This window comes from Diceros bicornis, chromosome 30, assembly GCF_020826845.1.
Source record: "Diceros bicornis minor isolate mBicDic1 chromosome 30, mDicBic1.mat.cur, whole genome shotgun sequence".
Taxonomy (NCBI): domain Eukaryota; kingdom Metazoa; phylum Chordata; class Mammalia; order Perissodactyla; family Rhinocerotidae; genus Diceros; species Diceros bicornis.
Window position 1 is genome coordinate 11,657,005 of NC_080769.1, and position 72,089 is coordinate 11,729,093.

General features: G+C 36.8%; 3 protein-coding genes and 2 pseudogenes across 3 annotated transcripts; 1 reads left to right on the forward strand and 4 right to left on the reverse strand.

Moving 5' to 3' along the window:
• Positions 1-9,864: 9,864 nt before the first annotated feature.
• LOC131394465 (olfactory receptor 7G1-like) lies at positions 9,865-10,821 on the reverse strand. Its single transcript, XM_058525838.1, has one exon. The coding sequence runs from the start codon at positions 10,801-10,803 to the stop codon at positions 9,865-9,867; it is 939 nt and encodes a 312-aa protein (XP_058381821.1). The 5' UTR covers positions 10,804-10,821.
• A 4,885-nt stretch (positions 10,822-15,706) lies between these two features.
• Positions 15,707-16,630, reverse strand: LOC131394462 (olfactory receptor 7G1-like). Its single transcript, XM_058525835.1, has one exon. It carries the CDS (start codon positions 16,628-16,630, stop codon positions 15,707-15,709), a length of 924 nt encoding a protein of 307 aa, XP_058381818.1.
• Positions 16,631-24,255: 7,625 nt separating this feature from the next.
• LOC131394464 (olfactory receptor 7G2-like) lies at positions 24,256-25,215 on the reverse strand (annotated as a pseudogene).
• An 11,852-nt stretch (positions 25,216-37,067) lies between these two features.
• LOC131394466 (olfactory receptor 7G1-like) lies at positions 37,068-38,012 on the reverse strand. Its single transcript, XM_058525839.1, has one exon. It carries the CDS (start codon positions 38,007-38,009, stop codon positions 37,068-37,070), a length of 942 nt encoding a protein of 313 aa, XP_058381822.1. The 5' UTR covers positions 38,010-38,012.
• Positions 38,013-52,272: 14,260 nt separating this feature from the next.
• On the forward strand, positions 52,273-64,210 carry LOC131394222 (olfactory receptor 7G1-like; annotated as a pseudogene).
• Positions 64,211-72,089: the final 7,879 nt, after the last annotated feature.

Here is a 72,089-nt window from a genome sequence, read left to right on the forward strand (position 1 = left end):
TCTGCAAAAGTGATGGTCCCTCGGGAGAGGGACTGCCTAGTGACCTCAGCATGGCTATTGAGTAGGGTGGCCACAGGCAGAAAATTTTCAGTCTCTGTGGCCCTTGGGGGTTCAGTATCCATAGTTTCTCACTAGTCAAACTCTTTTCCTATCATTCTGATCCCAGAGCCATGAAAACCCTTAAAAATTCAGAGAAGGAAGAACTTAAATTCCCGCATCCTGGGAGGCCAAAGGTATGCAGTTATCTTCCATCCGCCTATTTCTACTCACATCCATTTCAAGTGCCTTTCACATATGGACAAAATTTCCTTCAGTAATTGTATTCTAGTCTTCTTTTGTAAGGTACATTCAAAGGCACCCTTTATAACAACAATGTAAGAAAGACTGAAATGATACTTAGGCTCAAAAATATAGTTTATTATATGGATATATACATCTTATAAAATGCAAGGGATAATATAGAAAATATACCCTATAAAGCCTATTCTAAGGACAAAATCTATGTAAGGCTCATCGCATTCTGTTTCTTTCTACGTATTAGATTCAGCAGTGTCTTATATATTCCCTATAATCAAAATGTACTGTGCATGGAAGAATCCATGGCATTTTGCCAGCAAAATGGGAAAAAGTCAGATTAGGCAGCTTAGTCTTATCCTCTCAAATAAACATTGTAAAACAAGCAGAAACTGTCCGAACTAACTTTGTCCGAACTGTGGAAAACAGTAAAAATTTACAGTAACAAAGGGAGTGCTGAATCAAGAAAAAAGCAACTTCAAACTGGTAGAAAAGTTTTGTGGTATTTTTACTTGTCCTTGCCCCACTCCCTCCCTGACATGGCAGTAGTATTAGTCTTAAAATGGTCACCACCTGTGGTCTCAGTATGAGACCCTGGTCCATGGATTCAGAGAAAGGAGAGTACACCTTTTCTCAAACCATTCTGTATGTCTGTTCTTACCTGTCTGGGAGCTAACTGAAGGACTGACAAAAAGCACTCATCTTTGCTTTGCCTAACTCAGAACTCAGACTGCAAAAGGAAGGATGTTGTTCAAAAAACTTCACAAACAAAACTAACGGCCCACATATGATTATATTAAAAGATTAAAGTCAAAGTTTAAAATAGACTAGCTAAGAGCCAGTGCAAAACAGGGGAAATTTACTTTAGGAAATTAGGACATTTGAAAGTAGCTAAGTATATGGGAGAATTTAGAAAGCTACATGCATGCCCATGGCAAGACATATACTCAGAAAAGACCAGAGAAGATCCTAAACTTTCATATTGATCTCTATGCTCAGTGCAAACCTGGGTAAGTGTTGAAAGAGTAATGCAGCACAGATCCAATCTGTAAAGACTGAGAGAGGAGCGGTGTTTCTTTGGTTCTTTGTATCGCTCCTGCAATTCAAGGAAATCTATTCAAGCACTAGGTGAACAAAGTTAAAGAACTTTGTTTTCAATGACCACATACAAAAATAGTTACTGTCTTTGTAAATATATTTTGGGAAAGTCACTAAACGAATAGACTACTTCTACCTTCAACAATTTTTTTTAAAAGCAAAACTCTGGAGGAGATTCTGATATGCAGAGCTGTCACCTTAAAATATTGAGTCAAAGGAGCAGAAAGAAAAAGAATGACGGAAAGTGAGTATATCCTAAGGGACCTATAGGACACTGTCAACTGAAAAAAATACACATTATGGGAGTCCCAGAAGGAGGAGACAAAGAGAAAGAGATGGAAAGAATATTTGAAGGCATAATGGTCAAAACTTCCCAAATATGGTGAAAGACATGAACCTACAAAACTAAGAAACTCAATGAACTCCAAAGAGCATAACTGAAAGATACTAAAACTAAGACACATTATCATTAAACTCACGAAACCACACGGAAAGAGAGAATCCTGAAAGGAGTTCATCACATTCAAGAACTTAAGATAAAATCATCTCTCCATATACAAGAGATGCTCAATAAGATTAACAACCAATGTCTCATCAGAATCACAAAGGCCAGAGGATATTGAGGTGACATAAAATGCTGAAAAGAAAATGTCAACCAAGATTATTATATCTGCCAAATTTTTCCTTCCAAAAATGGTGGAGAAATAAAACATCCTCAGATAAACAGACCTGAAAGAGTTCATTAACACCAGCCTGCTCTCCTGAAATAACTAAGGGATTCCTTCAGGTTGAAATGAAAATACACTAGACAGTAGTTCAATGCTGTACGAAAAAACAAAGTTTTCTGGTAAAGATAATTGTGTAGGAAGATAATAAAGCTGGTATTTTATTATTGATTTACCACTCCACTTTTTATTTCCTACTGGAGTTAAAAAACAAATATAAAAATTTTAAATCTACACAGTTGGCAACAATGTATAAAGATACAATTTGTGACAGTATCAACATAAAGGAGACAGGACAGAGCCATATAAGATCAGGGGTTGTGCATGCTGTTAAAGTAAAAGTAGTATGAATTCAAACTAGAATGTTATAAATTTGGCATTTTAAACTTAATTTCCATGGTAACCACCAAGACAATTATCTGGATATATTTTAAAAAGGCTGTGAAAATGAAATCCAAAATGTTCACCAAAAAAAATCAAGTAGACAGAATATAAGGCAGTAATGGAGGAAATGAAGAACGAAAAGCAAGTGTTAGACATACAGAAAATAAATATTTAAATGAAAGAATTAGTATCTCCTTATCAATAAGTAAAGGTAAATGAATTAAACTCTCTAATCAAAAGGCAGAGTATGGAAGAGAGAGAAAAGAAACACGTTAATGTGTGATGGTTACAAGAGACTCATTATAGATCCATAAACAGAAATAAATTATAAATGATAGGACAGAAAATATACTCCAAGCAAATACAGAGCTAATATCATAAAAAAGTAGATTTTATATCAAAATTGTTAAAATAGACAAAAAGGATAGATAGAAAATGGATAGATAGATAGACTGATGATAGATGATAGATAGATACAGATAGATAGATAGATAGATAGATAGATAGATAGATAGATAGATAGACAGACAAACTGAGAGAGATAGAGATAAAAGGGTCAAATGTCAAGATGATGTAAGAGAGTGAGATGCAGAGCATCCTGACGGAGTGAGCTACCTGTCAGACTGGCTATAATTACCAAAACAGGAAATAATAATGTTGGAGAGGCTATGGAGAAAAAGGAACCCTCACACAGTGTGGGTGGGAATGCAAACTGGTGCAGCCACCATGGAAAACAGTATGGAGATTTCTCAAAAAATCAAAATAGAAATACCATACTATACAGCTATCCCACTCCTGGGTACTTATCCAAAGAACATGAAATCGACAATTCAAAGACAATTAACTACCCCCATATGTTGTTTGTAACATTATTCACAATAGCCAAGTCATGGAAGCAACCCAAGTGCCCATCAACTGATGAATGGATAAAAAAGATGTGAACTATATATAAAATGAAATGCTACTCAGCTAGAAAAGAAGACAAAATCATCAAATTTGCAACAACACTTATGGACCTTGAGTATGATGTTAAGCGAAACAAGCCAGACAGAGAATGACAAACACTGCATTATCTCATTCATATGTGGAAGATAAACAAACACATGGATAAAGAGAACAGCTTAGTCGTTACCAGAGGAGAAGGGGTTGGGGGTGGGTGAAATCGGTAAAGGTGAAAGTATGTTTGGTGACGGATAAGAATTAGACTATCGGTGGTGAGCACGATGCAGTCTATACAGAAACTGATAAAGAATAACGTACATCTGAAATTACACAATCTTAGAAACCATTATGATCTCAATAAAAAATGCAAATACTCTGGAATCACTGTGTATCATCACTGTGTACATTTGATACAATACATTATTATCTGTTCTCTGTGACAACTCTGTCTCTGATCAATACAGACAGATCTGTTACTCCCTTTTTAGCTTTTCACAGTCTTCTCTAATTTCATCACAATAGTTTCAATATACAGTTTTCTTCACTTTAGGGGACTATGGATTGAACAGTAACATAAATACAAAATTTACCATCTTAACCATTTTTTTGTATGTGTGAGGAAGATCAGCCTGGAGCTAACATCTGATGCCAATCCTCCTCTTTTTTCTGAGGAAGACTGGACCTGAGCTAACATCGTGCCCAACTTCCTCTACTTTATATGGGACGCCATCACAGCGTGGCTGGACAAGCAGTGCGTCAGTGCGCGACCGGGGTCCAAATCAGCGAGCCCTGGGCCGCCGCAGTGGAGCATGCGCACTTAACTGCTTGCGCCACTGGGCCAGCCCCCATCTTAACCATTTTTAAGTATATAGTTCATTAATGTTAATACTTCTCATTGTTGTGCAACCAATCTCCAGAAATCTCTTCATCTGGAGAAAATAAAACTCTACATCATTTAAAGAAGGCCCAAATCCCCTGCCTACCCCTCCCGTGGTGACCACCATTCAATGTTTTGCTTTCTAAATTTGACTACTCTAAGTACCTCATATAAACGGAATCATTCAGTATTTGTTTTTTTATAACTGGCTTTTTCACTTAGCATGATGTCCTCAAGCTTGATCCATGTTGTAGAATGTCTGAGAATGTCCTTCCTTTTTAAGGCTAAATAATACTCCATTGTATGTATATACTATATTTTTCTTATGCAGTGTTCACTATTGCAGACCCCAGTGGCCTGCTCCACAGAGGACGCTGGAAGCTTTCACCACAGAGGAAATCAACAGTTGGCTCAGCTGCTACAGATTCCCCACAGCATTCATCATTAAGTGTCCTGTAGGTCTTTGTTTTCAAAGACTCCAACAGCTTGAGTCTCACCCCATCCCCATCACCATGGTGACTTGATCCTGGAACCCAGTATACCACTGAGCACGCACTTGCAGCTGGCCCCAGCTCCCACAGCTGCACATTTGCATGCAGCTAACCTTTTTCGTGTCACTGGCTCCCACCCCCATGTATACCCATGACTATCCCTGTAGTGGTACAAATGCATACTACCAGCTCCAGACACCACAGCTGGTGCATAAGCAGGCAGAGTGACTCAATGTCTGTCACTGGACCCTAGCTGCATGAGTGTGCCCACAACTGACCCCTGCCAATGGCCCTGATCCCCACCACCATGCAAGTGTCCACAGCTAGTGTGTGCCACCATGCAGGAGACTGCAGCCAGTACCCACAGAAGGTCGTAATTTCTTAGTATAGCTAAAAGTTAGCTGACACCACTCAGGCAGAAATTAGTTAATTGTGGTAACAAAGAAGTCCCAATGTCTGTCAATTACAATCACAGGATACATTGTAATACAATTTAATGGCTTCCCTGATAACTCACAGTTTACTGTAACAATATGGATCACCATTGACCATAATTTCAACAAATTGTCCATAATGTGGGGAAAATATATCAAAACCAGTACTTTGATATTGGGAAAAGTTGATAGTGACATTCTATGAAGGGAATAAAATGCTTATTATATGTTTAGTCTAATTTTTTTATTGTGGTAAAATATATATAACATAAAATTTCCAAATTTTATGATTTTAAGTGTGAAATTTTGGGGCAAAATGACATTCACAATATGAATAAGACCTCTTATATTGGTACAGAGGTAAATATAAGACTTATTGATCATCAAATAGAGCCCAGCAAGAGACCAACATATAAATGGATAGTTTGTGCACAGACATAAAAATGGATCTGGATCCCTGCCTCATATCGAAGGCAAAACTAAATCCCAGGAAGGGTATTGTTTCATATGTAAAAGCCAAAACAGTAAATCCTTCAGATTGAACTAACTGTTAGTTTCATAAACAAGATCTATTGAGTACAAGCCATTATGGAAAGCAAGGTTAAATTCAACTACATTAAAATTAAGCACTTGTGTTCATCCAAAAAATAAATAAATAAATAAAAGATATCCAAAAACAAGACACACACTCAAAAAGAAAATTTCTGTGCTTATCATTAGGAATGATATTCTGATAATATAAAGAAGTCATATTAAGAAATGAATCAATAAGAAAAAGGTGAACAGCTCAATAGAAGTACCAGAATCAGATATTTAACAGAGTATAAGATAAATATATGAAAAGACTATCAACCATATAATAATAAGAGGCATAGCAATTAATGAAATATTTTTTACACCCATTAGATTATCGGTATACTTGAAAATGTCTTGGTGATGATATGGATCACCAGGACTTTCAAGTGTATGTCTAGATATGTTCAATGACTTAGGAAAACTCTTTGGAACTACTCAAAGAGAAAAGGTAATCTCTTATACCCAATATTCCCATCCCAATTATAAAACGCTCTCGCATTTCCACCAAGAGATATATAAGAGATTATTCAAACAGGTTTATTCATAACACCAGAAATCTGGTTACAAAAACGCAAAATTTCCATCAGTATCAGAAGGGACATCTATTTTGAAAAGATATCATAAATAATGTAAAGAGTCCAGAGTATTGGAAATGAATTACTTACTGCTACTACAAACGACGTGATTGAATCCCAAAAGTTCAAGAAAGAAGAAAACAATCAGGCTGCAAAATGTGTACACTAAGATTTAACAAATTAGAAAACAGACAAATTTATAAATTGGACAGGAATACACACCGGGGTGATAAATCAATGAGTTTTAAACCTATTACCTGTTTCATAGGGCAAATATGATAAAATACTGGAAATTTCATAAAATTCAACCTAAAAGAAGAACTTCAAAGACAATGATAAGTACAGAATTCAGGATACTGTTTGTCACTTGAAGGGGTAGATGGACGTGAGTGAGAGACGCTTCAGGTGAGTTCTATGATGATGGCATTGCTCTATTTTTACACCCTTGATAGATAAAGGTGTATTTATTATGTTACTATTCTTTCAGAGTTACAAGTAGATTCTATGTGGTACTTAGTATATGTTATACTAAAAACAGAATTGAGGAAAGGCCTCCCACGTTCTTAATTCTAAATACATTCTCCTATATTCATTTAATATTGAATTCATACACTTCAGACTTCAGAGGTCATCAGAATCTCACAGGGTGCTTTTTGAAGAGGCCATTTCTCACATGTCTCCATAGAGATTCAAAGACAGTAGTTCTTCAGTGAGGTTGGAAACCTGTCGTATGTGCAAAGGCCCCAGGTCATTCAACTCTGCAGGTACTCTATGAACATCAATGCAGGAAGCTCTGCACTAGGAGGTACCATGATTCCCAGGCAAAGCTGTATCCCGGATGTGGTGCTGAAAATAAAACAACTTCCTCGACCTCCAGTGATGACCAGAACGCAAGGATCTCCAGCAACTCTGTCCTCCTTTGAGACCTGCACTATTTCACCCCACAGCCATAGAGATCATTCTTTGAAGTATTGTGATTATGAGAAATGTGATCTATCTAATTTTGCTAACTTCTCTTTCTCTTCTCTTGTTCTGCACTCAACAACTCCTTCTCACAGTAAAGTAGTTCTCCACAGAATAACTTGCTTCACAAAGACACATTAAAAAGTTTTGCCCGGTCAGACATGGTGCTTGAAAATATGTTGCTAAGACTGATGTCGAAGAGCGTACTGCCTATGTTTTCTTCTAGAAGTTTCATAGTTTCAGGTCTTACATTCAAATCTTTAATCCATTTTGAGTTAATTTTTGTGTATGGTGTAAGGTAAGGGTCTACTTTCATTTTTTTGCATGTAGCTATCCAGTTTTCCCAACACCATTTGTTGAAGAGACTTTCTTTTCTCCATTGCATGTTCTTTGCTCCTTTGTAGAAGATTAGCTGTCCATAGATATGTGGGTTTATTTCTGGGCTTTTGATTCTATTCCATTGATCTGTGTGTCTGTTTTTGTGCTGGGTATTTATCCAAAGAACTTGAAAACACCAATGCGTAAAGATACATGCACCCCTGTGTTCATTGCAGCATTATTTACAATAGCCAAGACTTGGAAGCAGCCTAAGTGCCCATCAAGGGACGAATAGATAAAGAAGATGTGGTATATATACACAATGGAATACTACTCAGCCATAAGAAACGATGAAATCCAGCCATTTGTGACAACATGGATGGACATGGAGGGTATTATGCAAAGTGAAATAAGTCAGAGGAAGAAAGTCAAATACCGTATGATCTCCCTCATTAAGTAGTAGATAATAATAACAACAAACAAACACATAGAGACAGAGATTGGATTGGTGGTTACCAGAGGGGAAGGGAGGAGGGAGGAGGGCGAAAGGGATAATTCAGTACATGTGTGTGGTGATGGGTTGTAATTAGTATTTGGGTGGTGAACATGATGTAATCTATGCAGAAATAGAAGAATAATGATGCACACCTGAAATTTATACAGTGTTATAAACCAATGTTACTGTGATAAACAAAAACAACAACAAAAAAGTTTTGCATGAGAACCCTGAGTGGAGACAATGTTCTAAGACATTAGTGATACCAATAATTTTATTCAAGTATGAACTCCATTTGGACTCCACTGGAGATGAACAAGAAACACAGCAAGATCAGATGACAAGGAGAAAAGTGAAAATTCGGATATATTCTTACAAAACAGCCAATGAGATGGTTTCAAAGCAAATAAGATGTCAGAAGCAGATTACCAAACTTTGCTCTGCCTACCTAAACATTGTTTGTTTTATTATGTTACTCAGACCAGTGAAAGGCATTGAGAAATATAACATAAAAAACATCTAATTGCTGAAGTATGTGGTAAAAATCCATGAGAACAGTAGGAATACAAACGTACGAATATAGGCAATTGTGGAACACAATGATAATAGTTAATTTTATTGAGTACTTACTACGTGTCAGGCATTGTCCTAAGTGTTTGCAATGGTTGTGGAGGTGGACTTGCAAGCAAGAAGAACACTCCGTGTAGTCAGTCTATGACTCTTGAAGTAATCATTTGCTCCACATCAGGAATGAAATTTATAAGGCACATATGATCCTATCCATGGTGAAAGGATTGAAAGCTATTCAATGTGAGGATGACTCCACACAATGTAGAGTGTCAATAAACCTAAGGAAGAGGAGTTGGATTTCTTTCTCCCATCGTCATGTCTGGCTATGATGTCTGCATCTGTTGCAGCCATCTGGGTCCATGAGGGAAACTAGTCCCAGGAAAAGGCCACCACATGGAGCAGTAAATGAATTTTCCTCTACATTCTCTACCTCTGAAGTCCTTGTAATGAGAGACAATTATCTCTATTATTTTTGCATATTAGAATCAGGGTTACTTTCTCTAAGAAGAAACAATGACTTCCTCCCTAGTCAAGATCAAATGACTCACAATCATCTCTAACCACTAATAATCACATTATAGCAGGTTGATAGATGATAAAACTGAGTGTAGTGGATGCTGATGTTGCCCTGCACAGATACAGTTGACCAGTGACAGATCACAGGAATTACTAAATTGGAGTATGAAAGAACAGCTCCTGTCATATCTCACAGTAGACTTGTTTCTGGGGTGCAATTCGCATGGCCCCAACTATGAGATCATACACAATTGAGTCTTTGTTATGACCACAGACTTATTTGATCCTCCTGCTGACATACCAACATCTCCCTTTCTTTTTCTTCTTACATCCCAACAATATAAGCATAAACTTTGCCTCAGGTCACCTACTAAAGATCCCACCAAAGACACTGAGCTTAGCGAATGGCACTCATTTTTGAAACACCACAAAGCTACAGAAACAGCAAGATAGGGTTCCACCCCAAGTTAAAGTTCACTTACCCATTACATTATCTAGTCATTTTAGAAGAAGTTGATGATGTAAGAATCAGACATTCTGGCTCACCCAGTATTTCTGTCACTTTGGTTCATTTTAGAAACCCCAGTCCAAAGCAGGTGACACAATCAAAGAAGAGAAGGTATCCTACTGATGAGTTTTCTCAAGGCTCCCTTCATGTCCTTGTTCCTCAAGCTATAGATGAAGGGGTTCATCATTTGAGGGACAACAGTGTACATCATTGAAATCACTGCAGTGTTTCTAGAAGAGTTAGTGAGAGCAGAACTAATGTAAACTCCAAAGCCTGTCCCATAGAATAAGGACACAACCAAGAGGTGAGACCCACAGGTGGAAAAAGCTTTATACTTTCCACCCACTGATGGCATTCTCAAAACAGAGGAGACTATTTGAGTATAAGAGAAAATGATTCCACACGCAGGAATACCACCAAATACACTAGTTGCAAAATATATCAGGATGTTATTGATGAGGGTATCAGAACACGCAAGCTTGATGAGCTGAACAACTTCACAGAAGAAGAGGGGGATTTCCAGGTCTGTGCAGAAGGACAGTCGCAATACCATCAGACTGTGGAGCAGGGCGTCCATAATGATTATAAACAGAGGGAGTAGAATCAGCAGCACACAGAAGTGGGAGCTCATGATGATTGTGTACCTCAGTGGGTGACAAATGGCCACATAGCGGTCATAGGCCATTACTGCAAGAAGACCACTTTCCAAACTGGCAAATACCAGCACAAAGCAGACCTGTGTAAGGCAGTCTGGATAAGTGATGCTCTGATTCTGTGTTTGGATGTTCACCAGCATCTTTGGGATTGTGGTTGTGCTTAGACAGATGTCATTAATAGACAGATTGGAGAGAAAGAAATACATGGGTGTGTGCAGACGAGAGTCAGAGCTGACGGCCAGGATGATGAGTAGGTTCCCAAGGACAGTGACCATGTACATGGACAGGAACAGGCTGAAAAGGAGGGACTGCAGTTCTGCATCCTCTGTCACTTCCATGAGAAGGAAATTTGAAGCATGTGTTTCATTCCTGGGATCCATATTGTTGATGAATCTGATGGACAAGTTGGAGTGATAAGACAGTCAAATGTGTGTTTTCTAGACCAGTAGGAGGAGGCAAAAAACGTCTTTGGAAGGGAGGGAGATTGAAAGAGGGGAATAAAAAGGATGTGTGTATGTGTATTATTCTGTTTCTTTAAAAAAGAAAACTTGAAGTTGACATAGCAGAGTGTTAACAATCAATTCTGGAAAGTGTTAACAGGTGGTCTTTTTTTTTAATTACAATATGTTGTTCTGATTATTTAAAACCTTTGGTAATTTTATAAAAAGAAACAAATAGACAAGGGAAGCAGCTTGAAGATTCCGTATGGATCCCCTGAGACCACAGAGATAATACATAGGTATGTCAAGAACTAGGAATGGGAAGATAAGGTCAGCTTTACCAAACATGCTGCCCTCTCACCACAAGATGGCAAGTAAATGTCAGAGAATTTTAAAACAGTTATCCTGTTTTAGAAGAGGCATATTTCTACTCGGGAAGAAATGGTCGTGGTCTTAGCAGAAATTGAGTACGAGATAAGTAAATGAGAGGTACTTGAGTATTGGTGCAAGGTACAATGAAATATGTGAAAAAAATATGACAGAGGGGCCGGCCCCGTGGCGTAGCAGTTAAGTGCGTGTGCTCCGCTGCTGGCAGCCTGGGTTCGGATCCCAGGCGTGCACAAACGCACTGCTTGTCAGGCCATGCTGTGGCTGCGTCCCACATACACTGGAGGAAAATTGGCACGGATGTTAGCTCAGGGCCAGTCTTCCTCAGCAAAAGGAGGAGGATTGGCATGGATGTTATCTCAGGGCTGATCTTCCACACACACACAGACAAAAAAAATATGACAGACAGCTAGGTGGCAGGACCATAGGTGACTTACATCTAATCATTTGATGTATGTACTTTCTTCACAGCTTCCCCAGGCTGAATCTGTCTTCATTTCCAAACATTGACTAAGGGACATTAAGTTACCTGGATGGCATCATAGTGGAATGATGCTTGGCAGCTGCTCTGAATGTGCCATCTCGTGTATCTGTCCTCAGGAAGGGCAGAGGGATTGAGTAAGACCTGGGCACCTGGGCAAGACGGATCACCTACCGGAGGAGGCTCAGATAAGCTACTTCTTTTCATGGGAAGGACTGTTGAATGAGGTGGTCACAGGCAGATTGCAGTCTCTGTATCCCTAGAGGTTCAATTTTCAAAGCTCCTCATTAGCCAAGCAATTTTATTGTCATTGAGATCCCAGGACAGTGGAAATTCTTAAAGACCAAGACTCTAGATGGAAGGAGTTCAGAATGGTTGCTTCCTTGACCCTATGAGACCATGTTTTCACCATCTACTTTCTCCATCTGTGCCTGCTCATCTCCATTTCAAATTCTTGCAAATATGGATACACCATTCTTCTCTAATTGGATTCCAGTTCTATTTTTAGGTCTGAATGAGGGGATCTCTATCTAATCAATGACATTGGAAAGTTCAATACCAATTTTAGGTGTGAAAATATAGTTTGTGTGGATATAAATAATATATTTAAAAATATTGTTAAGTTATTGCAAAATTGGAATGTCTCAGGAGTATTTCTGAGTCATTAATGTTTCCTGAATCTTAATTCTCACTGTGTATATTTATACAATAGATTCTAATTTATTGTCTGTGAAAATTTTGTCTCTGATCAATGCAGACAGATCTGTTACTTGTTTATTAGACTTTCATAACCATCATTTCTAATTTTTTCACAACAGTTTCAATGTACAGTTTTGTTCACAATAGGGGACTGCAGTTTGAAATTATGCAAAGAAATCATATGAATTAATAAGAAAAAGATAAATAAATGTAGAAATACCACAAACATTTTGAAAAGAGAGGGACACGGATATGCGGAAAGACTCTCAATCACACAATAATAATAGATGTGCCAATTAATGAAATAATTTTTGCAACCACTAGATTATCAATACACTTGAAGTACTGGTGATGATATAGATCATCAGGACCTTCTAATACGTAATTGGTTCAATCACTTAGGATTATTCTTTGGAACAACCCAAAGGCAGATTCATACTCCTTTACCCCCAATAATTCCATTGCAAGTATAAGACTCTCTCTCATTTCCACCAAGAGACATATATATCACAATATTCAAATATTCAGATTAATTCATAACAGCAGAAAACTAGAACAAACAAAATTTCCGTCAATATTGGACAAGATATCTATTTTGAAAAGTCACCATACATAATGTAAAAACACACAGGATTGGAAATAGTTACTGTTACGCCCAGTAACATGATTAAATCTCAAAAGTGCAATAATGAGAAAAAACAATCAAGATAAAAAATTTATACATTTTGATCAAACTTTTAACAAATTTGAAAAGAGGCAGACTATAAATTGGACAGGAACATATATTGAAGTGATAGGACAATGATATTTAAATCCTATTGCCAGTTTCATAGGGCAAATATAATCAGAACCTGACAATTTTATAGGATTCAACCCAAAAGAAGAACGTCAAAGAAAATAAGGTCAGAATTTAAGATAGTGTTTGCCTCTGGAATCAGAGAGGGTAGTGTAAGCAGAATAGCACTTATGTGGATTCTATGGGGAAGGCATTGATCTATTTTTAACACTTTGATAGATATATATGTTTTTATAATGCTACTATTCTTTCAGAACTACAGATAGATTTGATGCACTATTTAGTATATGCTATATTAAAAAGCAAAACTGAGGAAACATCTAATATCTTCCTAATTCTAAACATATTTTCCATATTCTTTTATATGGAAGTCATGCATCTCAGATTCAGAGATCATCAGAATTTCACAGAGCACTTATTAAAAATGCTCATCCAATGTAAAGATTGTTTAAAATTCTTTTAATTTTTTTACATAAATAGGTCATTCTTTGGGAAAATTTCAAATATAGTTCTGAGTGTAAAAATGAATGTATATCCCTCACAAATCTCCCAGATGTTCAAAGTCAGTAGTTCTTTCTGGAAGTCAGGGAAACCTCAGTATGAAAATAGGTCTCATGGATTATCCCTGCAGCTGTTCTGTGGACATTAGTGGAGGAAGCTCTGAACTAGCAGATACCTCAAACGCCAGGCGGGGACCTGTTTCTTAATGTGGTGCTGAAAAAAACACACCTTCAACCTCCCCTGACGAGCAGAACAGAAAGCTCTCCAGCAACTCCTTTGATTCTCGTTTGAGACCTTCACTATTTTCACCCCCTCACCCACAGAGATGATTCTAACTTGTGGCCCTGATTTTTTGTGCTTATGGGGACCATAATTCTCCCAACCTTGACAACTTTCCTTTTCTCCTCTCTTGTATTACACTCAGCATCTCCTTGTCAAAGGAAAGCAGTTCTACAGAGAATAACTGTCCTCATAAAGACGTTGCATTAGAACTCTGCACCCAATCCTCTATGACATCAATGATACAATTAATTTTATTAAATTATGTTTCTCTGTGTGGGCTTCCCCAGAGAAGTGTAAGATATACAGTAATAAAAGATGACCAAGGACAAAAATGCAAATTCAGATACATTCTTATAAATAAGCCAACAAGAATCTTAAAAGCAAATAGGATGTGAGAAGTAGATTATCAACACTTACCCTGTCTATCTAATAATTATTTATTTTATTATATTACTCAGACCAGAAAAAAGAATGGATAAATATAACAATAAAAGAAAACAGATCTAATTGCTGAAGCAAGTAGTAAAAATATGAGAGACCAATAGGATGACAAGATTTAAGAATATGTAGGCAAGGAATGGAACACAATGATAGTAGTTAAATTTTATTGAGTACTTAGTAGGTGTCAGGCGTTGTCCTAAGTGTTTGTAGTGCTTATGCAGGTGGACTTCCCAAGAGGATTTTCACTCCATATGGTCACTCTAAGGCCCTAATAGCAATCATTTTCTGCACATCAAGAATTAGATTAACTAAGTGATATACGATCCTATTCTCAGTGAAGAGATGAAATGGGATGTATTCTGGATGACTCCATGCAATGTCTAGTAACAACGGAGCCAGAGTAGGACAGTCAGATTTCTGTCCCTGGACATCATGCCTGGATATGATGCCTATATCTGTTGCAGCCGTGTAGACCCATGGGGGTAACCAGCCCAAGATATAGCCACCAAATAGAGTAGTGAATGAATTTTCCTCTACATCCGCTACCTCTGAAGTCCTTGTCAATAGTATAACTCTCTTTATTGTTTGTGTGTATTAGAATCAGCATTACTTTCTCTTACTAGAAACAAAGGCTTCCTCACTGATCAAGATCAAAAGTTTCACAATCATCTCAAACCACTTGAGATAATCAAATTATAGCAGTTGTATAGGTAATGAAACTGAGTGTTGTAAATGCTGATGGTGCCTTTGCACAGATACAGTTTTCTAGTGACCAGTCTTAGAAATTACTGAATTAGGTATGAAAGATCAGCTACTTCCATGTCTCACAGTAGGATTATTTCTGGGGTGCATTCATATGCTGCTAGCTACGGAATTGTCAGAATCATGTCTCGATGACCACAGACTTGTTTGGATCCTCTCCCTGACCCACCCAACTTCTCTACTTTTCTTCTTCTGTGAATGTTAATACAAAATCACTCAAATCTTTGCCTCAGGTTCAGCTCAATGGACCTGGCCAAAGAAACTGAACTTAGATAATGGAACTCATTTTTGAAACATCACAGAGCTATACCAACATCAAGTCAAGTTTCAACCCCAAGTTAAAATTCACCTACCCATTATGTTATCCAGTTACTTTAGAAAAACTTAGTGATGCAAGAATCAAGCATCCTGGCTCACTCAGTATTTCTGTTACTTTGAGTCATTCTAGGAACCCCAGTCCTAATCAGATGACACAATCAAGAAGAGAAGATACTTTAGATACTGATGAGTTTCCTCAAGGCTCCCTTCATGTCCCTGTTCCTCAGGCTATAGATGAAGGGGTTCAGCATTTGAGGGACAACAGTGTACATCATTGAAACCACTGCAGTGATTCTGGAAGAGTTAGTAAGAGAAGAACTAATGTACACATCAAAAGCTGTCCCATAGAATAAGGATACAACTGCAAGGTGAGACCCACAGGTGGAAAAAGCTTTATACTTTCTGCCCACTGATGGCATTCTCAAAACAGAGGTGGCAATTTGAATATAAGAGAAGATTATTCCACACAAAGGAATGCCACCAAATATGCTGGATGCAAAATATATCAGGATGTTATTGATGAGGGTATCAGAACATGCAAGCTTGATGAGCTGAACAACTTCACAGAAGAAGAGGGGGATTTCCAGGTCTGTGCAGAAGGACAGTCGCAACACCATCAGACTGTGGAGGAGGGCATCCATAATGCTAATAAACAGGGAGAGAAGAATCAGCACTCCACAGAGGTGGGGGTTCATGATGACTGTATATCTCAGTGGGTGGCAAATGGCCACATAGCGATCATGGGCCATTGCTGAAAGAAGACAACTATCCAAACCTGCAAAAGCCAGGACGAAACAGACCTGTGTGAGGCAGCCTGTATAACTGATGCTCTGATTCTGAGCTTGGATGTTCCCCAGGATCTTTGGGATAGTCGTTGTGCTTAAACAGATGTCAATAAAGGACAGATTGGAGAGAAAGAAATACATGGGGGTGTGCAGATGGGAGTCAAAGCTGACAGCCATGATGATGAGCAGGTTCCCCAGGACGGTGACCAGGTACATGGACAGGAACAAGCTGAAAACAATTGATTGCAGTTCAGGAATCTCTGTAACTTCCATGAGAAAGAATTCTAAAACACCTGTTTCATTTGTGGGTTCCATGTTGTTGATAAATCTAATGGAAAAGATGCAGTAACAAGACAATGAATTGTGTGATCCATAGACAAAGAGCAAGGGCATCACCAGAGGCAAAAATCATCTTGGGAGGGGAAGGAGGCTAATGAAGGGAAATAAAAAAGGAGTGCCTTCTGTATACCTATTTTTCTGTTACGTTTTGTAAAAACCTAAAGCTGATATAGCAAAGCATCAACTATTAATTCTCAGGAGGGTTAAGTAGTGACTGTTTTTTTTATTTTTTTTAACTTACACTATCTATGTTGCTCTGATTATTTAAAACCTTTGGTAATGTTATAATGAGAAATAGATAGAGTAGGGAGGCAGTTTGAAGATTCCCTCTGGATATCCAGTGACCTCAGAGGCAGGCTACAGAGATAATACATAGGTGTGACAAGAACTAGGAATGGGAAGATAAGGTGAACTTCACCAACCTTTCTGCCTCCCACCACCACAGAAATGCAGGGAAATTTCTATACAAGTCTCTATAAAGTCACATAGTTTTAGAAGATTCAAGTTTCTACTTAGGAGGACAATGGTCTTGGATATAGTAAAGACTGAGTATGAGATCTGTAAATAAGAGATACATGGTTATTGGTGCAAAGTATAAGGAAATGGGAAGAGGAAGACAGATAGTTAAGCACGAGGACTGTGGGTGACTTAGCTCTAGTCATCTGATGTGTGTACTGTCTTCATAGATTCCCCTGGGTGAACCTGTAGTAAAACGCCAGTCCTCATTTCCAAATATTGATTAAGGGACATTAGGTTACCTGACTGGCATCACAGTGGAACGATGCTTGACACCTCCCCTGAATGTACCATCTGTTTTGAGATCTTTCCTCAGGAAGGGCAGAGGGATTGAGTGAGACCCAAGCTCCTGGGTAAGAGGGACCATCTCTGGGAGGAGGCTCAGATGTGCTACTGCTTTTCTGGAAAAGGTCTGTTACTGAGCTGGTCACAGGTAATCACAGTCTCTGTATCCCTAGAGACTCAATTTCCAAAACTCCTCATTAGCCGAGCACTTTTATTGTCATTGAGATCCCAGGACAGTGCAAACCCTTAAAGACCAAGACTCTAGACAGCAGGAATTCAAGATGGCTGCTTCCCTGACCCTATGAGATCAGATGTACTCCATCTACTCATCTCCATTTCAAATATGTTGCAAACATGGACACACCATCTTTCTCTTATTGGATTCCAGCCTTCTTTTTTTAAGTACAAACAAAGTCGTATCTCTCTAAGCAATGACATCAGGAAGTCTGATACCAATTTTAGGTGTCAAAATATAGTATGTATGTAGATATAAATAATACATTTAAAAATATAGCCAAGTTATGGTAAAGTTAGAAAGACTCAAGTGTTGGTTTTTCTTTCCAAGAGTCACTGAATTTTTCCTGACTTAATATTCACTGTGTATATTTTATATAATAGATTTTAATGTATTCTGTGTGACAATTCTGTCTTAATCAATACAGACAGATGTTATTCCCTTTTTAGATTTTCTAAATCATCTTGTCTAATTTCATCACAATAGTTCCCATATACATTTTTATTCACTTTAGAGGATGGTGGGTGAAATTATGCTTCTTGATTTTTAATAGAGTTGTAAGAAGTTACAATGCAGGAACTGGCCCCAACCTAGTGGTTAAGTTCCACGGTTCCTGTGTGCAGACCTACTCTGCTAGTCGGCAGCCAAGCTATGGTGGTGACCCACATACGAAATAGAGGAAGATTAGCACAGATGTTAGCTCAGGGTGAATCTTCCTCAGGAAAAAAAAAAAGTTTAGAAAAAAGAAGTTACAATGTCATGGCAAAGCACTTGTGTGCAGGTATAATCTCAGTACATTTAGTTAGGTTTCACCCATTATCTAATTGGTATAGATGATACTCCACATTAATGTTAATTAAAAAATTTTCATCTTTAACGAATTAAATATTTTAATGTGTCTATCAATCTTTCCTCTATTGTTAACTGCTCCTGTATGAACTTTGTTAACGCACAATATTCTTGATACAAGATGGCACTGTAATGTCATCCTTTAACCTCATTTGCATCAGACACATGCAATAATAGATAAAGTATAAAAATTCATAGAAATATAAAATATATAAAGCCAAGGGCACAGGTAGAGGTTTGTTATTGAGAAATGTGAGTGAACACAAGAGTTGTGGACACTGCCTCAGACCATGACTGTGGACGTAGAACAATGCAAAATTTCAGAAGAGCTTCCAAGGCAGAACTGACCCAAACTACCTGAAGGTTTAGTGGCTGGATATTTTATATTCTCAAAATCACTGAACAGCAAGAATCAGTTATAAGATTGAATTTCAAGGCTAGAGGACTGTGGTTGATAAGGGCAACTGTGAATCTGCTGGTTGATAAAACATGAGCACATAAACGGAAAGAGAGAGAGGAAAAAAACTTAGCAATTAAAATGAATCTACAATTCAAAATTTAAATACCCAGGAAGAATGTAATCCTAAAATGGAGAACCTACAAAACCAAGAATCAGAACGTCAATTCATTCCAAGACAAGAATTTTAAAATAAATGTATTCTTTTTGCATGTGGCTTTTTTCACACAGCATAATGGGCCTTTGAGAATCGTACAAGTTGTTGCCTGTATCAATATCTCATTCCTCTTTATTCTATTATAATGATGTACCACAGTTTACTTATGCATTCTTTACTGAAGTACATTTGAGTTGTTTCATTTTTCATCAATTATGAATAGAGCTACTATAAGCATTTATGCACACATTGTGGTGACTTATGCGTCCATTTATACGACATTATGAAAAATACAAAATTATAAGGATGGAGAACAGATCAATGGTTCACAGAGACAAAGGAGCATGTGACTACAATGGCAACACAAGTTAGCATCCACATGTTAAAATATAAAGAACAGTATGCAAAAAGTGCATTTTACTGTATGATAATTTTAAAGATAAATTTTTAAAAGATTAAAACAGGAGTATAGATAACAGTCTAAGATGGAGAGGACATTTAAAAATAAAGATTCTGAGAGATATTGACACATCCTTATTTATAGTAGCACAATTCACAATAGTCAAGAGGTGGGAGCAACCGAAGTGTCCCTCAATGGATGAATGGATAAATAAAATACAGTTAACATATACATAATGGAACGTTAGTCTTAGAAAGGAAGGAAATTCTGTCATGTGATACAAGATGGATGAAACTTGAGAAAATTAGGTTATGAGAAACAAGCCAGTTACAAAAAGACAAATCCCACTGGTATGAAGTATCTAAAGTACTGAAATTCATAGAAACAGAAAGTAGAATGGTGGCTACCAAGGGCCAGGAAGAGGTGAAAAAAGAGACTTGTCATTTAAGGGGTATAGAATTTCAGATTCACAAGATGAAAAAGTTCTTATATTTACACTAATAAACTGTGCACTTAAAAGTCATTAAGATGGTAAATTTTATGTTATGTGTATTTTAACACAGTAAAAATATACATAAATGGATGAAATATTGCAAAATATTAACAACTATTGGATTTAGGTAGTTGGTAAATAGGTGTTCATTTTATTATTCTTTCAACTTTTATGTATGTTTGAAAATCTTCACAATAAAAAGTTGAAAAAAAAGGACATATATTGCATGATTCCTCTTATATGAAATATCTAGAGTGGGAACATTCATAGAGACAGAAAATAGACTAGAGATTGCAGGGACTGAGGAAGAGGGAGAGACTGAGGAGATGAAAAACATGTGGAAACAGATAGTGATGATTGCTGCACAATATTGTGAATATAATTATGCCACCGAATTTCACGCTTAAAAATCATTAAAATTGCAAATTTTATGTTATATATGCGAACACAATTTAAAAAATAGACTGAGCATGTAGTAGGTATTTTATTTCTGTTACAGAATTTCAATACCAACTTTTCCAAAGTAGCAAATTCAACATAGTTTTTACACATAATTATGGACCATTCATAGAAATTATGGTCCTTTTTGTTATTAATATTGTTACAGTAAGTTGTGAATTATCAGAGAAGCAAACCATGATACAATGTACTTTGTAGTTGTAATTAATAGAGTATGAGGCTTCTTTGTTACCACAGCAAACTTATTTTTAGCTGACTGGTGTGCTACAATTATTACAACGTTATATTGCTGTAGGGGTAAATACAATACCTACTGAGCAGAAGATAGAGCTGATAAAGAAATTAACATGTAATTAGACAGTTTATTGAGGAACGTAGAAATTAATTTGGATCCTGTTTCACATTGAAGGGAAAACTAAATTCCAGGAGACTTCATGCTTCAAATGTGAAAGCCAAAACTGAAAATTCTTCAGATCGAACTACTAACGGGTTTCATAAACAAAACCTATTGAGTACAAGCTATTATGTAAACTATTGAAAAACTATAACTATATTAAAATGAAGCACTTCTGTTCATTCATAGAAAAACTATAAAGAATATCCAAAGTCATACACTTAAAGAAGAAATTTACAATGCATATGACTGACTAATATCTTGATTATGTAAAGAACTCATAAAAATTAATAAGAAAAAGATAACTCAGTAGAAATACCACAAATATATATTTTATAGAAAAGAAAAAAGTGTGTGAAAAGACTTTCAACCATATAATAATAAGACATATGCCAGTTGATGAAATAATTTTTATATCCACAAAATTGTCAGTATAAATGAAAAAGTGTTGGTGATGATATGGCTCAAGAGAAACATTTAATGTGTGCATAAATTGGTTCATTCATTTAGTAAAACACTTGGGAACTACCCAAAGGAGAATACATGTTCCCTTTAACCAATAATTACATCGCAAATATAAGACTCTCTCTCATTTCTACCAGGAGACGTGCAAAAGAATATTCAAACACATTTATTCATAATAGCAAAAAAACTAGCTACAAGCACACAAAATTTCCATCAATATCATAAAGGATTTAGTTTGAAACATCACCATACACAATGCAAAAATACAGAGTATTAGAGATAAATTACTTACTACTACACTCAACAATGTGACTGAATCTCAAAAGTACAATAATGAGAAAAACAATCAGGACACAAAATTCATATATTACAATTAAACTTTTAACAAGTTGGAAAAGAGGCAAATTTCTAAATTGGAGAGGAATACATACAGGGATGATAAGACAGTTACATTTAATCTTATTGACAGTTCCTTAGGGTAAATATGATCAAATATTGACAATTTCACAGGATTCAACCTAATAAAAGAACATCAAAGAAACTGATTAATATAGAATTCAGGATTGTGTTTGTCACTGGGAAAGGAGAGAGTGATGTGGGTGGGAGATCATTCAGTTGGATTCTATGATGATAGCATTGCTTTATTTTTAACCCCAAGATGGGTATATGCACTGCTTTTATGTTACTGTTCTTTCAGAACTACACATAGATTTTATCCACTACTTCGTATATGATATTTTAACAAGTGAAACTGAGAGAAGGCCCTTCGATATTCCTAATTCTAAATATATTTTCCCATGTTCTTCTTTACGAAAGTCATGTAAGTCAGACTTCAGAGATCATCAGAATCTCACAAAATGCTTACTAAAAAATTTCATCCCTCGCATGTCTCCCCAGAGGTTCAACATCAATAGTTCTTGCTGGAGGACAAGGATATCTCCTTTGTATGAACAAAGGTCTCAGTGGTTCACCTCTGCAGCTGTTCTGTGGAGATCAATGGAGGAAGCTCTGCACTAGAAGATACCTCAAGTGCTGGGATTGGAGCTGTTTCCCAGTTATGGTGTTGAAAATAAAACCAACCTCAAACTCCACTGACGACCAGAAGGAAAAGCTCTCCAGCAATGCCTTTGATTCTCATTTGAGACCTCCACTGTTTTCACCCCCTCACTTTCAGAGATGATTCAAACTCATGGCCCTACTTTTTTGTGCTTTTGGGAAAAGTAATTCTCCTAACCCTGACACCTTTGCTTTGTTCCTCTCTTGTCTTACACTCAACATCTACTTGTCAAAGGAAAGTAGTTCTCCATAGAATAACTTTCCTGACAAACACATTAACAAGTTTTGCATTACAGCCCTAAGACTGCACCCAATCCTCTATGACATCAATAATGCAATTAATTTTATTCAATTATGTTTCTCTGTATAGACTCCACCAGAGATACGTAACAAACACAGCAGTATAAGATGACTAAGCAGAGAAGTGAAAACTCAGATACATTCTTACAAATCGATCAATAAGATTTCAAAGCAAATAAGATGCCAAAAGATTACCAACCTTTTTCCTGCCTACATAACAATTATTTATTTTATTGTATTACTCAGATCAGAAAAAGCAGCTGATAAATATAACCATAAAAGAAAAAAAATCTAATTACTGAAGCAAGTGGTAAAAATACATGAGATCAATAGGATTACAAGATTTAAGAATATAGGCAAGATATGGAACACAATCATAGTAGTTAAATTTTATTGAGTGCTTACTAGGTGCCAGGCAGTGTCCTAAGTGTTTGTAGTGCTTATGGGGGTGGACTTCCAAGCCGAAGTTTCACTCCATATGGTCAATCTAAGGTTCTTGTAGTAATCAATTTCCCCACACCAAGAATTAGGTTAAGTAGGTGGCATATGATCCTATTCTCAATGGTGATGTCTTATGGATGTCTTATGGATGATGCCATGGAAATGTCTATCATAAATAAATCTTCATTAATAGTAGGCTCAGGTAAGAACAGTCAGTTTTCTGTCTCCAGGAATCATGTCTATACATGATTGATGCCTGTACCTGTTGCAGCTTTCTGGGTTCATGAGGAGAATCATCCCTAGCTGAAGTCACTTCATGGAGGACTGAATGAATCCCTACTCTCTCACTTCTGTACATTCCCTACCTCTCAAGTTCTTGTAATGAAAGATAACTCTCTTTACAGTTTGAGTGTATCAGAGTCAGGATTTCTTTCTTTTACTAGGAACTAAGGTTGCCTCACTGATCAAGTACAAATATACCACAATCATTTCAAACCACTGAGATAATCTAATCACAGCAATTTTACAAATGATCAAGTGGAGTGTTGTGGATGCTAATCTTGCCCTGCACACGTACAATTTACCACTGTCCAGTCCTACGAATTAGTGATTTAAGGTATGAAAGATCAGCGACCATATCTCGCAGTAGGCTTAACTCTTGGGTGCAATTCACATGGCACTATCTATGGGATCAGGTAGAATCTAACCTCTGCTATGACTACAGCCTTGATTAAGTACTTTCCCCGATCTATCCACCTTCTTTCACTTCCCTTGTGCTGAGCACCTTCTTTCACTTCCCTTGTGCTGAGAACAGTCCTAAAAAAATTACTATACCAAGATCTTCTGCTTGAAATTCAGCTTCTATGAACCCTGACCAAAGAAACTTATCTTAGAGAATGGAAATCATTTGCTAAACATCACAAAACTAGACATAGAGTGCGTCAGTTTCACCCTCAGTTAAAACGCACTTAGCTGTCGTGCTGTCTATTCATTTAAGAAGAACTTGGTGATAGAGGAGTTAGGCATTCTGGATCATCAGGATTCCTTTCACTTTGACATACTCTAGTGAACCCAACCCTAATCAGATGACACAATCACAGAAAAGAAGATACCCTAACAATGAGCCTCCTCAAGGCTCCCTTCATGACCGTGTTCCTCAGGCTGTAGAAGAAGGGATTCATCATGGGAGTGACCACAGTGTACATCATTGAAGCCACCGTAGTCTTCCTGGAAGAGTTTGTCACTGCAGAACTAATGTACACTCCAAAAGCTGTCCCATAGAACAAGGTAACAACTGAAAGGTGAGTCCCACAAGTGGAAAAAGCTTTATATTTTCTGCCTAATGATGACATTCTCAAAATAGAGGAAACAATTTCAACATGAGAGAAAATGATTCCAGAAAAGGGAACACCACCAAATATGCTAGCTGCAAAATATATCAGGATGTTATTGATGAGGGTATCAGAACATGCAAGCTTGATGAGCTGAACAACTTCACAGATGAAGCGGGGGATTTCCAGGTCTGTGCAGAAGGACAGTCGCAACACCATCAGACTGTTGAGCAGGGCATCCACAATGGTAATGAAGAGTAAGAGCAGAATTAGCAAGCCACAGAGCCGAGGGTTCATCATAACTGTGTACCTCAGTGGGTGACAAATGGCCACATAGTGATCATAGGCCATTAATGCAAGGAGAAAATTTTCTCAACAAACAAAAGTCAGGACAAAGCAGATCTGGCTGAGGCAGCCTGCATAAGTGATGCTCTGATTCTGTGCTTAGATGTTCACCAGGATCTTTGGGATCGTGGTTGTGCTTAAACAGATGTCAATAAAGGACAGATTGGAGAGAAAGATATACATGGGTATGTGGAGGTGGGAGTCAGAGCTGACAGCCAGGACAATGAGCAGGTTTCCCAGGATGGTGACCAGGTACATGGACAAGAACAGGCTGAAGAGGATGGTCTTCAGTTCTGGATCCTCTGTCAGTATCATGAGAAGAAATTCTGAAAAATCTGTTTTGTTTCTGGGTTCCATGTTGCTGATGAATTTGATGGAAAAGATGTGGTCCCTAGACCAGGACCAACACTATCATCTGAGGCAAACACTATCTGAGAAGGAAAGAAATCAAATGGTGGGATGCCTTCTGTACACATGTAATTTTGTTATTTTGAAAAAAGATCTCAAGTTAATAAAGAAGTGTGGCAACAGTTATTAATTCTGGAAAAGGTTAAGGAATGATCATTTTAAATATTGCATTGTTTATGCTGCTCTGATTATTTAAACCAATTTGTAATTTTATTAGGAGAAACAGGTAGTCCAGGGAGGCAGGCTGATGACTCTATCTGGATCTGCATCTCCTTCCCCAGATACCTGACAGCATGGCAATAGAGATAATGCAAAAGTGTGTTAAAAACCAAGAATTGGAAGATATAGTGAAACTGACAAAACCTCCTCTCTGTGACCACTATAAGAATTAAGTGAATGGCAGAGAATTTTATAACAATCACCATGTTTGCAAATGAGGGTATTCCTGCTGAGAAGGAAAATGTTCTTTGCCATGGTAGAGAGAGTAGGAGACTAGCAGAATAAGGGTTGTTTGAGGATTGGAGGAAAGATAAAAGGGAACGTGTCAAGAAGACGGAAGATATGCATGAGGCAAATGGATATCTTAGCTCTAATCATCTGATGCGTGTACTCTTCTCACAGATTCCTCTGGATGACCTTGTAATAAAACACCCACCTTCATTCCCAAATTTTAACTAAGGTACATTAGTTTACCCAGACAACATCACTGTGGAATGATGCGGGACATCTCTCCTAGATATTGAATGATGCAGACTGAAGCTCTATCCTTAGGAGGAGAGGGACTGAGTGAAGCTCCAGGCTCCTGGGCATGAGGGATCATCTCTGGGAGGAGACTCTAGTGTGCTGTTTCTTTACCGGGAAAAGGCTGTTGAGTGAGGTCGTCACAGACAGACTATTTGTACTCTCTGTATCCCTGGAGGATCAATATTCAAAGCTCCTCCCTTGCTAGCCAATTTTACTGTCATTCTGATCCCAGGGCATTGCAAATCCTTAAAGACCAAGACCATAGAATGACAGAATTCAGGATGGTGAATTCCCTGATGATAAGAGGCCAAGTGTTCACCATTCAATTCTTCATCAGCTTCTGTTCACAACTATTTCACAGACCTTGCAAATGTGGACCCACTACGCTTCTCTAATTGGATTCCAGTATTATTATTATTTTAGGTACAACCAATGGCACATCTATGTAATCAATGATATCAGGAAGCCTGGTTATAATTGTAGATGTGAAATACATATATATTATTCAGCTATAAGAAGGAATGAAACCGTGGCACATGCTACAACATGGATGAACCTTGAAAACATTATGCTAAGTGAAAGAAGCCAGACAAAAAGGACAAATATTGTATGACTTCAGTTATAAGGTACCCAGAAGAGGCAAATTCATAGAGACAGAAAGTAGACAGCTAGTACCAGTGGAGCAAGAGAGAAGGATTGATTTTTTAGTGTGCTGGGATATATATATATATACACATATATATATATGTATATATATATACATATATTTATGTATATTTACATATATTTATGTATATATGTATATTTATATATACATGTATATATATAAATTGTTTTTATTGTGGTAACATTGGTTTATAATATTATATAAATTTCAGGTGTGCATCATTATATTTCAATTTCTGTATACATTACATCATGTTAACCACCCAAAGACTAGTTACAATCCATCACCAAACACATGTGCCTAATCACCCCCTTTGCCCTCCTCCCTCCCCTCTTCCCCTCTGGTAATCATCAATCCAATATCTGTCTCTATGTGATTGTTTGTTGTTGTTTTTATCTTCTACTTATGAGTGAGATCATATGGTATTTGACTTTCTCCCTCTGACTTACTTCACTTAGCATAATACCCTTGAGGTACATCCATGTTGTCACAAATGGCTGGATTTGATCGTATCTTATGGCAGAGTAGTTTTCCATTGTGTGTATATACTACACCTTCTTTATCCACCTGTCCCTTGATGGACATGTAGGTTGCTTCCAAATATTGGCTATTGTGAATAATGCTGTAATGAACATAGGGGTGCATGTATCTTTACTCATTCGTGTTTTCATGTTTTTTGGATAAATACCCAGCAATGATATAGTTGGACTGTATGGCACCTCTATTTTTAATTTTTAGAGGACTATCCATACTGTTTTCCATAGTGGCTGCACCAGTTTGCACTCCCACCAGCCATGTATGAGAGTTCCCTTCTTTCCACATCCTCTCCAACACTTGTCTTGTTAATTATAGCCGTTCTGATGGGAGTGAGGTGATATCTCATTTTAGTTTTGATTTGAATTTCCCTGATAGTTAATGATGTTGAACATGTTTTCATGTGCCTGTTGTCCATCTGTATAGCTTATTTGGAGAAATGCCTGTTCAGATCTTTTGCCTGTTTTTTTAATTGGTTTGTTATTTTTCTTGTTGATATGCATGAGTTCTTTATATATTTTGGGGATTAACCCTTTATCAGATGTATGGTTTGCAAATATCTTCTCCCAATTGTTAGGTTGTCTTTTCGTTTTGTTGATGGTTTCCTTTGCTGTGCAGAAGCTTTTTAGTTTGATGTAGTCCCATTTGTTTATTTTTTCTATTGTTTCTCTTGCCTGGTCAGACATGGTACTTGAAAGTAGTTGCTAAGACTGATGTGGAAGAGCGTACTGCTTATGTTTTCTTCTAGAATTTTCATGTCTTACATTCAAGTTTTTAATCCATTTTGAGTTAATTTTTGTGTACAGTGTAAGATAATGGTCTACTTTCATTCTTTTTCACGTGGCTCTCCAGTTTTCCCAATACCATTTATTAAAGAGACTTTCCTTTCTCCATTGTATGTTCTTAGCTCTCTTGTTGAAAATTAGCTGTCCATAGATGTGTCGGCTTATTTCTGGGCTCTGAATTCTGTTCCATTGACCTCTATGTCTGTTTTTGTGCTAGTACCATGCTATTTTGGTTACTATAGTTTAACAGTATTTTTTGAAATCAGGGAGTGTGAAACCTCCAGTTTTGTTCTTTTTTCTCAGGATTCCTTTGACTATTTGGGGTCTTTTTTTGTTCCATATAAATTTTAGGGTTCCTTCTTCTATTTCTGGGAAAAATGTTGCGGGGATTTTGATATGGATTGCACTGAATTTATAGATTGCTTTAGGAAGTATGGACATTTTAGCTATGTTAATTCTCCCAATCCAGGAGCATGGAATATCTTTCCATTTCTTTGTGTCTTCTTCAATTTCTTTCAACAACATTTTATAGTTTTCATTTTACAGATCTTTCAACTCTTTGGTTAGTTTATTCCTGGATATTTTATTCTTTTTGTTGCAATTGTAAATGGGATTGTATTTTTAATTTCTCTTTCTACTATTTTGTTGTTAGTGTATAGAAACGCAACTGATTTTTGTATGTTGATTTTGTATCCTGCAATTTTACTGTATTCATTTATTATTTCTAAAAGTTTTTTGGTGGATTCTTTAGGGTTTTCTATATATAGGATCATGTCATCTTCAAATAGTGACAGTTTCACTTCTTCCTTTCCAGTTTGGATCCCTTTTATTTCTTCTTCTTGCCTGATTGCTCTGGCTAGGGCTTCCAATACTCTGTTAAATAGGAGTAGTGACAGTGGACATCCTTGTCTCTATCCTGTTCTTTCAGTTTTTCACTATTGAGAATGATATTAGTTGTGGGTTTGTCATATACCACCTTCATTACATTGAAGTGTTTTCCTTCTATATCCATTTTATTCAGAGTTTTTATCATAAGTGGATGTTGTATCTTGTCGAATGCTTTCTCTGCATCTATTGAGATCATGTTATTTGTATTCTTCATTTTGTTAATATGGTGTATTACCTTGATTGATTTGAGGATGTTGAACCATCCCTGAATGTGTTGGGATATATTGACATTTGTTTACATCTGTACTGAGTAATAAATCACATTGATATTGATGGGGTGAGCAAGGGCACATTTGGAAATATTTCATTAAAAATTTATTTTCTCTGCTTTATTCTTCTCGTTATACTGAAAGAACAATTCTGAATTTTCATTCTTGAGTCACTTGTTTTAGTGTCTTGTTTTTAAAGTGCTTGAATTTCTCAGTCTTTACCTTTTGGATTGTGCTTCTTCTCCTAAGAAATGTTTAACTCCCCTGAGGTCATAAAAATATTTTTGTATATTGTCTTCTGTAATATTTAATCACTTTGACTTTTGTGTTTAAAGCTTTGGTACATTGGAATTGTTTCTGTTTGTTGGTTTTTGGTCTAGAAAGCAAAATGCCATTTATCAGGTTCAATTCCTTCTTTTTTTGATAGATGTTTTTATTGTGGTAAAAAATAAACACCATAAAATTTGCCATTTCAGCCATTTTAAGTGAACAGTTCTATGGAGTTAAGAACATTTGCAATGTTGTTTGACCATCACCACTATCCATTTCCTGAACTTTTTCATAATCCCAGACAGAAACTCGGTACCCATGAAACAATAACTCCTCATTTCCTTCTCTTTTCAGAGTTTTCAGAAGGAACCTAACATTTGGACTTTAGCCCAATGTAATGATTTCAGACTTCTGACCCCCAAGACTTTAGAGAATACATTTGTGTTGGTTTAAGCTACTAAGCTTGTGGTAATGTGTTACAACGACAGCAGGAAACTAATATAGAACACTAATAAATGTTGATGATTAAAAAAAATGTCTTCTGGATGTCTCTTTGTAAAAATTATGTCTGCTTTGCAAAGAAATCCAAGGAGAGGCAGTTATATTTCTGTTTTGGGCTATTGTGTCTGAAATGTCCCTACACTGCTGCAGACATTGGTAACCATCAGAGGAACAGTCATAGGAAGAAGCCAACACATGGCAGAATGAAATGAAGCCCTGTGGTTCTCTGCCTGGACCTACTCAATCTCTAAGTCGTTGTAGGAAAGATGATAATTACTTTTATCATTTGACCCTATTGGCATCAAAACTTTTGCATTTTTACAGTTGAAGCCATGAATTCTCACTTGGCTGCTTTTAAATTTCCTAGTTTCTTAAAGAAAATTTCCCCTATTTTGCTCTGGGGCTTAGCTGGTCTATCTTGTGTTTTGACTTTAATCTTTTACCTTAGGCATATGTGGGCTGGTAGTTTGGTTTGTGATGTTTTCAAACAATGCCCACTGCTTTACTGGCCCGAGTTACAAAAAACAGAGATGAATGCCTTATCTCAGTCCTTCAGATTAGTTCCCAAACAGGTTAGAACAGACATACAGAACGATTTGAGAAGAGGTTTACTCTGCTTCTTCTGAATCCATAGACCAGGGTCTCACACTGAGAACACAGGCTGTGACCATTTTAAGACTAAGACTACTGCCGTGCCAGTGAAGGAGTGGGATAAAGGCAAGTGAAAATGCCACGAAAGTTTTCTACTAGTTTGAAGTTTCTTTTCTTGTTTCATGACTCACTTGGTTGCTGTAAATTTTGACTGTTTTCAGGAGTTCTGATAAAGTTAGTTGTGACAGTTTCTGCTTGTTTTTCAATGTTTCTTTGGGAGTCTAGCTTCCTAAGCTGTCCTTTGGCCGTTCTGCTGGCTAAATGCCGTGGACTCTTTCATGCACAGTCCAATTAGATTATAGATAATATATTAGAAACTATTGAATGTAATATGTAGAAAAATAATGCAATGAACCATACATAGAGTTAGCACATAGAATATGTTTTTAGGGTGTATTTTCTATATTATCACTTACATTTCATAGGTAAGATATATGTATATATTATATAGAGATACATATAATAAACTATATTTTTGAGACTAAATGTCCTTTCAGTCATTATTAGATTGTTGTTATAATGGGTGTCTTGGAATGTACGTTAGGAAAGAAGACTAAATTTCAATTACAGAAGGAAATTTTGTCCATGTGTGAAAGGCATTTGAAAAGAATGTGAACAAAAATAGGTGGATGGGAGAATTGCATACATTTGGCATCCCAGGATGAAAGACTTAGCAGTTTAAAGTTTTTCTTTCTCTGTGCTTTCAAGGGTTTTCACTGTTCTCGGATCAGAATGATAGCAAATGTTTGACTAATGAGAAACTTTGGATATTGAACCCCAAGGGCCATAGAGATTGCAAATAATGTGCCTGTGGCCACCCTACTGAATAGCCTTGCTCAGGTCACTAGGCAGCACATCTGAGCCTCTTCCTGGGGACCATCAGTTTCTCAGAAAAGCCCAGCCTTCACTCTATGTTTTCACGCTCGCTGAGACCAGGGCTTACATTTTTCTCCTTCAATATCAAAGGGAGAACTGAATATCCTTCCTTAGGGTTGGTATCCAGTCATCTGACATTCCCTAGTCTGTTTTTCAAATAGGGAGAGGTGTTTGTCTACCAGCCCATCTGGTGTTGAGTGGGAACATGTTGAAGGTGATTTGATCTTATTTATCTATGAAGTGTCTGCATAATTGTCCATTATATGATATATTTTCTTGTACTTTTGCAACAATAGTTATCAATTTGCTAATCTTATACTCTGATCCTAAAGTTCTAAGGTGTTTTCCATCCTCAGGAGAAAAATTCTCTTGCACAGTTTTGAGGAATGTTCTAGTATTCTCTGAAGTATTCCTTAATTACTAGGCAGTGGATTATGGTGGATAATCTCCTTATATTTATCCTTCTATGTCTGGTTCGTTATGTCCCCTTGTAGGGATGACAATTGGTTTTGACCATGGTACCTGTTGGTGTGTGTGTGTGTGTTTGTGTATATAATATAAATGCCCATTACTTCAAGAAGAAATAAGTTGTGATGTTGTAAGACAAAAGAATACAGCAAAGGAGTGGAAGTTAATGAACCAGAATGGGGTGGACCAACACTTGCTCCCTCCCTCTGCTTCTATGCATGAGCAAGATTTACAAGGGGAGTCTCAGCACATGAATTCTTTCCTGAAACTTGCAGTTACCTCACCAGGATTGTTCTTTCTTTCTCTTCTCTTCTTTTATCTTGTCCCACCCCTCACTTTCCTCCCTACAATGAACCCTGGCATGTCCGGTCATGTTCATGCCATAAACAAATCACTATAGCTGATATTAAGAAAGTCTCTATGTCGAGTGGGCCCTGTGGCTTAGCGGTTGAATGCACGCACTCCGCTGCTGGCGGCCCAGGTTCTGGATCCTGGGCGCGCACCAACGCACTGCTTCTCCGGCCATGCTGAGGCCGCGTCCCACATACAGCAACTAGAAAGATGTGCAACTATGACATACAACTATCTATTGGGGCTTTGGGGGGAAATAAATAAATAAAATTAAAAAAAAAAAAGAAAGTCCCTATGTCAAGCACTGTGTTAGATGATATTGGCTATTAATTTCTCATCATTGTAATATCCCCATAAGGTTTCATGATACAAACACACACATATGTACATAAGCACACATGCACACACATTCACACGCATGTGTCTGTGTGAAAACAGTTTAAAACAATGCCAAGGGACCCACAAATTAAAGTATATGATTGCCTCTGGGTACAGAATGACAAGAATGGAGGAAAATAAAAGTTAATATTGTCTTTATACAAGCTATTTTGTTACTTTAAGAAGGGAACTATATGGCAAATGTCAAAATGTATTAATTCTGGAAACATGAGGACTTGTCCTGATATTCTGTGTTATTCTGTCTGTTAAAATATTTCATAGGTTACTAAAGAGATATTGGTACTGGGGATGTAGTCAATAAGGTTTGCTTAGTCCTCCGTCTCCTGTGCAAGAGTCCTCATAGACAAGAACCAGAGTTAAGATCAGTGGCCATCCCGACAAAGGAATATAAACAACCAGACATGGAAGGATAAATATAAGATGGCCATTCACCTTAATCCCCTTCCCAGAAATTGAGGAATATTTTAGAGAATTCTACAATATTCCACAAAACTGTGCAAGATAAAGTTTCCCCTGAGAATGGAAAAAGACCCTAGAACTTTAGGATCAGAGTAGATAATTTGCAGATTGATAAGCATTGTTGCAAAGGTACAAGAAAACATGTCAGATGATAGACAATTAGGCAGACACTTCATAGATGAATAAGATCAAGTCATCTTCAGCATGCTCCCACTCAACCCCAGACGGGCTGGTAGACAAACACCTCTCCCGATTTGAAAACCAGACTAGGAAATGTCAGATGACTGGGTACCAACCCTAAGGAAGGATGCTCAGTTCTCCCTTTGATATTGAAAGACAAAAAATATAAGTCTTGTTCTCAGGGCACATGGAAACATAGAGTGAAGGGCTGGGCTGTTGTGCAAAGGTGAGATACCCGGGTAGAGGCTCAGAGTTGCTGCTTAGTGACCTGAGCAAGGCTATTCAGTAGGGTGGCCACAGGCAGACTCTTTGCATTCTCTGTGGCCCTTGGGGCTTCAATATCCATAGTTTCTCATTAGTCAAACTCTTTTGCTTTCATTATCATCCCAGGGCAGTGAAAACCCCTAAAAGCTCAGACAAGGAAGAACTTAAAACTAGCTCATTCCTTCATCCTGGGATGCCAAAAGTATGCAATTCTCTTCCATCCACCTAGTTCTGTTCACATCCATTTCAAGAGCCTTTCATACATGGACAAAATTTCCGTCTGCAGTTGAAATCTAGTTTTCTTTCCTAAGGCACATTCAAAGGCACCCTTTATAACAACAATCTAAGGAAGATTGAAAGGATATTTAGGCTCAAAAATATAGTTTATTACAGGGAGATGTGTACCTTATAAAACGCAAGTGAAAATATAGAAAATATACCTTAAAAAGCATATTCTAAGGATTAAGTCTACATATGGCTCATGGCATTCTGTTTCTATATATTATATTTAGCAGTTTATAATATATTCTCTATTATCAAAATGGACTGTGCATGAGAGAGTCCATGATACTTTGTCAGCAAAATGGCGAAAGGACATATTAGGCAGCTGGAAGCTCTTATCCTCTCAAAGAAATGTTGAAAAATAAGCAGAAACTGCCAGAACTAACTTTGTCAGAACTCTTGAAAATAATGAAACTTTACAGGAACCAAGTGAGTTCTGAATCAAGAAAAAAGCAACTTCAAACAGGCAGAAAACATTTGTGGCATTTTTACTTGCCCTTGTCCCACTCCCTCCCTGACATGGCAGTAGTCTTAGTCTTAAAATGGTCACAGCCTGTGTTCTCGCTATGAGACCATGGTCCATGGATTCAGAGGCAACAGAGTAAATCTCTTCTCAAATCACTCTGTATGTCTGTTCTAACCTGTCTGGGGCTACCTGAAGGACTAATATGAGTCACTCATCTCTGTTTTTCCTAATTCAGAACTCATGCTGGAAAAGCAGCAAGCACTGTTCAAAAACATTGCAAAGGAAACTAACAGCCCAGATATGCCTATCATAAAATATTAAAGTAAAAACACAAAATAAACCAGCTAAGCCTCAGAACAAAAAGAGAGGAAAATTTTCTTTAGGAAATAGGACATTAAAAAATAGCCAAGAATGTGGGAAACTTTAGAAAGGTACATGCATGTCTATGGAAAGAAATATACTCAGAAAAGACCAGAGAAGATCTAAAACTTTCATGTTAACCTCAAGTCTCAGTGCATATGTGTTGAAAGAATATTGCAGCACAGATCCAATATGTAAAGACTAAGAGAGATGTGTTATTTGCTTGTTTGTTTGTATCACTCCTGTTATTCAAGGAAATTTATTAAAGCACAGGCATAACAAAGCTAAAGAACATAGATTTCAATGTCCTCATACAACAGAAATTGCAGTCTTTGCAAGTATATTTTGGGAAAGTCACTAAACAAATAGGCTACTACAACCTTCATCAATTTTTTAAGTAAAACTCTGGGGGATATTCTGAAATAAAGAGCTACACATTATAATATTGAGTCTAAGAAGCAGAAAAAAAAAAGAGTGAAGGAAAGTCAGTAGAAACCAAGGGACCTATGGGACACCATCAACTGAAAAAAATATTCATTATGAGAGTCCCAGATGGAGAAGAGAGAAAGAAAAAGATGGAAAGAATATTTGAAAGATTAATGGTCAAATTAATTAATTAATAGTCAAAACTTCCCAAATATGGTGAAAGACATAAACCTACAAAACTAAGAAGCTTCATGAACTCTGAGGAAGATAAATCAAAGATACTAACATTAAGACATTATCATCAAACTGACAAAGCCAAAGGAAAGAGAATCTTGAAAGGAGCTCATCACATACAAGAACTTAAGAGAAAATAAACTCTCCACATACAAGAGATCCTCAAAATATTAACAACCTATTTCTCATCAGAACCACAAAGGCCAGAGTATAATGAGACGACATTTTTTTTTTTTGGATGTTTGTTTTTTTTTTTTAATTTTTTGTTTAGCTGCAAGAAAAAAAATTGTCAACAAAGAATATTTATCTGCCAAAACTTTCCTTCCAAAAATGAGGGAGAAATAAAACATACCCAGATAAATAGAGCTGAAGAGGTTCATTATCACTAAGCCTGCTCTGTGAAAATATCTAAGGAATTCCTTCACATTGAAATGAAAAGCCACCAGAGAGTAATTCAACGCCGTATGAAAAAATGAGGATTTCTGGCAGAGACACAGGTGTAGGAAGGTAAAAGAGCTCGTATTTTATTTTTGGTTTACAATTCCACTTTTTATTTCCTACTGGATTTAAAAAAAATATGTAAAAACTTTTAAATCTATGCTCTTAGCCTCAATGTATAAAAACATAATTTGTGACAGTATCAACATATAGGAGAAAGGATAGAGCCATATAAGAGCATGGGTTTTGCATGCTATTGAAGTAAAAGTGGTATGAATTCAATTAGATTGTGATAAATTTGGCATTTTAAATTTAATGCCCATTCTCACCACAAAGAAAATTATCTGGATATACAAAAAAGGCAATAGAAATGAAATCCAAATTGTTCACAACAAAAAATCAAGGAGATAGAATAAAAGGCAGTAATGGAGGAAATGAAGAATAAAAAACAAGTACTAGACATATAGAAAATAAATTTTTAAAGTAAAGAATAAAGTATATATTTATTAGTAAGTACTTTAAAGGTAAGTGGATTAAACTCTCCAATCAAAAGGCAGAAATTAGAAGAGAGATAGAGAAACATGATGCGAATATATGATATTTACAAGAGGCTCAGTATAGATTCCTAAACACAAATAGATTATAAATGAAGGGTGGAAAATATACTCGAGGTATATAGTTATCAAAAGAGATCTAATATCAGAAAAAAAAAGATTTTAAGTAAAAACTATTAAAATATCCAAAAAAAAGATAGAATACAGCTAGCTAGCTAGCTAGCTAGCTAGCTAGATAGAAATAAATAGATGATAGATAGACAGATAGATGGAGAGATAGATAGATAGACAGACAGAGACAAAAGGGTCAATAATTAAGATAATATAACAATTATAAACACATACACTCCAAACAACAGAACTTCAAAATACATGAAGCAAACATGACAGAAGTGAAGTGAGAAGTGCATATTTCTACAATACTACTTAGAGACTTCAATACAAAACTTTGCAGGATGAATATACTTCTGGACTGATCAATAAGAGATAGAGAACTTGAAAAATGGTATACATGAACAAAATCTAGCTGATATGTACAAATAATTCATTTAACAATAGCACATGATGCATTCTTCTCTCGTGTACACAGATCATTCTCCAAGATAGATCATATGTCAGGTCACAAAGCAAGTCTCAGTAAATTTAAAAAGATTGAAATCACAGTGTCTTTTCCGACCACAATATTATGAAGTTAGAAATCAATAAGAAAAGGACGACAGGAAAATACACAAATGGGTGGACATGAAAAACAACACACTACTGAAAAACAAATGGTATCTTACCAATGAATTTTATCACGGACTTTTTCATGTCTCTGTTTCTCAGGCTATAGATAAAGGGGTTCAGCATTTGAGGGATAACAGTGTACATCATTGAAGCCACTGCAGTGTTTCTGGAAGACTTAGTAAGAGCAGAACTAATATATACCCCCAAACCTGTCCCGTAGAATAAGGACACAACTGAGAGATGAGAACCACAAGTTGAAAAAGCTTTATACTTTCCATTCACTGATGGCATTTGCAAAACAGAGAAGACTATTTGAGTATAAGAGAAAATGATTCCACACACAGGAATACCACCAAATAGGCCAGCTGCGAAATATATAACAATGTTATTGATGAAGGTATCAGAACATGCAAGTTTGATGATCTGAACAACTTCACAGAAAAATAGTGGGATTTCTAGGTTTGCGCAGAAGGTCAGTTGCAACACCATTAGACTGTGGAGGAGGGCATCCACAATACTTACGAACAGTGAGAGAAGAATCAGCAGTCCACAGAAGCGGGAGTTCATGATGACTGTGTACCTCAGTGGATGACAAATGGCCGTGTAGCGATCAAAGGCCATTGCTGCAAGAAGACAATTTTCCAAACCAACAGAAATCAGGACAAAACAGGCCTGGGTGAGGCAGCCTAAGTAAGTGATGCTATGATTATATGCTTGGATATTCACTAGCATCTTTGGGATTGTGGTTGTGTTTAAACAGATGTCACTAAAGGACAGATTGGAGAGAAAGAAATACATGGGAGTTTTGAGGTGAGAGTCAGAGCTGACAGCCAGGATGATCAGCAGGTTTCCCAGGATGGTGACCAGGTACATGGACAGGAACAGGCAGAAAATAAGGGGCTGCAGTTCTGGATCATCTGTCAATCCCATGAGAAAGAATTCTGAAATATATGTTTGATTTCTGTGCCCCATGTTGTTGACGAATCTGATAGAAAAATGAGGTGAAAAGAAAATAAAATGAATAGTTCTTGGATAGGCAGCAGAAGCATCAACTGGGAACTTGTTAGAAATGAATAATGGTAGTTCCACTCCAGACTTGTTGTTGATAAACTTTGGTGTGAGGACTTGGGCGAGCAATTTAAGTTTTAACGAGCCCTCCAGATAAATTTGATATATGCTAAAGTTTAAGAACCAGTGCTTAAAATAAAGAAAAAAATGCTGTATATTGTGAATCAAGAGAACGTGAATTCAGATCTTTCCCTCTTCCAATTTCTTCCCCTTCATCGTCTTACATTCTCTCTCCCTCTACTTTTTTTTATTGGCCCTTATCTTTACTGATCACCAACTCTTTTTTTCACGTTGTGCCAAGTGCTGAGATTGAAATAAAAAGAAGACACGATGTTTCCTTCAGAAATATTTCTTGTCTCAAACAAAAAGAAAGATGAAAATGAAGTTATTCACTCTCTCCTGTAGACCATGGTCCCAAAACTTTGGCATAAATCAGAATCATTTTACAGGCTTGTTAAAGTACAGAGGAGTTAGATCATACAATCAGTCCATTTATCCATGGAGAACCTTAAGTAAGGTGAGGTTACATCATGGACACAAAGTACACAGCTCATGGTAAAGACTGGGTCTGAGACCAGATCATTTGACTGCTGAATTGACTCACTTGACTAATCTCTGTTAATTCCTCCAGATATTACAGAACTAGCGTTCCTAAACCATCACTCAGATTTCATAATTCTTCTTTAAAACTGTAATAATTCATCGTGAACAACGCCCCAAATCTTTTCACTTCCCTATAAGATATGCCCAACTCTACCCATGAAGTATCGTGTACCAGACCATGGCACCCATCTGAGTTTATGCTCTATACTTGAGCAAAGATTAGAAAATATTGCCAATATTGGGGCTGGTCTGGCGGTGTACTGGTTAAGTTTGTGCACTCCACTTCGGTGGCCTGGGATTTGTCAATTCAGATCCTGAGCACAGATCTACACACCGCTGATCAAGTCATGCTGGGGCAGCATCCCACATAGAGCAACTAGAAGGATGTACAACTACACATGCAACTATCTACTGGGGCTTTGGGGATAAAAAAGGATAAAAGGAGGAAGATTGGCAACAGATATTAGCTCAAGGCCAATCTTCCTCAAAAAAAAAAAGAAAATATTGCCTATAAACATGAAATTCATAAGAACCTTCCATGGAAACTCTACTTAACTCCATTTGCAATGGTTTCTAATATAAACTGGAAAACTATGTCAATGAGATTCTCTGTCTCATCCTAAGGGAATTTCTTCCCCTAAGGTGATAGGTGGTGCATCATTTTTTAAAAAAAGAAACAGCTAAATGAGAGAAAGAATGAAAGGCATAGGCTCCTAAGAAAACAGAAGAAAGTTGCTTCAATTTTTGGTCCTTGGAACACAGAGACCCACAAGATAAGAGAGACTTATATGTTACTTATAAGATAATAAAGTGTCCTAACAAGATTGTCTCTGTAAAGTGATCTTTCAGGGGAGTAAAAGAAGTTGTCATGACAGCCTTTATCATTTGGTGTGTTACTTAGATGCAAACACTCTCAATTTAATCCAGAACAGTACTTGGTTTATGAACGAGAAAAACTGTTCAACTGCTTTTGAACAATTTTTGTTTGTAATTTTTAAAGCCTAGTGTCTTCATTTGTATAATGGGAACTGTCATAAAAACTTATGTGGATATAACAATGATGAGAAAGAAATAGAGGAAAATCATCCATCACAGCACTCGATATATGCGATGCTTGTACTGACATTTCCTATTATGACTTTTTTCTGCCTGGAACAACAGTTCCTGGCATGTTTCACTCCTCAAAAGAAAGCAATAGAGTGGGACAAGTTGAGGAAGAAAATAGAAAGAAGGAACATCCCTAGATGATAACCGCAAATTTCAGGAAAGTGTTTCTGAGCTGAAACCCCAACTGAGAACTTTTATCATGCAGGAAAGGAATGAAGAAAACATCAATGATATCAGTATTCATTTGGCATGGACACATGATGAAATATATAGCAATTAGGATGATTCAAGTTATAAAAATAATCAGGTATATGAATCAAGACAAATGATGAAAATCTACAAAAGACAAGTTTTGTATGACAAAAAGTTCATAGCATGAGAAAATTTTAAATATTTTTGATCCTACATAGACACATTTATTTCCATTATGGATTTTTCAAGTGAAACAAGATACAGAGATAGCAGTGAAGAGCTTGTTACCCATCAGTCAAATTATGAAATTCATACATTTCACTGTTCTCATTGTAAATGTTTTTATTGCAGTAAATCATACAGGTATATGTGAAACTCCTACATCATGTATTTGCACAACCTTGATTCTTTTCCTTCCCCAGAGAACTCACTATATAGATTTCATATACGTTATTCCTCTGCAAATTTTACTATAATTAGTATTATTGTTCCATAACAATTTTTTTGTGTGTGAGGAAGATCAGCCCTGAGCTAACATCTGCCAATCCTTCTCTTTTTGCTGAGGAAGACTGGCCCTAAGCTAACATCCATGCCCATCTTCCTCTACTTTATATGGGATGTCACCACAACACGGCCTGACAAGCGGTGCATCGGTATGCACCTGGATCCGGCCTGGGCCACCAGCAGCAGAACGTGTGCACTTAACCGCTACGCCATGGGGCCAGTCCCTGTTTTGCATTTTTTTAAGTATTTTATAAACTGAACCATGTTGTACACACCATTTATAACTAGTATTTATCTTTAACTAATTTTTTGATAAATGTAGATGTACTTAGCCCCACTTCATTAATTTTAATTAGCAGAGAGTATTCCACTATCCTGTTATATCATGTTTTATTTCTCCATCACCTAACTGAGAGGTATTATGGTTAATGCTTTTCATCCTATGGATGTTTATGAACACACATATAATATAAAGCAATGCATGGGAGATACCATCAAATTCTAGATGATTTTGTCTCTAGGAAGGGGAGAACAAGAATTGAGGGGGATACAAAAGGAGTACCTTCTGTATGCATATTATTTTGTTATTTTATAAAAAGAATATGAAGCTGATATAGTGGAATGTAAACATTTGTTAATTCTGGAAAGAGCTGAAGGGTGGTAGTAAGTTTTTTTAATTATAACATCACTTCTGTTCTGATATAAAATACATGGTAATTTTATAAAGAGAACAGGTGTACTAGGAAGGCAACTGGCTGAGTCTCTGTCTTTACTTTCCCTCCAGCATCCTTACATCCCACCTACAGGGATAATACAAATTCTTTTCTGTACAATCGTGTATCAAGAAGCAGAAACAAAGATGAAAGGGAAAGCTGTCAAACCCTTTCCTCATGACCAGAAAAGAATTCAAGTAAATGTCAGAAAGTTTTATAACAGTTATCCTGTTTGAGAAGGGACATATTTCTGCTGGGGATGATAACACATTCTTCCATTTTTAAGAGAAATTAAGAGAAAGTCACCTTGAGAACTGGCTGAGTATTGGTACATACATACATGAGAACTTGTCAAGAAGGAAACAGTTGTACTGCAGTTCCGTGGACACTTGGTTATGATCATTTCATGCACGTGCTCTCCTCATTGTTTCCCACAGACAAATTTGTAGTAAAACACCTGTCCTCATAGCCAACACATTAACTAAGGGACCTTAAGCTACCTGACTGGCATCACTGTGGAATGGTACTTCTCATGTCACCTGGATATTGAAGACAGAAGATATGTCTTCAGGAAGAGCAGAGACACCAAGTGAAACACTGGGCTCCTGGCCGAGAGAGATCATCCCTGGATGGAGCTTCAGGTGTGCTTCTTCCTGACCAGGCAAGGGCTGTTGAATGAGGTTGTCACTGGCTGACTCTTTACAGTCACTATATCCCTCAGGGCTCAATATCCAAAGCTCCTCATTAGACCAATGTTTTTAGTGTTATTCTTATCCCTGGGCACTGCAAATCCTTAAAGACCAAGACTACAGAACAGACGAATTCATGATGGCTAATTTCTGTCCCTGTTAGGTGACGTAAACACCGTCCAGATCACTCCACCTTTTCATGTTCAACTCCATTTCACATACCGTTTGCACATGTACACACATTCCTTTTGTAATGAATTCTAGACTACATTTTCAAAGTTACAAACGCAGCATCTCTAACTAATTAATGATATTTTGGAGCCTGACTCCAATTTTAAGTGTGAAAACATAGTTCAGGTATTGGGTAAAAATAATACATTTATAAATATAGCCAAGATATTGTAAAATTCAAACACTTAGAGGTATTTCATCTTTAGAGTCACTGAATGTTTCCTATACCTTAATTTCTGTTTTCTACATTTAACAGAAGAATCTGAAATATCTGTGCTCACTTGAAATCATGATCAATATACACAGACTTCATACTCCCCTTTAAGACTTTCATAATCACTTTTCCCTATTTCCACAAAATAGATTCAATGTACATTTTTCTTCACTTTGGGAGGCTTTGGGTTGCATTATGGTTTTTCATTTTTGATTGTGTTGTGGTAAAAAAAAGAAACAATGTCACTGAAAGGCAGTACTGTGCAATTTTCTCCATTAGGTAGTAGATCTCATGAGATTTCATCCATAATTTAATAGATGTAGATGATGCTCCTTGTTAATATTTACTTAAAAACATTTTTTAAGGACTTCACTGTTTCCATGTGTTTATCAATTATTTTACATTTTAACTCTTTCTATAGGAGTTTTCTTAATCTCTATTTTTCCAGATATATTATTTGAAAATAAACTTATGGCAAGATGGCATAGTAATATAACTCTTCGTCACCTTAACTTCACTCATTTCAAACATATTAGAAATAAATAAAACACACAAAGACATTGTCAAACTCAAGAAAGGATAAAGTTGTCCATGTACCACAAAAGAACTGAAACATAAAGTTGTGGGTGGGCTATAACCAAGGTGCTCTATGGATTTAAGTCCATAGGTGATATGATACTCTTTTAGTCAATGAGGAACACCTGTCCTAGAAGAAGATTAAGTGCTTGAAGCCAAAGGCAAAAGTGTAACTTATTTGAAAAAAATGGGTGAACATAGAGTTATGAACATAACTGGGCCCATGTCTGTGGACATAGAATATCCAAAATTAAAAAGAAAAAAAAAAAAACCTCCAAGGAGGAAATGAACTATTCTAATTGTTGACTTTATGGCTGGATTTGTGATATTCTCAATGTCACTGAGCACCAAGAGTCAGGAAACTGAATTCAGGACTAGAGAACTGGTGATTGGTGAGTATTTTTGTGAAGTTGATCCACAAGGAAGAGTTAGCACATCAGTAGAAAGAAAGAGAAGGAAAAACTTTCTCATTCAAATAAAATCTGAAAATCAAAATACTAATAGGTGGCAATCAAAATAATCCTCAAACAGACAAACAACAAAATGAATAATCAGAACATGAAGGCCAGAAGGCCTGAAACAGATAAGAGATAGGAAAAATATTGAAGATGATATCAAAGAGGTAATGTCAGGTGGATTATATCTACGTCCTACAGAGTACAAGAACAGACACAGAGTAGCCCCGGTAAGGTGACTTTTGATTAATTCTAAATTTCTAGTAGCTTCAATCAAGATGGCAATGGTGGAGATGATAAGATTTGGCAGGATTATGGATATATTTTGATGGTGCAGACAACAGGGTTTTCTGGAAGACCAAATACAGGTTGTAAGAGAAAGAAGGGTATCAAGGGTGGAACTTAGTGAGAGAAACATGCTCAGTACTGGAAAAATTGGACTTACCATCAATGATGATATGAAAAATTGTGTGCATATCATACTTGTGGATTAATATCGGGATTTGGGTCTTCAAAATAGTGATTTTCAATTGCCTTTTTGGCAGCTACTTGGGGTTGCCAAGAAGGCAGTTGAATATGCATTTCTGGAATTAAAGGGAGTATTTCTCTATGGAGACATGAATTTGGGAGACCTTAGTGTGTCAGTGGACTATCAACCATGAGTCTGGATGCTATTGCAAAGGAGTGATGGTAGATAAAGAGGAGGGATGAATACTGATCCAAGAGGCCCTCCAGTATTAGGGGTTGGGGAAATGAGGAAGATGATCATAGGAGACAGAGAAATAGTAGCCAGTGAGGTAGGAGTAAATCCAAAATAAATATGATGCTGAAAGGTGACAAAATAGAGCATTTCAGTAAGTAATAAACAGGTTAATGTTACTGATAAAGCAATTAAAGGAAAGAACAAGATTTAAATGATGGACTTAAGGTAGAGAACATTGATGAGTCTTTAACAGTAGGAAATGTGAAGATCTAGGCAAGGACGTGACTAGATTGACCTCAAAAAACAATAAGAGTAGAAGAATTGAGTAGAGTCAGTAAAGACAGCCCTTCTGAGAAATTTTACTATAAAGGAGCATAAAATTGAAGGTATAGATATAGCAGGAGACCAGGGATGTTTTGATTGTTTGTTTTATTTTTTAAAGAAATAAATATACTGAATGCTATCAGAAATAAACTAATCAAAGGGGAAAATTGATGACTAAGGACGGTGAGGGAGGAATTATCAGAGCTATGTCCTAAAGTAGGCAAGAGTTTTTTAGTTCTATGCACAAGTGGAAGTGTTGGTATTGATTAGGTGCAGATAAAACGAAACTTTAGACCAATTAGACCTAAATAAGTGTGTTTTTCTCATAAGGTAATAACAAACACCTTTTTTCTCCAAAACACAACAATTGGAGAAGGGATGACATGCATGGAGATTTGGGGAAACAAAAAAAAAAAAAACTTAAGAAGGAAATAAACAATTTGTTAGAGTGCCCTAAGCAGAATCCTGAAACGAGAAAAACTCAATCTGCCAACACAAACTTTCAGGCTGTCAGGAGAGGTGTTTCAGTAGCAGGAAAAGGGAGAAGATTATCAAGTCAGCTTTAAGAGAAAAAAAAAGGAAATGGAGCAAAGTATACCCGGATACATCAAATGCTTTTGTAATTATGGGATTTAAAAATTTAATCTATACCAATTGCTTAGCAGGGACCCTAGCACTTCATAACCACGAAGTAGTTGTTATTTAAGATGATTATGACAAAGGATGGGAAATTGAAACCTTAATTTTAGAATTTTCTTGCCTTCCCCCTCACACACACAACAGTGTATGAAATAAACACGCGCACATTCTCTTCTGTTTGGCGGCCAGTTACATTTTTATTTGAAAGCTAATAGGAAAACACATTATAGTATTTTAAATTTTAGACTAAGCAGTCATAATTAATCTCCATTAATAGATTATTAATTCTAGATTGATTTTTCCTTTTCTTTAACTCCTTCTTGGTAGTCCAATGGGATCCATCCCACTCTTTGTTTCTGAGTTTCTATGGCATATTATAGAAATAATTAATCCCTCAATACTCAGTAGCTTGAACCATTCCCTATTCCTTCTGTATTTTGATACATTTGTCTCAGTTGTATAATTAGCAGATAATGTCAGGAAAATAAATATTGAAAATTGATCCTGACCTTCAGATCCTCTTCCATCTTTTTCTGTTGGGTCATGTCAAAGGCTGGGTGCCCAGAGTGCTGGCTCCTACAGGAATCCCTAGTTTAAGACCCAATATCAACTCAATGGCACTCCTACTTCCTGTGTTAAGATAAGATATCTGGGGCCGGCCTGTGGCTTAGCGGTTAAGTGCACGCACTCTGCTGATGGCGGCCCAGGTTCAGATTCCGGGCGCGCTCGGACACACCGCTTCTGTGGCCACGCTGAGGCCGCATCCCACATACAGCAACTAGAAGGATGTACAACTATGACATATAACTATCTACTGGGGCTTTGGGGGAAAAAAAAAAAGAGGAGGATTGGCAATAGATGTTAGCTCAGATCTGGTCTTCCTCAGCAAAAAGAGGAGGATTAGCATGGATGTTAGCTCAGGGCTTATCTTCCTCATAAATAAATAAATAAATAAATAAATAAACTGTTTAAAAAAAAAAAGGATAAGATATCTGAGAATATGGTCATTGATTGCCCCAAACAACCAAGAGTTGATTGGCTAAGTTCTGGGTGCATCAATACTTTTGCCAATTACTCTTATGAAGCAATGATTTAGAAAAAGTTCCCAAAGGTATGAGCAATTCATTAATATCTTAATATTTAGAGCTGAATGGACCCAGGTAAATGTGGCTTCACCAATCAGAAATTCTGTTCCCTGAGCATAGAGTCATCACAACAACATCAATCATTTGGGGTAAGATTTTGACTCAGACACATCTGAGTTGAATCCAGGGTCCAGCACTTGTTTTGTGAACAAGTAAATTGTAACGACTGTGCAAGAAGCCTTATGCTATATTCATTTGTGTAACAGGAACTATCGTATATCCTTACAGGAATGCTACAAGGATGAGAAATGAATTAACAAAATCACCAAGCACTATGCCTGACATCTGAGACCCTCTCAATGATTCCTACAGTTATTTTTTGTTCTGTGGACAGGACAGGACCACCTGGCATGATTCACTATAGGAAGAAAAGAGATGAGGCAAGGTGAAAGAAGAGAAGAGAAAGAAAGAACATCTTTTCCATGACAAGCGTAAATTTCAAGGAAGAGTGGATGTGCTGACAGTCCTCCTGGGAGTTTTGCTTGTGTAGAGAAGCTGAGTGAGGGAACCACCCAGATGAATGTCAATGATATCAATGGTTGTTTGGTATGGATATATGGTGAAATATATAAGAATTAAAATAAATAACCTAAATGAATCAACACAAATAATGACAACTCAAAAGAGAAATTAATTTAGATAAACAAGATATCTATAGCAGGAGAAATTTAATTAGATTTTTTAATACACAGATTTTTTAAATTTTAGTTTTTGTGTGCGTGTGTGAGGAAGGTTAGCCCTGAGCTAACATCTGTTGCCAATCCTCCTCTTTTTACTAAGGAAGATTGGCCCTGGGCTAACACCTGTGCGCATCTTCCTCTACTTTATATGGGGGACGTCTGCCACAGTACGGCTTGATAAACATTGCGCAGGTCCATGCCGAGATCTGAATCTACAAACACCAGGCTGCGGAAGTGAAGCACTCGAAATTAACCACTACGCCACCAGGCCGGCTCTAAATTTTCATTTTTTTTTTTTTTTATGAGGAAGATTATCCCTGTGCTAACATCTGTTGCCAATCCTCCTCTTTTTGCTAAGGAAGATTGGCCCTGGGCTAACATCTGTGCCCATCTTCCTCTACTTTATATGTGGGATGTCTGCCACAGCGCGGCTTGATAAACATTGCATAGGTCCGTGCGGAGATCTGAATCTACAAACACCAGGCTGCCGAAATGGAGCAGGCGAACTTAATCACTACACCACAAGGCCGGCTCTAAATTTTCATTTTTTTTTTTCTGAGGAAGATCATCCCTGTGCTAATATCTTCCAATCCTCCTCTTTTTTTGCCGAGGAAGACTGGCCCTGGGCTAACATCAGTGCCCATCTTCCTCCACTTTATATGGGACGATACCACAGCATAGCTTGCCAAGCAGTGCGTGGATATACGCCCGGGATCCAAACCGGCGAACCCGGAGCCGTAGCAGCAGAACGTGTACACTTAACCACTTGTGCCGCTGGGCCGGCCCCCCTAAATTTTCATTTTTGATCATTAAACATTTAAATATATTCAAAATTGACTGAAAACAATAAAGTCCTGTGTATTCACCACTCAGCACCATTGAATAAAAATATATTGTCATCTTTCATTGTTTTTATAGAGAAATAAAAGAATACATGTATATTTGAAGTCCCTCCTCCCTCCCCACTTTATTTTCCACATTCTTAATGATCTTTCACTCCACAGAAGTAACTACTATACCGAACTTCATACATATTATTCTTCTGTGTTTTCAATACTTTCAGTGTGATACTGATGGGGTTTAGGCCATGCTACCTCAAATTTGGCAGCTTGACATATTGAATATTTTAAGCTGAAGGAATTTGAGAAAACAACAGAAGCAAGAAGATCACTGACTTTCTCCCACCATCTTCCCCTGAAATATGTCATAAAATCTTCATGTGAGCCCTCCTTATACCCAGAGGAAAGAAGCATTCTTATCTCCAGAGACAAAGGGACACCAAGAAGAATTCTAACAAACTAGCCTTTCTAGTTTCCTCCAGTTTATATGACATTTACCTCATACTCTCTGACCTATCATATTTCTACAGGACAGCCCACTCTTCATCAAACCTAGCATAAAATACTCAGGCCTAACTGTTTCTTCAGGTCTTTATTTTCTTATGAAGGCTCCTGTGTCACATAAACTTATATGTATATGCTTTTCCTGTTAATCCGTGTTGGTCAGTTTAATTTTCAGACCCAGCCAGGGACCCTAAGAGGGTCAAGGAAAACTTTTTCCTCCCCTATAATATTATCCATAAACAATGTTATTATTCTTTGCTCTAATTTTTTATATACTGTAAATGTCACTTTGAAACTGGTGTTTAAATCAATACATTTCATAGTTTACCACTCTTGGACCATTTCACTCTGGTTCATTAAAGTTAACTATGTTACATATTTCACTGTCTTATGACATAATAATATGTCCTCAATTTGATGGGCATTTTGTTCGTGGTATATATATGTATGCATCTGCATATGTATATGAATATAATATATACATGTATACACACATATACATATGTGTAAAAATAGTATAAAATAACACTTGGAAACTGACCAAATTCAAGAGTGCCTGTCTGAGAAGCAAAAGAGGAGAATGGAGTAGAATATTGAGTGTATATCATCTTTTTTTATTTTGTTTTGTTTTTTATTTTATTATTTGTGTGTGTGTCAGGAAGATCAGCTCTGAGCCAACATCCATGCCAATCCTCCACTTTTGGCTGAGGAAGACTGGCCCTGGGCTAACATCCATGCCCATCTTCCTCTACTTTATGTGGAAGTATATAGCCGCCACAGCATGGCCTGACAAGTGGTACATTGGTGCACGCCCGGGATCCAAACCCCTGGCGGCCAGTAGGGGAGCGCACACACTGAATCGCTGGGGTTATACACGGGGCTGGTCCCAAGTGTATATCATCTTTATGTATGCTATTTTGCTTTAAGAAAATAATTCTAATGGCAAAATATCGACATTTGTAAATTCTGGAATCTATCCTATTATTCTGTTCTATTCTGCCTTTTAAAATATTTCATACATCGATTGAGCCACCAGTAGACTGCAGATGTAGCCTGTAGAATTGACTCATTCTTCAAATTGTTCTCCGGCCTCCTCATCATGAGCAAACAGCGGAAAGAACATTGATGTCCCCTATCTGGTTATAACAGGAAAAAAAGGAATGGAAAAATAAGGAGAAATTGACAAGTCTAACTTTGACTGGTAGAGAAAGACCTCTTCCTATTTGCAAAATAGGGGAACTTCAGATGACCTGGTGTCAATACTAAGAAATGACATTCAGTTCTCCTCTGGGTGTCAAGCAATGAAATTCAAGTTTTGTGCTTAGACAGCACAGAAAGACTGAGTGAACCACTAGTTTTCTGCAAAACTATTTTTTCCTGAGATTTGGCTCAAATGCCCTGCCTATGATCAACACATAAATGGACAATTTTTTTATTGCAGAACCAGAATGTCAGTGACTGAATGGACTATTTATTAAAATATGCAGGACCATGAAATGAATTTGATTCTTGCCGCATATCAAAGGCAAAACTAAGTTTCAGGTAGATTCATGCCTCAAACATGAAAATCAGAAAGCAAATTCTTCAGGTTCAAGTAAGGGTTTCAAAAACAAGACCTATTGAGAACAAGGTATTATGGAAAGTATGGACAAAGTCAACTATATTAAAACTAATCAGTTGTGTTCATTCATAAAACACTATAAAGGAAATGTAAAAGCAAGCCACACATATAAAAAAGAAATTAACAATGGATATCACTGACAAGGATTAATATTCTGGTTATATAAAGAACATTTAGGAATTAATAAGGAAAAAATAAGCATATCAGTAGAAAATACATAAACAGATATTTAACTGAGAGTAAAAATAAATAGCCTATAAATATGTGAAAAGACTGTCAATTTCATTAATCATAAGGAAAGTGACAAATAATAAGATAATTTCTATGCCCACTGATTGTCAGTATAAATGAAAACGCGGGTGATAATATAGATCACGAGGAAATTCTAGTGGGTGTCTAAAGTGGTTCAACCACTTAGAAAAAGTCTTTGTAAATATTCAAAGAGTAGATACTGTTGTGTATCCAATAATTTTGTCCCAAGAATTAAACACTTTTCTTCATACCAGGAAACATGTTTGACAATATTTAAACAGATTTATTTATCCATAAATGCAGAAAAGTGTCAACTAAAATGTCTTTCAACTTCACAAGTATATTTACCTTGTAATGTCACCACACATAATATAATAATAGAGAACATTGAAAATAAATACATTACTGCTAAAGCAAATAACACTTTTGAACCTCACAATCACAAAGATGGAAAAACTATCAAGACAAAATGCATACATTAAGATTCAACTGGTTCAAAAAGAAGACAATTTACAAATTGGAGTGAGATACACATGGGGTGATAAAACAATAACATTGAACCCTATTGCCCCTTTTGGAAGGCAATAGGATCAAATACTGGCCATTTCCTAGGATTAAACGTCATAGAAGAACATCAAACAAAATTATAAATTCACTTTAGCATTTGCCAACGGGAAGAGAGAGGATGATATGACAGGAACATACTTCAAGTGGATTCTCTGATGATGGCATTGCTTTATTTCTTCACACAGGTAATAGGTATACATGTTTCATTATGTTACTACTAGTTCTTTAAGAACTATAGATAAATTTTGTACACTTCTTTGTGTATAAGTTAACAAGAAAATTTAGGAAAGGCCTTCATATTTCAGGTTCTAAATCCATTCTTCTATAGGCTTCTAAGATTAAAGTTATGCATTTCCAACTTCAAAGTGCAGCAGAATCTCATAAAGTGCTTACTAAAAGTGTGAATCCTTTAATATCTCTGTGGAGATTCAAAGTCCACAGTTTTCCTGTGAGGTCCAGGAATTTTCCTCATGTACAAAACCCCAGCTGACTCATCTTTCAAGTGTTCCATGGAAGTCAGTGCAAGAATCTCTGCACTACAAGACACGGTGACACCAGTAAGCGAGCTATCCTCAAATTGTGGTGTTCAACCTAATGCGTATCTCTCTCTGTCTTCCATGAGGACCACAACAGAAAGCTTTCTGGGCATTTCCTTCATTCTGTTGTGAGACTTTCATCATCTTCAACCACCAACCCACAGAAATGATTCTGACTAGTGGTCCTGCTTTTTTCTGCTTTGGGAAAAAATGATCCCCCTAATCCTTACAGCTTTAATTTTCTCCTATGCTGTTTCCAATTCAACATTTCCATCTAAAAGTAAAGACTACCCCCATAGAAAAACTGTTTTCTTCATAGAGACACATTACAAAGTTTTGCAGGAGAGTCCAAAGACTTCAGCCAGTCCTCTAAGAACCCAATGATTGAATTAATTTTACCCAACCATGTTTCCCTGTTTGGACTCCAGCAGACATGAAAGAGAAACACAGCAAGATAAGGTGATCAAGGAGAAATTAAAAACTCATATACATTCTCACACATTAATCAATAAGAAGTAATCATAGCAAACAAAGTATGAGGAAAATATTACCAGTCTTTGCTCTTCCTAGATAATAATTATTCATATGATTATGTTACTTAAACCAGAAGAGGCTGTTGATAAATATTACAAAAATGGTAAATAAATCTCACTGTTGAAGTCAATATGAAAAAAATATGTGTGAGCAAAAAAGTTACTAGATTAATGAATATCAGAAAGATATGGAACACATATGTATTTGGATACTAGCTAAATTTTGTTGAATATTTTTATGTGCCAGGTATTGTGAATATCTGTAGTGGTTATGGGGTTGACTTCTTAACAGCAATTATATTCAAGGTGGTGAGTTAGTCAAAGCTTCTCGTAGTAATAATTTTCCCCAACCAAGGAAATGCATTCAGAAGGAGCTGATTATTCTACTCTTAGTGATGAGATGGAGAGATTGACTCCATAGAAAGATCCATCAACCACAGATCCTCTATTAACAATAGGCCCAGGGAAGGACAGTCAGTTTTATGTTTCCAGAGATCTTGTTTGTATATGACAGCTCCATATGTTGCATGCATCTGCACCATGAGGGGAACCAGACTTAGAGTGAAGCCACCACATGGAGGAATGAATGAACTGTCCAGGTACTGTATATTCCCAACCTCTGGAGTTGTTACAATGAAAGACAACTCTACTTTTTTCCAGATTTATTGAGGTATAATTGAGAAAATTGTATAAATTTAAGGTATTCAATGTGGTGATCTGATATACATATATAGCATGCATTCATTATCACAAGAAAGTTAGTTAACATACCAGTCACCTCATAATTCTCTTTATTAGTTGAGCATCTTAGAGTCAGTGTTTCTTTTTCTTGTTACAAAGTACTCCTCATTGATAAAGTTCAATTATCTCTTATCACATCAGACCACTAACATAATCTAAATATGCCATTTTATATGAAATGAAATTAAGTGTAGTGGATGCTGATGTTGCCATGCCTGGATACAGTTTCCCAGTGACTGGGCTTGGTGGTTAGTGAATTGAAGTATGAAATATCAGCTCCCTTGCCTCAGAGTAGTTCTAACGCAGAAGTGAAATTCTCACGGCCTTAACCATGGAATCAGGCAGAAGTAGTCTCTAACAATCACCATACCTTTGGTTATCATTTCCCTGCTCTATCCACCTTATCCACTTCTCTAATTCTGAAAACATTTCTCGCAAAATCGCTATTACAAGAACCCTTGACTCTCATTCTCCTTGTAGGGAATCTGGCTCATAAACTGATATTAGAGACTGGAAATTACTTGACAAACATCACAGAGTAGATAAGGTGCAAATTAGGTTTCCATCCCAAGTTAAAATGCGCTTGGACGTTATTCTATCTGGCCATTTTAGAAGAAGACGGTAATGGAAGTCAAGCCTTCTGTCTAATCTAGTATTCTTTTTCTTTGGAAAGCTTGATTACCTGAGCAATTGCACAGAAAAAGAGAAGGATTTCTGAGTCTGTGCAGAAGGACAGTTGCAACACCATCCGACTGAGGAACAGGACATTTGAAATGCTAATGATCAGTAAAAGTAGAATCAGCAGTCTACAGAGGCGAGGATTCAATGTGACCAAATGCCTCAGTGGTTGGCAAGTGACTACACTGTGGTCATAGGCCATAATCACAAGGCGAAAATTTTCTAAACTAGCAAAAATCAGGACAAAGCAGACCCGTGTAGGCAGCCCATATAAGTGATGTTCTGATTCTGTGTTTATATGCTCAGCAGCATCTTTAGGATTGTGGTTGTCCTTAAACAGATGTCAGTAAAGGACAGATTAGAGAGAAAAAAGTACATGCGGTGTGCAGATTGGAGTCACTGATGATAGACAAGATGATGAGCAGGTTTCCCAGGACAGTGATCAAATAAATGGACAGGAACAGGCTGAAGATGAGGGACTTCAGTTCTGGAGCATCTGTCACTTCCATAAGACGGAATTCCAAAACATCTGTTTGGCTTCCAAGTTTCACGTTGTTGGTAAATCTGATGGAAAAGATATGATAACAAAACAATCAAATCTGTGGTCCAATACCAGGATAATGCCCAGTAGCAAATGCCATCTTGGGAAGAGAAGGAGACGAATGTATGGAAATTCCAAGAGGATGCCTTCTGTAAGTATATTGTTACTTTTTAAAAAGACTTGAAACTGATATAGAAGAGTTTCAAAGTTTTTTAATTCAGGAAAGTGTTAAGGATGGTAAATTTTTTTTAAAAATTACACTACCTATACTGGTCTGATTATTGAAAATATTGGTTATTTTATAAGAGAAACAAATAGATTAGGAAGCCAGCTTGAAGATTCTGTCTGGATTCCCTGAGACCTCAGTTCCATGCGACAGAAATAATCCAAAAATATGTCAAGGAACAAGAATGGGAAAACAGGTGAAGTTTACCAACCCCTCTGCACTGTACCACCACAGGAATGCAAGTAAATTTGACAGAATTTTATAACAGTCATCCCAGTTTAGAAGACGCATATTTCTGCTCAGGATGAAAATGATACTGGCCGTAGTAGACTGAGTACAAATAGATAAGAGGTACTTGCATATCGGTGCAAAGGTACAAGAAGACAGGTGAAGATGACAGATAGTTAGGCAGAAGGACTATGTGTAACTTAGTTCTAATCATCTGATATATGTACTCTCTTCATGGCTTCCCTTGGATGAACCTGTAGTAAAACACCTGCCCTCATTTCCAAACATTGATAAAGTATGTTAAGTTACCTGGTTAACATCACAGCAAACAGTTGCATAGCATCTCCTCTGGATTTATCATCTGGGAGATCTGTATTCAGGAAATGCAAGGGGATTGAGTGAGTCAATGGGCTCTCGAGCAAGATGGATCATCTATGAAGGAAGCTTCAGCTGTGCTATTTCTTTTCTGTGGAAGGATTGTTGAAGGAAGTGTTTACAGGTGGATGGCAATCTCTGTGTCCCTAGAGGATAAATTTCAAAAGCTCTTCATAGCCAAGAAATTTTTTTTGTCACTGTGATCCAGGGCAGTGCAATTCCTTAAAGATGAAGACTCCAGTGGGACGAATTCAGGATGGCTTTCTTCCTCACTCTAAAACCAGGTGTACACCATTCTCAATGCAATTTATAAAGAAATAGAAAAAACGATCCTAAAATGCATATGGAACCATAAAAAATCCCAACATTCAAAACAATCTTGAACAATAAGAACAAAGCTGGAGACGTCACACTTTCTGATATCAAATTATATTACAAATCCATAGTAATCAGAACAATATGGTACTGGCATAAATACAGACACATAGACCAGAGGAACAGAATAGAGAGCCCAGAAATAAATCCATGCATATACAGTCAACTCATCTTTGATAAGGGCTCTAAGAATACACAATAGAGAATGGATAGTCTCTTCAATAAATGGTGTTAGAAAAACTGAATATGCACTTGCAAATGAATACAACAGTATGCATATCTTACACCATATAAAAAAAGAAACTTGAGTGGATTAAAGACTTAAACAAAAGACCTGAAATCATAAAACTCCTAGAAGAAAACATAAGGTAAAAACTGCTTGACGTTGACCTTGGCAATGAACTTTTGAATATGTCACCAAAAGCAAAGGAAATGATAGAAAAACCAAACAAGTGGGACAACATCATATCAAAAACTTCTGCACAAAAAAGGGAAAGAAACAACAAAATGAAAAGACAATCTGTAAAATGAAAGTATATAATATATATATCTATTACGTATAAAATGCTAGTTATAATATAGCAAATATACCCTAAAAAGCATATTCTAAGAACTAACTCTATGTATGGCTCACAGCATTCTTCCTCTGTGTTACACTCAGTGGTTTCTATTATCATATTATCATATGATAATTATATGATTATCATATGATAATCATAACCTATTATCATAATAGACTGTGCATGGAAGGATAACCTCAGCATATTGGCAAAAAGACAGATTAGCCAGCTCGAATCTCCTGTCTTTTCAAAGAAACATTGGAAAATAAGCTGAAACTTTCAAAACTAACTTTGTCAGAACTTCTGAAAACAGTCAAAATTTACATCAAACACGTGAGTGCTGAACCAGGAAAAATCAACATCAAATGGCAGAAAAGATTTGTGGCTGTTTTACTAGCCCTTGCCGCACTCCCTCCCTGGCATGGCAGCAGTCTTAGTCTTAAAATGGCCACAGCCTGTGTTCTTAGTGTGAGATCCTGGTCTATGGATGCAAAGAAAGCAGACTAGACCTTTTCTCAAATCATTCTGTATGTCTGCTCGAACCTGTCTGAGAGCTACCTGAAGGGCTGAAACAAGGCATCATCTCTGTTTTGCCTAACTCAGAACTAAAGCTGGGAAAGCAAGGGCATTGTTTGAAAACACCACAAACCAAAATAAGAGCCCACATATGCTTATAGTAAAAGATTAAAGTTAAAACATAAAATAAACCGGTTAAGCCCTACAACAAAAATGGGAAATTTTCTTTAGAAACTTAGGACATTTAAAAGCAGCTAAGTATATGGGAGAATTTAGAAAGCTGCATGCATGCCCATGGCAAGACATATACTCAACACCAAAGAAGATCCTAAACTTTCATATTGGTCCCTAGGCTCAGTGTAAACCTGGGTAAGTGTTGAAAGAATACTGCAGCACAGATCCAGTCTGTAAACACTGAGAGAGGTGTGTTACTTGATTGTTTGTTTGTTTATATATCTCCTGTCATTCAAGGAAATCTGTCAAAGCACTAGCTGAACAAAACTAAAGAACATAGCTTTCAATGGCCACACAGAACAAGAATTACAGTCTTTGAAAATATATTTTGGGAAAGTTACTAAATGAGTAGACTACTACCACCTTTAACAATGTTTTTTTTTTTTTTCAAAGCAAAACTCTGGGGGGATTCTGACATACAGAACTATCACATTGTAATATTGAGTCTAAAGAACACAGAGAAAAAAGAAAGAAAAAAAGTGAGCAGATGCCAGAGGACATATGGGACACTATCAAGTGAAAAAATATATATGTGTGCATTATGAGAGTCCCAGATGGAAAAGAGAAGGAGAAAGAGATGGAAAGAATATTTGAAAGAATAATAGTTAATAACTTCCCAAATATGGTGAAAGACATGAACCTACAAAACTCAGTAAAAGCTCAATAAACTCCAAAGAAGAAAAACTCAAAGATACTAACACGAAGACACATTATCATCAAACTTACAAAGCCAAAGGGAAAGAGAAAGTCTTGAAAGGAGTTTGTCATGTACAAGAATGTAAAAGAAAATCAGCTCATCACATACAAGAGATCTTCAATAAGATTAACAACCAATTTCTCTTCAGAACCATGGAGGCCAGAAGATAGTTGGGATGATGTATTTAAAGTGCTAAAAGAAAAAAATTGTCAACCAAAATTTCACATCTGACAAAGATTTTCTTCCAAAAATCAGGGAGAAATAAAGCATTCCCAGATAAACAAAGCTGAAGGAGTTCATTACCACTGTCTGCTCTAGGAAAATATCTAAGGGATTCCTTCAGGTTGAAATGACAAGACATTAGACAGTAATACAATGCTGTATGAAAAAATAAAGATTTCTGGTAAAGATAAAGGTGTAGGAAAAATGAAGCACCAGTCTTTTATTTTTGGATTACAGCTCCACTTTTTATTTATGCTAGATTTAAAAAACAAATGTAAAAACTTTTAAATCTATGCTAAGGTATGACTCTATCTTTTCTTTTTTTAACAACAAAAATTTATTCTCTTACAGCTGTAGAAGTCAGAAGTCTGGTATCAGAATATTTCACTGGTCCAAAGTCAAGGAGTTGGTAGATCTGGTTCCTTCTGGACTGTCTTGGGAGAGATTCTCATTCCTTGTCTTTTTCAGATTCTACTGGCCCACCTGTATTTCTGGCTTGTGGCCCTTTCTCCATCTTCAAATCACATTATGCCAATCTCTGCTTCCATTATCATCTCATTTTCTCCTCTTTGTAGTCAAATTTCCCTCTTATTTTTTTTGAATTTGCAAACATTTTACAGAACAAAAGAAGTAAGTCCAAAGAGACACATAACTTTAATTCAATTTTTAAAAGGTCAAAACTCAGCAAAATAAGATATATTTTTTTCAGATTTAGGTAGCGTAGGGAAACTACCAAGAAATCCTAGGATTTAAAAAATCAGAATATTGGATCCTTCTTGGGGGAGAAGTAGAACGTTATTGGAATAGAATATTGTGCATACTGTATGTATTGTTATTATTCTTTTTTGCAGGCTTAATTGAGCTCCAATTGACATATAGCATTCTGTAAGTTTAAGATATACAATGTGATGATTTGATACATGTAAGAAACTTTCAAGTACAGAATACAGTATTGTTAACTACAGTCACCATGCTGCATATTACATCTCTGAAACTTATTGATCTTATAACTGAAAGTTTGTACCCTTGGATTGACATCTCTCCATTTCTCCCACCTCTCAGCTCCTGCAGCCATCATTCTACTCACTGTTTCTATGAGTTTGACTTTTTTAGATTCCGCATATAAGTGAGCTCATTTAATATTTGTCTTTCTCCGACTTATGGACAAAATTGCACACTGCTGTCTTTCTGTGACATTGTATTTTATCAAAACACCTTTTAAAATAAAGAGGTATAATTTAGTCAAATGTCCCCCAAAGAGAAGTAAAACGTGCATTGAATATATTTTGTGGAAATTAGAAAGTGTGGTTATGAAAGTCCAAAACGGAGTATGAACTCTCTCTATACTGATCACAGTCATAATCGATCACAGAGAATAAATCAGATTCTGGTGTGTAAAACATAGAGAACAGAAATTAAGATACAGTAAATACTCAATGACTCTAAAGATGAAATATCCCTAAGTGTTTGATTTTACAATATTTAGGTACATTTATAAATATGTTATTTATATGCAATACTTAAACTACATTTTCACACGTAAAATCAAGATTCCTGATATCAATTATATAGAGATGCCTTTAACTGTAACTTAAAAAAGAAGCCTAGAATTCATTACTAAAGAGTGTGTGTACATGTGCTCAAGACATGTGAAATGGAGGTGAGCATGAACAGGTGGAGAGAACTGGATGGTGTACAACTGGCCTAAGAAGGTTACGGATTAGCCATCACGGATTCTTCTCTTCTATAGCCTTGGTCTTGAGCCAGCCCTGATGGCCTAGCAGTTAAAGTTTGGTGTGCTGCGCTTTAGCAGACCAGGTTCAGTTCCTGGGTGTGGAACCATACCTCTCGTCTGTCAGTAGCCATGCTGTGGCGACGGCTCATATAGAAGAACCAGAAGAATTTACAACTATGCACAACTACGTACTGGAGGCGGAGGAGAGAAAGAAAAAGAGGATGATTGGTAATAGACGTTAGATTAGGGTGAATCTCCCTCCTCAAAAAAAACACAAAAAACAAAAAAACAAACAGACTCTTTATTAAAAAAAAAAGAAGAATGAAAAAATGTGTATATAGTCTTGATCTTTAAGGATTTGCAGTGCTGAAGGATGACACTAAAAATATTCATCTAATGAGGAGCTTTGGATATTGATCCCCCAGGGATATAGAGACTGTTAGTTAAGAGTCAGCCTATGACAACCTCATTCACAGCTCTTGCCTGGTCAGGAAGAAGCACATCTGAGGCTCCATCCAGGGATGATCTTTCTTTGCCAGGAGCCCATTGCCTCACTTAGTCTCTCTACTCTTCCTGAAGACGTATCTTCTGTCTTCAATATCCAGGTGACATGTCAAACCTCATTCCACGGTGATGCCAGTCAGGTGACTTAAAGTCCCTTGGTTAATGCTTGGGACTTGGGTCATGAGGACAGGTGTTTTGCTATAAATTCATCTGTGGGAAGAAATGAGGAGAGAACATGCATGAAATGATCAGAACCAACTGTCCATGGGACTGCAACCTAATTGTCTTCTTGTTGACAAGTTCCCATGTATGTTTGTACCGATACTCAGTTCTCAATCTGCTAATCTCCTAAATTCACTAAAAATGAAAGGACCTATTATCCTCCTGAGTAGATATATGCCCCTTCTCAAACATGATGACTATTTAAAACCTTCTGACATTTACTTGAATTCTTGTGTGGTCGTGGGGCAGCGGTTTGGTCAGTTTTTCCTTTCATTTCTGTTCCTAGTTCTTAATAAATTGTTGTACAGAAGTGATTGTGTATTATCACTATCACTGGGCTGTGAAGACTCTGGTGAGAAAGTGGAGACACAGAGACTTAACTGGCTGCTTTTCTAGTACACCTGTTTGTCTTTATAAGATTACCATGTATTTTTCCATAAGAACAGCAGAGATAGTATCATAAATAAACACATATGACCACCTTCAACTCAATCCAGAATTAACAAATGTTGACATTCTGCTCTATCAACTTCAAGTCTTCTTTACAAAGTAACAAAATAATGTACACACAGAAGACACAATTTTTGTATACCCGTAATTTCTTGTTCTCCCCTTCCTAGAGACAACACCATCTAGAATGTGATGGTACCTCCCATGAATAGCTTTATTATGTATATGTATCCATAAACATCTATAGGATGAAAGGCCTTAACCATACTACCCGTCAGTTTGGGAACAGAGAAATAAAACATAATGTAACAATATAGTGGACCACTCTCCAGTAATCAAAATTAATAAAACAAGATTAAATATATCAGCAATAAAGAAAAGATAATTTACAGAAGTACACCAAATGTAAATTTCATGTACTGTGTGGTTGCATTAATATAAAGCTTTCAAAATGCAAAACAATGCAGTTGTTTATGGAACAATAATACTGATTATAGTAAAAATTGCAGGAGAATAACATACAGGAAATTCACGTAGTGGTTCTCTTGGGGAAGGAAAAGAATCAAGATTGTTGAAATACATGATGTATGGGCTTCACATGTACCTGTATTGTTTATTGCAATAAAAACACCTAGAATGAAGATGGTGAAGTGTCTGAATTTTATACTGTTGATTGGCATATACTCAGTCCTTCATTGTTATCTCTGTAATTTTTTTTTGCTCGCATAATCCGTATTATCCTGTATAGGTGTATTTTTGTTATGGGTTATTACTTGTGGGGGTTCAAAATATATTTAAAATTTTCTAATGATGTACACTTAATGTCACTTGAAAATATTTCTTATAGGTTTTGTTATTTGTATTGACATGTATATCTAATTTATTTTGTTATTTAATTCCTTTTAATTGCTATGTATTCCATTATATATCAATTTCAAATGACTAGTGATCTCACTGATGTTTCCTTCATTCCTTTTCCACATGATAAACGTTCCCAGCTGGAGGTTCAGTTCATAAATTCTTCCCTGAAATTTGCAATTATCATCTAGGGGTGTTTTCTATTCCTATTATTTTTCCTCAATTTGACTTGTGCCATTGCTTTCTTCTGAGGAGAGAAACATGCCAGGAGCTGGTGTTCATGGTAGGAAAAAAAAAACACAATGGGAAATGTCAGTAAGAAGGTCCCATAGGCTGAGTGCTGTGCTGGATGCTTTTCCTTCATTTATTTGTCATCATTGGGAAATCTCCATAAGTTTTTACAATAGTTGTCATTATACCAATGAGGACATCAGGCTTTTCATGCAGGTGAACAATTTTCCCGCTTCACAAAGCAAGTGCTGGTCTGGATTAAATTCAGAGTTTGAGTCTAAGTAATGCACCAAATGACAAAGGCTGTCATGGCCACTTCTGTCTCCCCCAGGTGTTGGAGAACCATTGCTTTACAAGGACACTTCTGTTACGACACCTGATTACTTTATAAGTATCATGTAAGTCTGTCTTATTTTGTAATTCTCCGTCTTCCAATGACCAAAAATTGCTGCTTTGTTCATCTATTGTTTAGAAGCCTATGCATTTCATTCTTTCTCTCATTTAGCTGTTTTTTTAAAAAAGTTTATTGCCACCTACTCTTACTAAACCAAGTGGGCTCACCTCCTGGTGAGTTAAATAAGACTCTACACCAGTGGAAGTTGTCTCACAAAGTAAAGTGTATTTGCAGCAAATATGAGGCCATGAAGAATCATTTCCAAACACATGGCATCCCTGAAAAAAGGGAAGCCGGAACTTTTATTTGGTTGAGGAATGAATATTCAAAAGGGAGAGGCGGGTATTTGCTTGCACAGGCTCAGGTGGAAAACATGCTTCCAAATAATGAGGACTAAGCTCCTCCTGAAGAGACCTTTGCATTAAAAATAAGGCAAAGGCCATGAGTATAGGTCTTGTGGTGAGGCATGGTCAGTTTCAGGATGCTGGTCGTTACATCTCCCTTGAGTGTCTCACTTGGTCAGTTTCAGGATGGCTGGTGGTTACATCTTCTTAACATACCAAAGGAAAAGAAACAACCTGGAAAAACAGTTAATTGCTTCCAAACCCACCTTTGAGTTTCTCAAGGCACCTGGTCAGTGACACTACCACATGAAGGGAAGAATTCCCCTTAGGATGAGACAGAGAATGCCATTTACATTTGCCTAGCTTCTCTTAGAATTAATTGTTAATGCAGATAAGTAGTGTTTCCATGGGGGAGTCTTATGAGCTACAAGTTTGTAGGCAACATTTTCTAATCTTTGCTCAGGTGGAGAGCATACATTTGGATGGATGCCATACACCTGCCACACAATACTTCAGGGGTAGAGGTGAAAAGTTTGGGGCAAAGTTCAGGAAAAACATTACAATTTTAAAGGGGAATTATGAAATCTGAGCATTGGTTTAGGAATGCTAATTCTGTGTTACCCAGAGGCATTAATTATGATTGGTCAAGAGAGTCATCTCAGCTGTCAGATCATCTGAACTCAGACTTAGTCTTTGCCATGAACTAACCATGTATTTCATATTCATGAGGTTACCTCATCTTACCTAAGTTTTCCCATTGATAAATGGAGTGATAGTGAGATTTAACTCATTTATTATTTAACAAGCCCTTCAGATATTTCTGAGGCATGCCAAATTGAGGACCATACTCTACAAGAAGGATTTATAACTTCATTCTTGTCTTTCTGTTTGTTTGAAGGCAAGGAATATTTCTGAAGGAAACATCATGTCTTATTCGTTGTGTCAGTCTCAGCACTTGGCACAAGGTGGGAAACAGAGTTAGAGATCAATAAACCTTTGGGCCAATAAAGGGAGTGGAGAGAAGAGAAGAGTGAGTGATGATGATGGAGGGAGAAATTAGCCCAGTAAAAGGTTTGAATATTCTCTTAGGTTCGCATTATATACGTAGAGTATTTTCTTTATTTTAAGCAATCCTCAAACTGTAGGATATCTCAAATTCCTCTGGAGGGCTTATTAAAACTTAGATTGTTGGTCCTCATCCCTGAGTTTATCAGTAGTAAGTCTTTAGTGGTACCACCAGTATTCATTTCTAACCAGTTCCCAGTTGACACTTCTGTTGGTTATCCAGGGAGTATTCACTTTATTTTCTTTTCATTCCATCTTTTCAATCAGATATGTCAACAGCCTGGAACCCAGAAATCACACAGACATTCCAGAACTGCTTCTCCAGTGATTGACAGATGATTCAGAACTGCAGCCTTCATCGTCAGCCTGTTCCGGTCCAGGTACCTGGTCACTGTTCTGGGAAACCTGCTCATCGTCCTGGCTTTCAGCTCTGACTTCCACCTGCACACCCCTATGTACTTCTTTCTCTTCAATATGTCGTTTACTGACATCTGTATAAGCACAAATACAATCCAGAAGATGCTGTTGAACATACAAGCACAGAATCGGGGCATCGCTTATATACACTGCTTCACACATACTGGCCTTGTCTTAGCTTTTGGTGGATTTGAGTATTTTCTCCTTACAGCAAAGTGGCCATCTGTCAACCCTTGAGGTACATGGTTACCATGAAACCCTGACTCTGTATGCTTCTCATTGTTCTTTCACTGTTTCTTAGCATTGTTGTTGCCCTGCTCCACAGTCTGATGATGTTGCAGCTGTCCTTCTGCAAGAACTCAGAAATCCCTCACTTCTTCTGTGAACTTGCTCGGGTCCTCAAGCTCGCTTGTTCTGATACACTCATCAATAACATTGTGATAAATTTTGTAACTAGCCTATTTGGTGGTAATCCTCTCTCTGGGATCATTTTCTCTTATACTCAAATGTTTTCCTCCATTTTCGGAATGCCATCATCCGGGGGAAAGCTTAAAGCTTTTTCCACCTGTGGGTCTCATCTCTCAGTTTCCTTGTTCTATGGGACCAGTTTTGGAGTGTACATTAGTTCTGCAATTACTGACTCTTCCAGAAAGACTGCAGTGGCTCATTGACATACATTGCGGTTCCTCAAGTGATGAACCCCTTCATCTGTAGCCTGAGGAACAGTGACAGGAAAGGAGCCTTGAGGAAACTCGTCAGTGGGATACCTTCTTTTCTGATATTATGACATCTACTTTGGTTTAGAGTTTCTAGAATGAAGCAAAGTGATAGTAATCCTGGGTGAACCATAATGCTTGATTCTTCCATCACCAAATTCTTCTAAAATGGCTAGGCAACATAATGGCTAAGTTCACTTTCACTTGGGGTTGAAACCTGACTTTACTTTTTGTCTAGCTGTAGGATGATTGACATATTATTTCAATTCTCTAAACTCAGTTTCTTTGCTTAGTTTCTATAGGGGCAGAGCCTGAGGCAAGGGTTCTAGTTTTAGTGATTTTGGGGGGTCATTCTCAGAAAAACGGAAGTTTCAGAAGGTGGACTGGACAGGGAAAATGTTGAAACAAGGCTGTGGTCATATCTAGAGACTAGCTTCCACCTGATACCATGGTAATGCCATGTCAATTGCACCCTAGAATTAGACCTAGAGTTAACTAAGGGATGTGACCTTTTGCACACCTGTTTGTTAATTGATTGGATTGTTCACTGGTAAACAATGTCCTTCTGAGGAACATTAGCATCTACCATACTCAGTTTCATTATCTATGAAATTTTGGTAATTAGATTATCTCCGTGGCTTGAGGTTATTGTGGGATATTTGAACTTCATCAGTGAGGAAGTCTTCAGTTCTAATAAGAAAAAGAAGCTTTAACTTTAAAATACTTAAGCAATAAAGAGGGCTATCTTTCATTATAATGACTTGAGAGCTAAGGAATGTATAGGAATAAGTGAGTAGAGATTTATTCAATCTTCCATGTGTTGTCTTGTCCTAGGACTGGATCTCCTCAGAGTCACCAAGTGGTGGTGCCAGATGGAGATGTCATGCCTGGACATGATTCCCAGCGACAGAACTCTGTTCTTTGAGTCAGAATATTATAGATTTTCTGTGGAGTCAACCAGAATATATCTCTGTAGCAGGTGAATAGTGGCCCTCAAAACAATTTGTCCACATTCTGTTTCCCCTAAATTGTTAATAATATATGATTTGAAGACTGAATGTTACTTAGTTGGAATTAGGGTCTTTGTAGGGGATGAGTTTATGTCAGATTATCTGGGTAGGCACTAAATATAATCACATCTGTCCTTATAAGAAAGACAGAAGTGGAAATGACACAAAGAAAAGGAAATGGCAATGTAACCATGGTGACAGTAATTTGATACAGCTAGTATTTAATTTCCAGTATTTGATCATTTTCCCCAGCTTTATTGAGATGTTATTGGCATGTAAGTTTTTATGAGATTAAGTTGTACAAGGCATTGATTGGATATGTTTAAATATCCCAAAATGGTTACCACCACAGCACTAATTAAAACCTCCATCCTGTTACGTAATTACCATTTGTTTTAGTGGTGAGAACATTTAAGACCTATTCTCTTAGCAATATTCAAGTATATAATACATCTTTCTTAGCTATAATCATCGTGCTGTCTATTAGATCTACAGAACTTAATCTTATAACTGGAAGTTTATACTCTTTGACCAACATCTCCCCATTTCCCAAACCACCTGCTTCAGAATTATATTTGATTACCTTTATAGTAACATCTATTAGTAGCTCTTTTGGTCTGAGTAATAGAATCAAATCAGTAATTATTGAGTAGACACAGTAATTCTTGTTAATCTTTTTCTGACAACTTGCTTGCTTTGACTCCTCCTTACTGATTTTATTAACAAGAATGTATTAGAGCTTTACTTATCTCTTTAACTACCTCTTCTTGCTGTTATTTCTTACTCCTCTGGGGTGGGATCCACATAGAGAAAAATGGTTGAACAAAACTCATTGAATAACGGAAGTCTTAAAGAATTGGCTGCACAATAAGGGCTCATGCAACAACTTATAATGCGTCTTTATGACGAAAACAGTGTTTCTGTGGAGGAAGCATTGAGACAGTAGAAAAGAGGAGCTGGTAGGGGTAGGGGCTGTGACTTTTACACAAGTACAAAAACGTGGGGCCATCATACAGAATCACATATCTGGATGTATGTGTGTGTGCAGGCTGAAGGATGGAGGTCTCACAGGAGAATCAAGGGGGTGCCCTTCATCAGTACGGAGGGGAGGTATTGTGTGAGCACCACAGCTGGAGGACAGATCCCTGCCTGCTGCCCACGATGTCTTCCAGTGAAGAGCTGCCTCATTTGACATCCACAGAACACCTGCAGAGATGGATCACCTGAGGCCCTTGTTCGTACTGCAGATATCTGAATCTCACCTGAGAACTACTGGCTTTGAATCTTTGGGAGACATAGGAAGGATGAGTGTTATAAATAAGCACTTTAGGAGTTTCTGGTAAACTCTGAAGTCTGAGAAATATGACTTGAATATTAAAAGAATATGAGAAAACTTATGTGTATTTTGGAATATGAAAGTCCTTCAATTTTACTTAAAATATCATAGATGAAGTGGTGTATCTATATATAGATATATATATAGATATATTTGTATCTATATATAGATATAAAATGTATCTATAGTTCTTCAAAAGTAATGATATGATGAAAATATATATACCCATTACCGAGTTAAGAATAAAGCATAGAATATAGTGGCAAAGTGTCCCAGACACATCACATCTCCCATCCCAGTCATAACCATTATCCTGAATTCTACACTTATCATTCCTTTTGATGTTCTATTAGGTTGACTACTATGGAAATAGCCAGTATTTGATCATGTTTGCTGTACACACTGGCATTTTAATGACTTATCTGCATGCTTTTTTCACCCCTGTATGTGTCCCAATACAATTTATTAATTATATATATATATTTTTTTTAAACTTGTTTGTTTTGAACTTTTTAAAAGTTTAATATTAGCATATGAGTCTGTGTCTTGATTATTTTTTGCATCATTGCGCTTTTCAGATTTAAGTCTGTTGTTGGGTATATCACTAATCCATTCCCTTTCTATGTCATATAATTTTACATTGTATATAGTGATATCACAAAATAGTTATTCTTTCTGATGTGGACGGAAATTTTGGTAGCCAGTCTTCTGCTATTATGAATACCATTGTTTGACAAATCTCATACATGTCTCCCATTAGAAATCAGGGAAATTTTTATGTTAGGAGTGGAGTCACTGGATACAAGGAAATGGTAAAACTCCTTTGAGTAGTTCCAAACAGTTTTAGTAAGTGGTTGTACCAGTTTTCATTCCTGTAACAAGTTTCTTGAGATCCACATCATCTCCAACACAATTTCATTTTTCTTCCCAGTAACTTTATTGAGATAATAATGGTTTATAACTTTGTGAAATTCGGGAGTACGTCATTATCATTTTTAGAGTAGACTTTATTGTGATCATCCCAAGTAGTCTAATCATTATCCATCAGCACACATAAATGTTCCTTTACCACTTTCACCCACCTTCCATCCCCCTTCCACTCTGGTAACCACTATTCTGTTCTCTTTATCCATGTATTTGTTATATTCCACATATGAGTAAAATCATGCAGTATTTGTCTTTCTCTGCCTGGTTTATTTCACTTAAAATCATATCCTCAAGGTCCATCCATGTTGTTGCGAATGGGACTATTTTGTCTTTTTTATGGGTGAGTAGTATTCCATTGTACATATATATATACCACAACTTCTTTATCCAATCAGCAGTTGATGGGGTTGTTTACACGTCTTGGCTATTGTGAATAATGCTGCAATGAGCATAGGCGTGCATAAATCTCTTTGGATCATTGATTTCAAGTTCTTTGGATAAATGCCCAGTAGTGGGATAGCTGGATCATATGGTATTTCTATTTTTAAGTGTTCAAGAAATCTCCATACTGTTTTCCATAATGGCTATACCAGTTTGCAATTCCACCAGCAGTGCATGAGGGTTTGCTTTTCTCTACACCCTCTCCAACATTTATTGTTTTTTATCTTGATAATTATAGTCATTCTGAGTGGTGTAAGGCGATATTTTATTGTTCTTTTGATTTGCATTTCTCTAATAATTAGTGATGTTGAACATCTTTTCATGTGCCTGTTGTCCATCTGTATATACTCTTTGCAAAAATGTCTGTTCATATCCTCTGTCCATTTTTTGATTGGGTTGTTTGTTTTTTTTGTTGTTGAGTTGAATGTGTTCTTTATATATTTTGGAGATCAATCCTTTGTCAGATAGGTGATTTGCAAATATTTTCTCCCAGTTGGTGTGTTGTCTTTTCGTTTGTTCATGGTTTCCTTTGCTTTGCAGAAGGTTTTTAATCTGATGTAATAACATTTGTTAACTTTTTTGTTTGTTTGTTTTCGTTATCCGATCAGACATGTTATTCGAAAAGATGCTGCTAAGATCAGTGTCAAATAATGTAATGCCTATATTTTCTGCTAGAAGTTTTATAGTTTCAGGTCTTCCATTCAAGTCTTTAATCAATTTTGAGTTAACTTTTTGTGTGTGGTGCAAGATAAAGGTCAACTTTCGTTCATTTCCATGTGGCTGTCCAGTTTTCCCAACACCTTTTATTGAAGAGACTTTCTTTTCTCCATTGTATGTTCTTGGCTCCTTTGTCAAAGTTTAGCTATCCCTAAATGTGTGATTTTATTTCTGGGATTTCAATTCTGTTCCACTGATCTGTGTGTCTCTTTTTGTGCCAGTAACATGCTGTTTTGATTAATATAGCTTTGGAGTATATTTTGAAGTCAGGGAATGTGATACCTCCAACTTGGTTCTTTTTTCTCAGGATTGCTTTCACTATTTGTGGATTTTTATTGTTCCCTATAAATTTTAGGATTCTTTGTTCAATTTCCACTAAGAATGTCATTCAGATTCTAATTGGGATTGCATTGAATCTGTAGATTGCTTTAGGTGGTATGGACATTTTAACTATGTTCATTCTTCCAACCCATGAGCATGGAATATTTTTCCATTTCTTTGTCTCTTCTTCAATTTCTTTCAGTAATGGCTTATACTTTTCAGTTCATAGATCTTTCACCTATTTGTTTAAGTTTATTCCTAAAGACGTTATTCTTTTTGTTGAGATTGTAAATGAGATTGTACTCTTGACTTCTCTTTCTGCTAGTTCATTATTAGAGTATAGAAATGCAACTGATTTTTGTAAGTTGATTTTTAACCTTTCCAACTTCGCTGTAGTTGTTGAGTATATCTAATAGCTTTCTGATGGATTCTTTAGAGTTTTCTCTATATAGGATCATGTCATCCATAAACAGTGAGAGTTTAACTTCTTCCTTTCCAATTTGGATTCTTTTTATTTCTTTTCCTTGCCTAATTGCTCTGGCCCAAACCTCCAGTACTATGTTGAATAGGAGTGGTGAGAGTGGACACCCTTGTCTTGTTCCTCTTCTCAGATGGATGACTTTCTGTTTTGCATCATTAAATATGATGTCGGCTGTGGGTTTGTCATATATGGCCTTTATTATGTTGAGGTGTTTTCCTTCTATACCCATTTTGTTGAGAGTTTTTATCATAAATTGATGTTGGATCTTGCCAAATGCTTTCTCTGCATCTATTGAGATGATCATGTGGTTCTTATTCCTTTTGTTAATGTGGTGTATCACATTGATTTCCAGATGTTGAACTATCTTTGTGCCCCTGAAATAAATCCCACTTGATCATGGTATATGATCCTTTTAATGAATTGCTGTATTCAGTTTGCCAATATTTTGTTGAAGATCTTTGCATCTATGTTCATTAGTGATACCAGCCTGTAATTTTCCTTCTTTTTGTTGTCCTTGTCTGGTTTTGGTGTCAGGGTAATTTTGGGCACATAGAATGAGTTAGGAAGCATTCCATCTTCAATTTTTTGGAATAGTTTGAGAAGGATAGGTATTAAATCTTTGAATATTTGGTAACATTCTCCAGAGAACCCATCTGGTCCTGGACTCTTGCTTTTTGGGAGGTTATTGATTATTTTTTCAATCTCTTTACTTGCCTTGGTCTATTCAGATTCTATATTTCCTCTTGTTTCAGTTTTGCGAGGTTGTATGAGTCTAAAAATTTATCCATTATTTCTAGGTTATCCAATTTGTTGGTGTATAGTTTTTCATAGTATTCTCTTATAATCCTTTGTATTTCTGCAGAATCTGTTATAATTTCTCCTCTTTCATTTCTAATTTTATTTATTTAAGCCTTCTTTCTTTTTTTCTTGGTGAGTTGGGCTAAGGGTTTGTCAATATTTTTTATCTTCTCAAAGAGCCAGCTCTTAGTTTCACTAATCCTTTCTACTGTTTTTTTTTTTTTTAGTCTCTATTTCATATTTTTCTGCTCCAATTTTTATTATTTCCCCCCTGCTGACTTTGGGCTCTGTTTGTTATACTTTTTCTAGTTCTGTTAGACACAGTTTAAGGTTACTTATTTGAGATTTTTCTTGTTTGTTGAGGTAGGCCTGTATTGCTATGAATTTCCCACTTATGATTACTTTTGCTGCATCTTATAGGAGTTGGTATGTAGTATTTTCATTTTCATTTGTCTCCAGTTATTTTTTAATTTATCCTTTGATTTCTTCATTGATCAAATGATTATTCAGTAGCATTTTGTTTAGTCTCCACACATTTCTGACTTTCCCAGTTAATTTCTTGTAGTTGATTTCTAGTTTCATAGCACTATGGTCAGAAAAGATGTTTGGGATGATTTCAATCTTCTTAAATTTATTGACCTTTGCCTTGTTTCCCGACATATGGTCTATCTTTGAGAATAATCCGTATGCACTTACAAAGAATGTGTATTCTACTGTTTTTGGATGGAATGCTCTGTAGATATCTATTAAGTCCATCTGATCAAGCGATTCATTTGAATCTATTATTTCCTTGTTGACTTTTTGTCTGGATGATACCTCCATTGATGTAAGTGCGGTGTTGAGATTCCCTGCTATTATTGTGTTGCTGCTAATTTCTTCTTTTAGGTCTTTTACTACTTGCATTATATCTTTTGGTGCCCCTGTGTTAGGTGCATGTATACTAATAAGTGTTATGTCCTCTTGGTGGACTGTCCCTTTTATCATCTCTCATTTTCTTTTTTAACTTGAAGTATGTTTTGTCTGATATAAGTATGGCAACACTTGCTTTATTTTGTTAGCCATTAGCTTGGAGTATCATCTTCCATCCCTTCACTCTGAGCCTATGTTTGTCTTTAGAGCTGAGATGTGTTTCCTGGAGGCAGCATAATTGTGGATCTTGTTTTTTAATCCATCCAGTTACTCTGTGTCTTTTGATTGGAAAATTCAATCCACTTACATTTACAGTTATTATTTATATATGAGTGATTAATACTGCCATTTTATCTCTTGTTTTCTGGTTGATCTGTGTTTTCATTGTTTCTCTTCCTTTGTATTTCTGACTACAGTTTCATTTTGGTGGTTTTCTCAGGAGATTTTCTCAGTTTTATCTCTTTTTGTGAATTGTGGGACTGCTCTGCCACAATTTTTTTGTTTAGTGGTGTCTTGACATGAGTACAGCCATGTTTGGCCGCTCCATTGACCTACAGCCACCAGCACAAAAAGAAATATAAAAGCTGCTTTCTGCATGGTGGGAACTGGTCCTTCTCCCATGGAGATAGTTGCAATGTGTAAAAGTTTCAAGGCCCTTTGGGTGCCGCAGCCCGGCACAGACTGGCCATCTATGCTGGGCTGGGAGGATAGCCAGAGAAAACAATGCACATACACAACTACTGGGCTGGGATGATAGCCAGGAAGCTCAGTGCACGTACACCACTGATAACCATTTGTGCATGAGAACACTAAATGCTTGCTCTGTAAACTCTGTAACTGTTTATATAAACTGCTGGAAACTGAGGCCTGGTGAGAGTTCCACCTGTGGAAGGGACGCCTTGCCCAGGACGTGTGATTCCCGCCCAGCCGTGTCGATTGACAGGACTCTCCCAGCAGTGGAACGTGGATGTTGTGAGTAATTGATTTATTGTGAAGTCATTGATCTGATGTGTTCTCTTTTCAGTCAACCTGGTGTTTCTCTTTCCTGTTGATTTGTGTCATTTCCCTTCAGTGGATCTGATGTTTCC

Excerpts from the sequence above, each read along its gene's own strand:
- LOC131394465 (XM_058525838.1), bottom strand. The coding sequence starts at position 10,803 with ATGGATCCCAGGAATGAAACACATGCTTCAAATTTCCTTCTCATGGAA.
- LOC131394462 (XM_058525835.1), bottom strand. The coding sequence starts at position 16,630 with ATGGAACCCACAAATGAAACAGGTGTTTTAGAATTCTTTCTCATGGAA.
- LOC131394466 (XM_058525839.1), bottom strand. The coding sequence starts at position 38,009 with ATGGGGCACAGAAATCAAACATATATTTCAGAATTCTTTCTCATGGGA.